The following is a 72089-nucleotide window of genomic DNA, read 5'->3' as shown; positions in this document are numbered from 1 at the left end:
TTTCTCTCTCTCTCTCCCTCCCATTCTATCTGAACAAAAACCTGGAAAAATGTCCTTGGGTGACAATAAAAAGAAAAGGAACAATGGCCTTTGCTAGCACTTCTGTCTGGCAGAAAGCTGCCCCAACCCCAGCTCTTGCCCTGATGCCAGACACTTTAATTCCTCCCCGTATGTCCCTGGTGCCTTTTGAGCTGCTGCTCCATTGCTGGAGCTCAGAGTGAGTAAGTACAAGTAAGTCTGTGCATAGGCCCTTTAAGAGGAACATCTGGGACTCCAGCACTCTGTCATTTGGCCTCAATTCCCACTGGTTTTTACAGCCAGAAGTTATGGAGACTTCTCTTTCTGGTACTGGAAACCTGGACTTGGGGGCCTGGTGTAGGGCCAGGATCCCCTTGCTCCTCAGGCAGGACTTCTGCAGCTGAAATACCCTTCCAATTTTTATCCTCACCTGAGAACATTCTTTTGTGTTTTTTTGTTCAGATAGAGTGGGAGGGAGAGAGAGGAAGAAAGAGAGAGAAACATCGACATGAAAGGGACACATCGAGCAGTCACCCCCAACCAGAGCAGGGACAAACTGCAACCGAGGTATGTGCCCTTAGCAGGAACCGAATCTGGGATTCTCTGGTCTGCAGGCCGATGCTCTAACCATGGAGTAAAACCGGCCAGGGCATACCCTCCCAATTTTTATCCACCACAGTGGGTGGTGGGACCAGACTGTTCCATGTCTCCACCCCTCCTACCAGTCTTGCGGCTTCTTCTTTAAATCCCTAGTGTGTAGGACTCCTGTTCAGCTAAATGTCAGGTGGTTCTGAATGATAGTTGTTCTGTAGTTTAGTTTTAATTTTGGTTTTGGAAGGATGTGAGTACCATGTTTACCTATGTTGCCATCTTGACCAGATGTCCCCCAACTTGTTAATAGTAGTTGCTGCCACAGTGATTTTTATTTTATCTTACATTTTATTATGCACTCTAACATTTCTTTTGTTTTGTTTTGTTTTGTTTTTGTTGTTGTTGTTGTTGTTGTTGTTGTTTTTTGTTTTTTTGGTACGTGCCCCTAGCGGAAACCGAACCCGGGACTCTCTGGTCTACAGGCCGACGCTCCAACTGCTGAGCCAAACCGGCCAGGGCCATTCTAACATTTCTTTAAAGATGTACATTGCTATTTTTATTTTTATTAATGGTTAAATTATTTTTTATCTGATATTAATATAGCTATGCCAGCTTTTTTTTTGGCCTGTACTTGCTTGCCACATATTTTTATATCCTTGTGTTTTTAACCCTTCTGTGAGTCTTTGTTTAGGTGTTCCCTATAGTATAATTTCAAGATCATATTGACTCTGACAATTAAAGTCTTTTTTTGTTGTTGTTAATCCTCATCCAAGAATATTTTTCCATTGATGTTTTAGATAGAGTGAAAGAGAGGAAGGGAGAAAGAGAGAAAGAAATATCGATGTGAAAAAGACACATCAATTGGTTGCCCCCCGTATGACCCCAACTGGGGCTGGGGATCAAACCTGTAACCCAGGTACATGCCCTTGACCTTCAGAATCATACCTGCAACACTTCAGTCCACAGGCTGATGCTCTAATCGCTGAGTCAAACCGACCAGGGCTAGGTCTTTTAATTGGTGAGTTTAGTTTGATGTGCACTGGGTGTGTCCTGATGTTTTGGAAATAAATTGCCGTCTTATTTTGCGTTTTCTATTTTTACCTCTGTTCTTCTTTCTTTTCTCTTTTCCTAGTCCCTATTAGATTAACAAAAAATTTCTCTCTCCAAACTTTTTTCTCCCTGGTGTGAAGGCTATATATGTCTCTCTGATTTTGGAGATTACCTTTAATTTTTTGAATAAAATGTTTAACATATATAACAATTTAACATATATATTTTTTCTAACAATGTCTGAAGTTATTCAGTAGTTTTATCATACTTCAGAACAGAATTTTAGCACAGGCTATTTCTTTTCATTAAAAAAATGTATTGATTTTTAGAGAGAGAGGAAGGGAGAGGGAGAGAAAGAGAGAAACCTTGATGTTAGAATGAAACATCAATCGGCTGCCTCCTGCATGCTCCCTACTGGGGATCCAGCCAGCAACCTGGACATGTGCCCTAATGGGGAATCCAACTGGCAGCCTTTTGGTGCACAGGACATCGCCCAACCAACTGAGCCACACCAGCCAGAGCAGCACAGGCTATTTCTATCTATTCTACCATCTTTATTATGCTGGCTTTGACAACACATTTATTGCCTCATGGTTGCATATGATTGCCATAAACTCTATCAGGTGTCACATTTATATTTAAGGCAGAAAAAAAAAAGAATGGGGTGGGGAGAAAGGTTATTATACCTCTTCTATTTCTTTTATTTTATTTTTTGATATTTTGTTCAGATAGAGTGGGAGAGAGAGAGAGAGAGAGAGAGTGAGAGAGAGAAACATCAACGCGAAAGGGACATACCGAGTGGCTGCCACCCTCACAACCCAACCAGGGCCGGGGACAAATTGCAACCAAGGTACGTGCCCTTAGCAGGAACTGAACCCGGGTCTCTCTGGACTGCAGGCCGACGCTTTAACCGCTCAGCCAAACCGGCCAGAGCGTACCTCTTCTATTTCTACTAGCAGAATTCCCACTAGGTTGCATTGACAAGAACCAAATCACAATGCTATCTTAGCTACAAAGGAAGCTAGGAAAACTAAGGCAACAAAGTGTTTACCAATAGATGAGGATTCCTTCCTTTAGGAAAAACTTGAAAATATCTCATAAAGAGGGAAGAAAATGCATCCCTTCTAACTGTGATCTGGAGCAGTCATTTCCCTCCATTCTAAAATGAGCATATTGGCCTTGGCCGGTTTGGCTCAGCAGTTAGTGTCGGCCTGCAGTCCAGAGAGACCCGGGTTCGGTTCTCGCTAAGGGCACGTACCTCGGTTGCAGTTTGTCCCCAGCCCTGGTTGGGTGGTGCAGGTGGCAGCCACTCGATGTGTCCCTTTCACATCGATGTTTCTCTCTCTCTCTCTTCCTCTCTCTCCCTCCCACTCTATCTGAATGAAAAAATGTCCTTGGGTGAGGATAAAAAAATAAAAATAATAAAATGAGCACATTGAATTAGATTATCTTTATTTTAAGATTTTTTATAAATTTTATTTTATTTTATTTTTGAGAGAGAGAGAGAGAAAAAGGGAGAGGGTGAGAGGAAGTGAGAAATATCAGTGTGAGAGAGAAACACTGATTGATTGCCCAGACCAACTCCCCAACTGGGGACTGAACCGGTAACCTCTTGGTGCCTGGGTCAACACTCAACCACTGAGCCACACCAGTCGGGTTTGAGAAATATTTAAAGGAAAAGTCACGAGGTTTGAGACTGAATGAGTCCAGACTTTTCAATAATTTGCTTTTTTTTGTTACGTGCCCCTAGCAGGAACTGAACACGGGACTCTCTGGTCCACTGGCCGATGCTCCAACCACTGAGCCAAACCCGCCAGGGCTCAATAATTTGCATTTTTTCCTTTGATTTTTTCCCCTTTATTGATTTTAGAGAGAGAGGAAGTGAGAGGGAGAGAGAGATAGTAACAGAAACATCGATGAGAGAGAACATCAATTGGCTGCCTCCTGCATGCTCCCCACTGGAGATCAGGCCCACAACCTGGGAATGTGTCCTGACCGGGAATAGAACTGGCAACCTCTTGGTGCATGGACTGATGCTCAATCACTGAGCCACACGAGCCGGACCTGTTTTCATTTTTTTCGACCCTTCCTAGTAAACATCTACATCTCAGTTCCAATTGCTTTTATTACAACCAGCAGTACTCTACCACCAGCCTGTTTAGTTTTTTGTGTGTGTAAAAAAAAGAGGGAGAGATTGGATTCATAGATCCTTTCAGCTCTGAAATGTATTGATATTTTTAACAATTCAATTCAGCCAACATTCATTAAATACTTTATACAACTAAGAAATCCACATAGATGCTATAAGAACATAAAGATGAGAAAACTTATTTACTTACTTCAAGGGATTCACAGTATAATAGTGTGGTGTAAGGGTTTATCATTGTCGTCATCGTCGTCGTCGTCATTGTCATCATCATCATCATCATCACCTATGTTCTTTTTTTCAGGCCTGCTTGCTTCCAAGGTCAATCTTAACATAGTTGGAGCCTAGTGCAGACAGTTTATATTTTCACCTTGGGTATTTCCATTCTTGGCTCCATGTATTTGGGGTTGTTTCTTAAAGAAGGGAGACAGCATATAGGAAAATGAATGAGTGGCAGCATTGGCTTCATTTTGAGAGAATTCATGAAAATGAGATGGAATTGGGGATACAATAGCTTGCTAGTTAGACCCCATGGTCCAGAATAGCTTACCTAGTTCTTGAGATGAAACATATCTTCTTCACTTTGAGTGATAAGACATTTTTTTTTTTTTTTTTTTATCCTCACCCGAGGACATTTTTCCATTTTTTGTTCAGGTAGAGTGGGGGGGGAGAGAGAGAGAGAGAGAGAGAAACATCGATGCAAAAGGGACACATCGAGTGGCTGCCACCCGCACAACCGACCAGGGCCGGGGACAAACCGCAACCGAGGCACATGCCCTTAGCGGGAACCGAACCCGGGTCTCTCAGGACCGCAGGCCGACGCTCTAACCGCTGAGCTAAACCGGCCAGGGCTGAGTGATAAGACATTTTTAAAAAATTTGTATGTGGCCCTGGCCAGGTAGCTCAGTTGGTTAGAGTGTCATCTCGACACAGCAAGGTTGTGGGTTTGATCTCCAGTTAGGGCACAAACAAGAATCAAACAATAAATGCATAAATAAGTGGAATAATAAATTGATGTTTCTCTCTCTCCCTCTCTCTCTCAAAAATAAATACATACATACATACATACATACATGCCTGGCCGATGTGGCTCAGTAGATTGAGCGTCATCCCATGGACTAAGAAGTCCCACTTCGATTCCTGGTCAGGGCACATGCCAGGGTTTCGGGCTTGATCCCTAGTGGTGGGGGGGGGGGGGCGGTGCAGGAGGCAGCCTATTGATGTTTCTCACATTGCTGTTTTTCTTTTTTTGAATCTTTATTGTTGAATTACAGATGTTCTCCTTTTATTCCCCATAGTCCCCCTCCTCCCCGCACCCACCCCCCTCCCACCTTCCCCTCATTATTGTCTGTGTCCATTGGTTATGCATATATGTACGTTCTATGGTTTACCTCTTCCCGCCCCACCCCTCATCCATCTTCCCTCTGAAGTTTGTCATTCTGTTCTCTACTTCCATGTCTCGGGAGCTATTTTGATCACCAGCTTATTTTTGTTCATTGTATTCCATAAATAAGTGAGATCATGTGGTACTTGCTTTCTTTCTCTCACTGATGTTTCTATCTTTCAAAAAAATCAATAAAAAGGTATTAAATAAATAAGTAGCCCTGGCCAGTTTGGCTCAGCAGTTAGAGCATCAGCCCACGGACCAATGAGTTGCGGGTTCGATTCCGGTCAAGGGCACATACCTCGGTTGTGGTTTGTACCCGGCCCTGGTCAGGTCATGTAGGAGGCAACCAGTAGAGGTGATGTGGCTCTATCACATGGATGTTTCTCTCTGTCTCTTTCCCTCCCACCCATTCTATCTGATAATAAGTAGAAAAATATCCTCAGGTGAGGAATAAAAAAAAAAAAAAGTAAATAAATAATAAACATATCCCCTGGTGAGGATTTAAAAAAAGAGGAATAATATCAGGTACAGAAGTCCCCCTTGTCGGCAGGGGATACATTCCAAGACCTCCAGTGGATACTCAAAACTGAGGTTAATACCAAGCCTTATATATATACTATATACCTTATATTAAGTACTAAGCCTTATACATACAATGTTTTTTCCTATACCTACATACCTATGATAAAGTTTAATTTATAAATTAGGCAAGTAAGAGATTAATAATAAAAAATTGAACAATTTAACAATATTCTGTAATAAAAGTTATGTGACTGTGGTCTCTCTCAAAATATCTTATTATACTGTATTCACATTTTCACTTAAAAGAAGCACTTTATGGCTTTTCTTTGGCATATCCAAATTGCCAGCATCAGTACTCTTGCACTTTGGGGTCATTATTAAGTAAAATCAGGGTTCCTTGAACACAAGCACTGTGATATCACTACAATCAGTATGCTGAGACAACTACTATGTTACTAAGGGGTGGGAAGTACGTACAGCATGGATACGCTGGGCAAAGGAATGATTCACGTCAAGGGCTAGATGGAGCAAGACAGCGCAAGATTTCATCACATTACTCAGAACGGTTGCAGGTTACTTATGAATTGTTTATTTCTGGAATTTTTTATGTACTATGTTCGGACTGTGGTTGACCACAGGTAACTGAAACCGTGGAAGGCAAAACAACAAGAAAAGGGGCTACTGTATTCATTTGCCAGGCTTTGTCCACTATCTGCCTGTCCTGAGGCTACAGCTGAGTCAGGTGGCCTTTTCTTAGAGTTACAGATTTTTCTCTGAGCTTTAATAACTGATCGCTCCCTTTGCCCTTCAGGCTTACCCTACAGTGCTTCATCATCTTTTCTTTATTAGCTTCTCTTAACCCTGCCCACACCCTCATAGTGGTCATTCCATTAAATTCTCCTTCCTTTTCCCTGTTGAGTGTGCCATCTCTTTCCTGCCAGATTCTGGCTGAGACACATCTTTCCAGAGAATTCCAAAGTAATATCTGTGCCTCTAAGACTATTAGCAACCCCATCTCTGACACTGTACGCATACTTTCCTAATTTGAGTCAATGCTCACAAAGCATTCTTGGGGCTGGCACATATTACTATATGCTCAATAATTGTGGGCTCCTTTTCATTTCTCTCACCCTCAACCTAACATTCCATTTGAGATAGATATTATTATCCCTATTTTTTTTATTATTGATTTTTATTGATTTCTAGGGAGAGAAAGAGGGGAAAAAAGAGAAAGTATTGATTTGTTGTTCCACTTGTTTATGCATTCATTGGTTGCTTCTTGTATGAGCACCGACTGGGGATCAAACCCACAATCTTGGCATATGGGGACGATGCTCCAACCAGCTGAGCTACCCAGCTAGGGCCTTATTACCCCCCTTTTTAAAAAAATCCTCACCGGAGGATATTTTTTCCTTTTAGAATTGAACTGCAACCGAGGTATGTGCCTTTGACCGGAATCAAAATCAAGACTCTTTGGCCCGTGTGCCAACTCTTTACTGCTGAGCCAAACTGGCCAGGGCAAGCCATGTTTTTTTTTACTCTGTGACTCTGTCCCCTTAGACAAACTTGATTGGACTAGGTGTGAACTTCTATAAAAATTGAGTTGCTGCTCTGGCTGGTGTGGTTCAGTTGGTTGGGTGTTGTCCCATGCACCGAAAGGTTGGCAGTTTGAATCCTGGTCAGGGCATATGCTGGGGTTGGAGACAGCTGGTTGATATTTCACTCTCACATTGATATTTCCCTTTCCTCCTCTCCCTTCCTCTCTCTCTAAAAATCAATGAAAGTCTTTAAAAATAAACAGAGTTGTTTTCTATTTAGATTTTGTAACAAATTAAGACAAATGGCCATTTTCTTGAATGGTGGAGATTTAAATTCTGGAGCATAGCCATGTTGCATAGCCATGTACATGGAAAGGATAGTTCTTCTTTACAGAGAAATATATGTTGAGAGAACTTCAGGGTATTATTTGTTTACCTCCTTCCCAACATCTTTACTACTTTTCTTAAATATTTTGATTTCATATTGTTTATATTGTTGGAGTGATGCAATTATGGAAAGAGGGCCACAGCCAAAGGATGTGGGCCACCTTTAGAAGCTGGAAAAGGCAAGAAAATGGATTCTCCTCTAGGGCCTTGAGAAGCAATGTAGTCCTGCTCACACCTTGATTTTAGCCCAGTGAGATCTATTTTGGACTTCTGATCTCTGGAACTATAATAAATTTTATGTTGTTTCAAGCCACTAAATTTGTGGTAATTGTTTACAGCAGCAATAGAAAACTAATGCAGGTGGGCTATAAGGAAGTTCCTCTGCAAGAGTTAACATACACAGTTGTTGAGAATTCCTCCCAAGGCACTTTGGACTTCCAATTCTATGTAGATTTGAATAATAGAATTTCAGAACTGAGAGGGACCTTCATGGAGAACTTGAGGTAAAGGACTTGTCTAAGGTTATGTGGCTAGTCAGTAGTAAAGCCAGGACAAGAGCTCAAGCCTCCAGTCTTTCATATATGTACATTAATGACTAGAAGATGTCTAACAAAAAGTCTGGTATGGTATTCAATAAGTGGTAGAGTTTTTGTTGTTATTGTCATTATGATTATACATTTTTTTGTAATTTATAATAATAGTTCATCTTTTAAACATTTCCAAATAAGGAGGTACCTTGTGTTAAAGAACCAAATATTCAACTGAGTAAATTTAAAGACCTAATTGACTTTATTGAACAATTAATTAATTTGGCAGCACCTCATCTAGTACATAAAAAGGTGTTCCAGCCCTGGCTAGTTTGGCTCAGTGGTGGAGCATCGGCCAGAGGACAAATGAGTGATGGGTTTGATTCTGGCCAAGGGCACATACCTTGGTTGTGATTTGTCCCGGCCCTGGTCTGGGTCTTGCAGGAGGCAACTGATCGATGTGTCCCTCTCACGTTGATGTTTTTCTCTCTCTCCCTTTCTCTCCCTCTCCCTCTGTCTGAAGATAAACAGAAAAATATTCTCAGGTGAGGATTTAAAAAAAAGGTGTTCCAATGAACTGTACAAAATGGATGAATTTTGCCTGGCTTGTGTGGCTCAGTGGTTGAGCGTTGACCCATGCACCAAGAGGTCGTCAGTTCAATTCTCGGTCAGGGTACATCCCCAGGTTTCTGGCCCGATCCCCAGTGGGGGGCATGCAGGAGGCAGCCAATCGATGTTGTCTCTCATCGATGTGTCTATCTCTCTCTACTCTCCCTTCCTCTCTCTCTCAAAGCAATAAAGAAAAAAAAATGGATAGCTTTTATAGGCAGAAATGGGGTAGAGCAAAAGTTAAAAGAGCAAATTATTTCAGGCAAGGTCACCTTTCCTTAGCAGAAGAAAGAGGATCTATCATGCCCTGGTCAGTTTGGCTCAGTGGTTGAGTGTCAGCCTGAAGACCAGAGAGTCCTAAATTCGGTTTCCCCTAGGGGCACATACTACACACACAAACACAAACAAAAAGAGGATCTATCAGGCAGATTACCTTGTTAGTGCTAACCAGGAAATTCCAGACTGGCTTAAAATTCCATTCCTGGAAGAGGCTGAAATTGCAATTAGGTTAGGTATTCAGTCTTGATAGGACTACAAGTGGCTCCATTTGGGGTCTCTTTTTTCTTTTTAACACCTGAAATAACATTCATAGTGCTTTTGCCCTTGAGGCACTTTCAGATTCAGACAATATGGCTGAGAGGCTGAGCTGCACTTTTGACATCTAGGGAAACAAAATATGGAGTCTAGGACCTGTCAAGAATGGTTATTCTGGTAAACCATGTTTTGGGCTGGTTTTCACAAGGACAGAACCCTAAGAGGTAAGTGTGAACCAAACTAAATCCATCACTCCCAAGGTTTCCAATCATCTACATTAGGATGATCCTGTTTGTTGGTACCCTAAGGTCCTGCCAGAAAAACTGAAAATCCTTTATTAAAACACACACACGCACACATAAATTTCACATTATTTCAAGTGCTTCAGTTATAATGTCGAACGTAAAGATAGTCAGGTAACAAGACAACACAAGTGAGAACACAAGCATAAACAACACAGAACAAATAACTAAAACAAAAACTAACAACAGACCCAATGGAATTTCAAATACTGAAATTATCAATGACCCAGATTATACTGTCACTAGAAAGGGCACAGACCTGGAGCAGGTCTGACTCAGGCTGACCAGTAGCGTGTGGGTTATTGACTTTGTGAAGGAAAGATTTCACATGAGTCCAGGTGATTTTGAGAGTATGTTCATTAAAGCTGGAAACAGCCCTGGCTGGTCTGGCTCAACGGTTAGAGCATCAGCCCGCAGACCAGAGAGTCCCAGGTTCGGTTCCCGCTAAGGGCCCGTACCTTGGTTGCAGTTTGTCCCTGGACCCAGTTGGGGTCGTGTAGGTGGCAATCACTTGATGTGTCTCTCTCACATTGATGTTTCTCTCTCTCTCTTCCACCCTCTCTCCCTTCCGCTCTATCTGAAGATAAATGCAAAAATGTCCTCCGGTGAGGATAAAAAAAAAAAAAAAAGCTGGAGACAATAAAACAAAGGAAGAGCTTAGGGTAGAAGAAACAACAGGAGGGAGTCTAGGCAGTGCTCTGCTTTGGCTCTCTAGAAACATTATAGGAAAGAAGTGGGCCATAATGGGCTTTGTCGACTCACTGAGAAGTAAAAGTCACAGTGAAAGAAGTGAGCTAAGGCAGGGCTGTTTTTAGCTCACTAAAAAGTCTAGGACAGAAGAAGCAACAGGAGAGAGCCTAGGTAGTGCCCTGCTTTGGCTCTCTAGAAATATTATAGGAAAGAAGTGAGCCACAGCAGGGCTGCTGTTAGCTCACTGAAAAGTCAGAGAAAAATGGGACCCTGGAGACAGGTTCAGGAGGTAAGCCTGGGATGAGCTGCCACTGCCTGAAGCTGCCCTGGTTGCAAGTCTCATGGGGATACTTAGAGCTTAGGAGAGAAACATTAAGATGCATACCTCAGAGGGAAGAAAGGCATGGGCATGCTCCAGAGAGAGGATTAAAAAAAAAAAAAAGAGCCCTGGCTGGTTTGGCTCGGACGGTTAGGGTCAGCCCGCAGACCAAGGAGTTCCAGGTTCAATTCTGGCCAAAGGCACGTGCCTCTGTTGCGGTGAGTCCCTGGCCACAGTTGGGGTCGTGTGGGTGGCAACCAGTCAATGTGTTTCTTTCACGTTGATGTCTCTCTCTCCCTCTTCCTCCCTTCCCTCACCCTCTCTCCCTCCCGCTTTATCTGAAGATAAATGGAAAAAAATATCCTCGAGCCCTAGCCAGTTTGGGTCAGCGGTTGAGCATCAGCCTGCGGACCAGAGAGTCCTGGGTTCGGTTCCTGCTAGGGGTACGTACCACAAAAAAATATATGTATCCTCAATTGAGGATTAAATAAAGAAATTAAAAAAAAAAAAAAGAAATACACCTCCAAACATATGTAGTAAGAGCCTTGGCCAGCATCACCCTGATACACCAAGGCTACAGGTTCAATCGCTCATCAAGGCATATACAAGAATCAACCAAAGACCCTGCCAGTTTGGCTCAGCAGTTAGAGCGTTGGCCTGTGGACTGGAGGGTGGTGGGTTTGATTCCCAGTCAAGGGCATGTACCTGGGTTGCAGGTTCGATCCCCAGCCCTGGTTGGGATCGTGCAGTAGACAATCAATGGATGTGTCTGTCTCACATTGATGTTTTTCTCTCTCCCTCCCTTCCTCCCTTCCACACCATCTGCAAGTTCATGGAAAAATATCCCCAGCTGAGGATTAACAAACAAAAGACTCAACCAATGAATGCAAAAATAAGTGGAATAAGTCAATGCTTCTCTCTCTCTCTCAATTAATAAAGCCCTGGCCAGTTCAGTTGGGTTGGGTGTCATTCCATACACCGAAACGCTGTTGGTTTGATTCCCATTTGGGGCACATATCCCAGTTGTGGGCTTGATCCTCCATGAGGGGTGTGCAGGAAGTGGCTGATCGATGATCTGCTCTCACATCAATGTTTCTCTCTCCCTTCCTCTTTCTCCAAAAATCAATTTTAAAAAATCTTTAAAATCAACTAAAAACAAACAAGCAAACAAAAAACATACATAGTGAAAGAGCAGAAAATCAAAGTCTAAGAGAGGAAAAAAATCTCAAACGCAGCCAGAGGGGGGAAAAAGCCTGATGACCTTCAAAGAAACAGCCACACTGACAGCTGATTTTTTCAAAGGCAACAACAGAAGTCAGGCTCTTGACATTAGTTTTAAGTGTACTGAAAGAAAGAACATAAACTGCTTCTGTTGTCAAATCCCCTTCTCTGATCATCCTGTCTTCTCTCACTTGTGACTACTCTGGGCCCACCAGGAAATCAATGATAATCTCCTTATCTCAAGATCCTTAACTGAATCATATCTGGAAAATCCCCCCACCCCTTTTTTTTGCCATTTTAAGTGATAATTTTTTTAATTAATTATTTTTGTTACAGATGTTTCTCCTCCCCCCCTCCACTGATTCCCTCCCTCCCCCCCTTGTCCCCAGCTTTGTTGTCTATGTCCATTGTTCATGCATACATGCATATAAGTTCTGTGGTTTATCTCTCCCCCCCCACCCCCTCTTCAGGGGATTGTCAGTCTGTACCCCACTTCCACGTCTTTGGGACTACCCCATTCCTCAGACTGTTATGTTCATTATATTCCACAAATAAGTGAGATCATGAGGTATTTGTCTTTTTCTGCTTGGCTTGTTTCACTTAGGATAATACTTTCCAGATCCCTCTATGTCGTCTCAAAGGATAAGAGATCTTTCTTTCTTACAGCTGCGTAGTACTCCATTGTGTACATGTACCACTGCTTTTTTATCCATTCGTCTACTGATGGACACTTGGGCTGTTTCCAGATCTTAGCTATTGTAAATAGTGCTGCTATGAACATGGGGGTACATATATTCTTTCTGATTGGTGTTTTAGGCTTCTTAGGGTATATTCCTAGAAGTGGGATCACTGGGTCAAATGGCAGTTCAATTTTTAATTTTTTGAGGTAACACCATATTGTTTTCCATAGTGGCTGCACCAGTTTGCATTCCCACCAGCAGTGTACTAGAGTCCCCTTTTCTCTACACCCTCGCCAACACTTGTTGTTTGATGATTTGTTGATGGCAGCCATTCTGACAGGTGTGAGGTGATACCTCAGAAAAATCCCTTTTGCAATGTAAGTAGCTATTCACAGGTTCTGAGGATTGGAATAAGGCCACCCATGATGGGCCATCATTGTCTCTACCACATTACCATCCTTTATCGTGGCAAAAAGAAATCAGTACAGTATTTCTGAGAATCAGAAAAGGATAGGGCATTTTGCATACTACCTCATTCAAAACTACCACCAACCTTCAACCTTGGTGAGGTAAATATTATTACCATGATTTTAAAGATTCTGAGATTGAATATGAAAGAAATTAGGTAACTTGACTGAGGTCATCTAGCTGGTAAACTGTCTGACTAGAAATTTGTGTCCAGATCACCAGATTGGTCTCTATGACTCCAACCAAACTTTTCCCACCATACCAGAACAGGTACTGCTTAGCTTATCACTCTATGAATGATTTCCAGTCAGTCAGGATCTTAAGAAACACACTTTAATTTGGTGGAAAATAAAGATGGGGTGGGGGTGGGGTGGAGCTGGCCAGTTTGGCTCAGCAGTTGGAGCATCGGCCTGTGGACCAGAGAGTCCTGGGTTCGGTTCTTGCTAAGAGCAGTACCTTGGTTGCAGTTTGACCCTGGCCCCACCTCGGTTGGGGTCGTGTAGGTGGTGACCACTCCATGTGTCTCACATTAATGTTTCTCTCTCTTCCTTTCTCTCTCCCTCCCACTTTGAAGATAAAAGCAAAAGTGTCCTTGGGTGAGGATAAAAACAAAACAACAAAATAAAAACAGAAAATGCCCTGGCCGGTTTGGCTCAGTGGTAGAGCGGCAGCCCTCGGACCAGAGTTCGGGGTTTGATTCCAGCCAAGGGCATGCACCTCGGTTGCGGTTTGTCCTGGCCCTGGCCGGGGTTGTGCGGGAAGCAATTAGTTGATGTGTCCCTCTCACACTGATGTTTCTCTCTCTCTCTTTCTCTACCTGAAACTAAATAGAAAAATATCCTCTAGTGAGGATTAAAAAAAAAAAATTAAAAAAAAAAAGAGACTGGGGAAAGGTTTCAAACTGTGGAGACATCTTTGGATAAAGTACTGGCTGTAACAGCTCTTCATTTATTTATTAAAAAAATTTTTTTTTCTTTATTGATTTTTAGAGAGCAGAAGGGAGAGGGAGAGCTAGAAACATGGATTGGCCGCCTCCTGCATGCCCCCCACTGGGGATCTGGCCCACAACCTGGGCATGTGCCCTGACTGGGCATCCAACGTGCCCACCATGCCCAACTGAGCCACACCTGTCAGGGCAACTGACCACTGGCACTGGTTAAATCCCTTAGATTCTATTAGGCCTGGGGTGTCATCTGTAAATTGGGAGGTTTGGACCAAATAACACCCTTCTCAACGTTTCTCCCCGCCCCACCCCCGCCCCCCCGCCGGGAAGGGGCGCTCTGCGATCCCCGGAGAGACGCCCCTGCCTCTGGATGCCTCAGCTTTGCTGGGTGCGCTGCAGGGTGGCCGCGCTCGCGGTGGAAGCCTCTGAACTATCCCAAAGAAAACCCACTGCAGAGCGGGGCGGCGGCGGGGAGTAAGGGCAACGAGCCGGAGGGGGAGGGGGAGGGAAGACAGCGCCGGGAGCTGGAGCCGGAGCTGGAGCCGTAAACACAATGTAAATAACCCGAAGCGGCGTGCAGACAACTCGAGCGTTCACCCGGCAAACGAAACGCTGCCGCCCGAGCGGCGCCGGGGTGAGGCACTGCTCGCTCTCACGGCGCTCTCGGGCGCGGGGCTCCGCTGCGCATCTGACCGTGGACCCTCATTCCCGCCTTTCTAGGAGCCGGGCTCTGAGAGAGGCACGAAAAACCGTGACACCAAACGAATACAAAACGCGTGAGGGTGCCAGGGGCAACCAGGACACAGTCTCTGGGCACAAGCGGGGCGCCGAGGGGCGCCCCCAGGCCTGACGCAGACACACAAAAGAAACCGCCTCGGCGCTCGGAGACGCAGCTTCCCTCCTCAGCCCGACCCGCGGCGCGGCAGCCGAAGCGATCGCCGCCCCCGCGGCCCCCCGCCGCCCCCGCCTCATCCCCGCCGTGCCTCGGAAGTGACGCAGCGCGCCCCGCCCCCGCCGCTAGATCGGCTGCTGCTGCCGCTGCGGGCGGACCTGCAGGAGGCGGCGGCGGCGGCCGAGGCCGAGGGAAGATGGCGGACGGTGTGGACCACATAGACATTTACGCCGATGTGGGCGAAGAGTTCAACCAGGTACGTGAGGGCCGGAGCCCACGCCGCCGAAGCGGGCGGCGCTGCGGCCCAGACGCCACCTGGGGCCCGCCGCGGGCTGCGAGCCGGCGCGGCTGCAGACCGTGCGCCTCTGCCGCCGTGGGCCGTGCCGCCCGACCCCGGCGCGGCGCCCCTGGCCCCCCGTTCTACCGCGTCGTTTCGCGGGCCGCGGGCGGTGCGGCCCGTCGCGGGGCCCAGAGCGCGGACGCGGGCCGCAGTGCTGCCGCCTCTGGCTCCTCCCTCGCCGCCGTCTCGCTCCCCATTGTTGGTGGCCGCCGAGGGGCGCTTCCCGCCGCGCTAGGCCCGGCCGGCGGCGCCGCGTGTGCGGCGGGGAGAACGGGCCGCCGCCGCGCCCCCTCCCCCGTCGCGGGTCGAGGAGGAAGCCCGGCGAGGCGCGCGCCGTCCGCCGCCTGTGACCCGGCCCCGCCGCTCGGGCTCCGATTTCTCTCTTCGCTCCATTTTGTCTCCCAGTCCGCGCACGGTCGCCTCATGGAAGGCCGCGTTCACCGCCCTTTGTATCCCGCGCGCCCGGTTTCCTGGGCTCTGCTCGCGTTTGCGACAGGTCTCGGCGTGGCGCTTTCTCTCCCCTCACGCTGGCGGCGGCTTGGGCGCGGGCTCGTTTGCAACAAGTCCTTTGACTTTTGGACCCGTAGATCGTGTTAAAAATCGGAGCACGGGCCGTGCCTCGGTGGTCGAGGGCTTGCGGTGCGTTCGAGGCCCGGCCGTTCTTGGCCTTTTTGGTGAAAACGCCTGAGAAGATAGGTGGTCTGGGCCGAAAGGAGGACTTGGAAGCAGGATGGTTGGATGGAACAAAAAAAGATGGTAGCTCGCCAACAGATCGGAGGAGTGATTAAAATAAAGAACGTTCCCCCGCGTTGTTGCCTGGCCGGTGTGGCTCAGTGGTGGAGCATCGACCCAGGCCCGAGAGGTCGCCGGTTCGACTCCCGGTCGGGCCTCATGCCCCGGCTGTGGGCCCGATCCCCAGGGGGGTCGTGCAGTCAGTGTTCTCTCACCGATGCTTCTCTTTCTTCCCCTCCCTCTCTCCAAAGTCAATAAAGAAAAATAAATAAAGGTTTGTAAATATGACCCGTTTTTTAAAAAACAAACAAACAAACAAAAAGCTAAATATTTTCCGAGGGGTCTGCTTTCTGTTTTGTAAGGTTGGAGCAAGTAAAAATGCAAGGGTTTCCCGGTATCCCCCAGGCCACCATTGGCCTAGGACTAGCAGCCTATTTATGATGCCTGATGTTGGGCATCCTTGCAAAAGGGCTCATTTGTTACTAGAGTAGTGCCCTTTAAGCGCTAAGCTTGCTGTTCCCTTCTTTACTGCCTTTTATGCAGTAACACATTTTGTTGTTTTTGTTGATTTTTGAGAGTAGGTGAAACAAGGAAAGGCTAAGGATAAAGCAACAGGAGAGCGCCTAGATGGGCTGCTTTACATCACTGAGAAGTCAGAGAAAAAGAGGCCTTGGAGACAGGGTCAGAGGGGTGGCCCTAGATGAGCTGCCGCTGCCCCTGGCAACCCTGGTTGCAAGTCTGGTGGGCTTCCTTAGAGTTTAGGAGGTGCACGCCTGAGAGGGAAGAGGGGGAAGGGAAAGGCCGGCGTGCGCCCTGGTGATGGGGAGCACGCTGTAGTAACACATTTTTAAAAGTCAAATTGTGCCTGACTGCAGTGCTTCTAAAAGCTTTATTTTTAAAATATTTTCCAGGTCTGTATGAGAAATTTAATAAAATTTTACTGGTTAATGTGTTTGTTTTTTTCCCCTCCCTCCGTTAGAGGTTTTGTGTTTGGTGTGAGTAGGGGATTAAAATTAGGAAATCTAGAAATCCTTACTGTTTTATTTCTCAGGAATGACTTTGTGCACCTGCTTTCAATATTAGAAAATTAAAAAAAATTTAGTTAGCTTTAAATGTTTCCTTTTCTGTTAAAGACTGAATGTGCTGAAGTGTATGTAACCCGTTGTAATCAAACGTTAAGTTTAAAAGTCTTTGTGCTTATTTTGAATATGTGATGCCTCAGTTGTATCAATGACAAATTAGAAAGTACAATCAGATCTAATGCTTTTAAGGTCATTAGATAAAAACCTCCAGGATTCTCCCCCCCCTTTTATCAACCTGGTATAACATTTCATCCAAACGCGGACCCAAACTACAAAGTAAAGGAACAATTAAGCGTTCAAGACTCTTCATTAGCTTTTCTACACACACTAAATGGAAAATTGGGGTGCAATTTTAGAAGTTGAACTTTCTTCAGGACCTCTTTGTAAAATATATTTTAGGCTTTTACAGACTTAATTTGGCATTTTTCTAATTCATATAGCTGGATGGAGTGATACTTGCTTATCTCTGCAATGACTAGTGCTGACTAAGCAGGAGGTGAGAAGAGATTAAAATTTTGTGGCCCTGATGGAGAACTACTTTATAGGGTTCTTTTCTGTCTGTACTGCAGGCCGACGCTCCAACCGCTGAGCCAAACCGGCCAGGGCTATAGGGTTCTTTTTAAAATGTAACTTTTTGTTGACTTGTGCCTACAGCATTTTATCTCACACAGTAAAATTTTATATTCTTGAATCAATTAATGGGATTAAATAGAGAAGCCACAAAAGGATAGTTGGTTTTCAAGGTTCATTGTTTTTTGAACTGCTAATATTATTGATATTTTTTTCTGAAATTTTATTAGAATTAGAGACAACTACACAATTATTACTGGTTTATTTACTTTGCACTATATTATTAGCTGGTGTCATTATTTGTATTCATTGCTGTAATTTAAACTGGTTTATTTTGTTGTAGTTGAGTAAGATGTTTTACTAAGTATAACCAGTCTTGACTATTTTAGCTTCTAAACTGCTGTAAACATTTAAAAATTTTTTTGTCCTTTAATGTGAGCTGCAGTTTTCATTGAATTTCTATGCTTTGAAATTCTCCATAGTCTGTAATTTCCATTCTTTTATTTTAAACAGTCATACTTTTATGAAGCTTTTTTTCATGTGTATATTTTGGGGAAGCACCATAAAACCTATTTGAAAAAGTGTGAAACCTTCACCTGTCTTAGAAGAAACCTTCATTTGGAGATGGTGTAAGAATAAGTTAATCAAATTATAGTAGACTTCCTTTCTTCACCAGAAGAATTTTAAAATGGAGAATAAAGCTGAATGAAGGGGAGAAGGCACAAGGAACTGGGCTATTCGTTATGCGTGCTCTTTAGTTTTTAAATTGAATGTAATGAAATCGAGAACAGTTGCTCTAGTGGAAGGAGAATTTGAACTACTTCCAGACCTCTACATTACTTGAATTTGGAGTTGAGAAGAAAGGGGTTTTGTTTTAGCCTTTAGTGTGTATCAGTTCAATTTGATCTGGGATTTGTACTCAAATACAGTGTTAGTAGTCTAATATTTAATAATTATAGACTTGTATTTTTACTAAACTCAATAAAAAACTTAAAACTCAACTGTTCAAAATACATTTCTTGAGTTTTCTGTTATATGTCAGCAAGGAAGTATACAAAATTTAGATATAGTGCACTATAGTGTTGGTGAGAGCACCTACCTAATTATAACACTGACAGGTTGTGTATTGTAGAATCCACTCCTTTATGTGTATCTATATCTAGAATTTTTGTTGGCAGTTAAGAGGAAAGTCAACAATACTGTGAACTTCATGGAAGCTGACACTGTATGCATTGAAAGTAGTGCCTATTTTGCTTGTTTGGGGATCAGAAATTCTTAATGTAGAATTTAGTTATTAATCTGTTTGAAAGTAGGTCACTGATAACAGTGTTGCTGTAGTAATCTGACCATCCAACTTTAAAATGAAAATGTATGTAGGTAGTAGCTAGGAAAACAATTCATTTAGATGTTACCCTGCCCAGCCAGTGTGGCTCAGTGGCTTGAGCGTTGTCCTATGGACTGAGAGGTTCTGGTTTGATTCCCAGTTAGGGGCACATGCGGGAGTTGCTGGCTTCGTCCCTAGTCCGGGGCGTGCAGGAGGCAGCTGATTGATGTTTCTCTTTCACGTTGATGTTTCTCTCTCTAAAAAAAATCAATAAAAACATATTTTTAAAAAAGTTATTCTCGTAAGTCAGCTTGCCTTTACTTCATGAATCATTATACCTTATATTTAATTGTAATGTATATACTCTAGCCAGTTTTGAAAAATGAGTTTGTTAGACAACTATCAGTAAAACCTTATTTCTGATAAATTTATATTTAATAGAAAACTCTCTAAGATAAGACTGTAAGGTCGAGAATGAGGTAGGTAGAGATTGATTCAGAAACCTGGGTAGAAATGTTTAGGGGAGCTAGAACTCTTCTCACTCAGTTTTTATTTTTTATTTTTTATCCTCACCCGAGGATATTTTTCCATTTTTTGTACAGATAGAGTAGGAGGGAGAGAGATGAAGGGAGAGAAAGAGAGAAACATTGACGCGAAGGGACACATCGAGTGGCTGCCACCCGCACGACCAACCAGGGCCGGGGACAAACTGCAACCGAAGTACGTGCCCTTAGCGGGAACTGAACCTGGGTCAGTCCGGACCGCAGGCCGACGCTCTAACCACTGAGCCAAACCGGCTAGGGCTCACTAAGTTTTATTCTTTATTTTTATCCTCACCCGAGGACATTTTTCCTTTTTTTTTTTCTCTCAGATAGAGGGGAAGGGAGAGAGAGGAAAAGAGAGAAGGAGAGAGAGAAACATCGATGTGAAAGGAACACATTGAGTGGTTGCCACCTGCACGACCCAACCAGGGCCAGGGACAAACTGCAACGGAGGTACATGCCCTTAGAGGGAACCAAACCCGGGCCTCTGGACTGCAGGCTGACGCTCTAACCACTGAGAAAACCAGCCAGGGCCTCAGTTTTGTTCTTTATGAGTATGGTCCACTCTGCTGCCTATAGTCTACTTTGTGGTTTATGTGGCATGTTTTTAGTAACAAGCTGGCTTGCTTACTATTGAGCTTTTTATAGGGATTACAAACTAATTTTATTTTATTTTACTTTTTAATTATATATTTTTTTATCCTCAGCCGAGGACATTTTTTTTTGCATTTATCTTCAGATAGAGTGGGAGGGAGAGAGGAAAGAAGAGAGAGAGAAATATCGATGTGAGAGAGACACATCAAGTGGTTGCCACCCACAAGGCCCCAGTTGGGGGCAGACTGGAACTGAGGTACGTGCCCTTAGCCCTTAGCGGGAACCAAACCTGAGACTCTCTAGTCCCCAGGCCGACACTCTAACCGCTGAGCCAAACCAGCCAGGGCAAGGGATTACAAACTAATTTTAATACCTACTTAGAATAAAATTAGACAAAAGTCAGAAAATGATGTGTTTTCTTTTTTTTTTTATCCTCACCTGAGGACATTTTTTCCAATTTTTGTTCAGATAGAGTGGGAGGGGGAGAGAGAGAGAGAGAGAAACATCGAGGTGAAATGGACACGGCGAGTGATTGCCACCCACATGACCCAACCAGGGCTGGGGACAAACTGCAAGTGAGGTACATGCTACTAGCGGGAACCGAACCCCGGTCTCTCAGGACCGCAGGCCAACGCTCTAACCACTGAGTCAAACCGGCCAGGGCGAAAATGATGTGTTTTCTAAAAAGATAAATACATATTAGATTTGATTATCTGATAGTGGATTTTGTGTGCTAGTATTTTTTTTAATAGAATACATTTTGCATGTAATTTTCCCTTGCTTATATTTCTCTAAATGGAAATGACTATTGAATTTTATTTATTTATGTATGTATTTATTTATAGAGGGGCTTTGAAACAAGTGGCCTTTGCTGTGCTGTTACTGGTAGTATCATATAATGCAGGAAAGATATTACTACAATTTTAGGACCAAAAGCAGTGTTGGGCCTATTGGAAAGAATGTGAAGAGAATGGTACAATACCATGATCATCCCAATAATGATATTCAGTATATAGAGTATATCAGTGATATTAAAATTTTATGGGAGGTAATTAGGGAAAATATGTCTAATATAACTCTTTTGGGTTATCCCATGAACCCAAAGGTCACCAGTTCAGTTCCTGGTCAGGGCACATGCTAAGTTGCGTGTTTCAGGCTCAGTCCTCAGCAGGGTATGTGTGGCAACTGATTGATGTTTCTCTTTTCCTCTCTTCCTCTCTAAAATCAATAAAAACATATTTTAAAAATAACTCTTTGGAAGGAGGGGGATGGTGATAATGAAAAAATGGTTGAGAAACATTGCTTTTTTTTTTTTCCTCATCCGAGGACATTTTTCCATTTTTTGTACAGACAGAGTGGGAGGGAGAGAGAGGAAGAGAGAGAGAGGGAAACATCGATGTGAAAGGGGCACATTGAGTGGCTGCCACCCGCACGACCAACCAGGGCCGGGGACAAACTGCAACCGAGGTACATGCCCTTAGCGGGAACCAAACCCGGGTTTCTCCGGACCGCAGGTGGACGCTCTAACCGCTGAGCCAAACCGGCCAGGGCGAGAAACATTGCTTTAAAAAGAAACTAATAAAATTTTTGGTACCTTTGCTATGTTATTTTTAAGTGTTTTCTTTGACTTGGCAACAGCTACTTTTATATCATGTAGAACATAATCTTGAAGTGTAAAATCTTGAGAGGATACCTAGCCTTTAGAATGATTGTTGTGATTTAGAATATAAGAAATAAAAAAAATTACTTAGTGGATTTTATAAAACAAACCCTGAGAGCAGTTAATTATTGGAAGTTATATGTGATGCTCGGCTCTGCTGATGATTAATTTCTGTGAATAGTTGATAGTGAAGATTGGGCAGCATTTGGTATCTAAATTAATTAGAGGAGTAATGTTGTTTTTTTTTGTTTTTGAATATCATTAAAATTTCCTAAAGATAATAATTGAAAAGACTTTGCATTGTAGAACCTGACATTGTTGACCATTTCCCTTTGACAAAGTAGAAGGCATTTTTTGTTTGTTCAGTAGACTTTCAGAATTCTCTTTGTATGTGACCTATGATACACATTTTGCATAATTTCAGAATATGCTTATTTCCCCTCTTTAAAGTGGGAACAAAAAGTAGGATATGTTCTGTATTTTTTTTAATGTGGAGGATAGGTGTGACACGCTGAAGCTGAAAAAGATTACTGATACTACAGAATACTACAATAGAGTATGTGCTCTGAGTTGAATTTTCGTAGTAGCTGCAAATGTATTTAGATCTATTAATATTTTTTCACCACATCCAAGTGCATCCCTTAGGGGCTAGAAATATAGGCTGTGGCTTTGGAACAGAGCAAAGCTAACTAGTCCACATGGAGATCAAACCCTAGGACCATGGTCTCAATTAGCATCATACTTCAACCAGCTGGAAGCAGTCCAAGTAGACAAAGTGGCTGATCTTAAATATTGGTAGTCATATCAATATAAAAAGTTGGTTGGTGTCAACATAGGAATTCATGGATGGACAAAAATAGTAGTAAGTGATTGTGGTTCACCAGGTTAGTGTAGCTGCAATTATGCTCGTAAGGTATTGTCTACTTATGTTAAGATTTTCCTGGATTTACAACCAATGAAAAATCAAATAATGTGTTAACATGTTTGGCGAAAGTATAAATTTAAATACTTTTATTTTAGTCTTTCAATTAATAACCCTTGCATTCTTTTTTATTTTCCCTTAGACCATATATTGTGATTATAGTCTCTGCTGAGGAAACACAACTCCCTTGTATAATAATAGTAATAATAATAAATTATTCTATTTGAGGTACAGAACCGGATTGCAAGAGTTTATAAAGTGCCCACTACCTCTTGTGGGAAGCTTTTTAGTATCTCAGGTGTATGGGAGCACTGCTGCAACCATGTCACCTGAAGTTTCAGTGAAGCTGAAACTTCGTAACAAAACTCAACCTTCCCTTTTTCTAATTTTTGCTATTACTGCAATTTGAGCAAGTTACTTTGTTTAAGAAAAACTCAGTTCTGAAAGATTATTTTAATGTTACTGTACAAACAAAATTATAGCGTTATTCATTGATTTGTGGTCTTAATTTCTGCCCATTGCCAGAGATGTCTTTGTTCTCTGACCTACCTTGAGGGTCCCTTATTAAATGTCTTACATTCTACCTCATAACAAAATTGTTGTGTAAAGATTGTGTTTACATAATTAAGAAATTGGTTAACTCTATTAATGCAGATTACCTGAAGATGACCTTACAAATTTCAGGTCCCTTTGGTTATGTATATAAATGGTATTTCCCTGTCTAAAAAAAAAGTTTCACTCTGGCTTTTCTTCTGAATCATAAAGCAATAGCTATGTTTCTCTGGGACCTATAACAACATTTTGTTAATCTGCTTACAGTCATCACAAATGCTATCCTTAGGTCATTTTCTATCCATGTAATTAATAGTCCCTAAAACTATTTGCTCCTCTTAATGTGCCATTTATATGTACAACATTTTATCCTTAATAAATTATATTAATGGGAGAGGATATAAGTTATGTCTGAACTCTTAAGTTTGTTTTGTAACTGTGATTGCCTCTGTTATCACAAATACAGGGTGGGGCAAAAGTAGGTTGAAAGTTGTGAGTACTTAAAGTTTATTCTTCTATTATATATTAATTGTATTATTTTCCATATGAACAAATATAAACCTACTTTTGCCCCACCTAGTATTCTACATCATAAGAATAAAATAGTTCACATCGATTTTAAGTACTTAGTGGTGGAAAGAGAGAAAGATAAAAATAAGTTTTCCTCTGATACAGGCTAGTTAAGCCTGTGGCCCAGTAATGGTTACCAAAGGCAATTTTATTTTATTATTTTTTTAAATAATAAATTATTTAAATATAGAGTGGGAGGGAGGGAGAGAGAGAGAAACACATCAATTGATGCCTCCCACATGACCCTAACCAGGGCTAGTGTTGAACTGAAACTTAGGTACATTCCCTTGACAGGAATCAAACCCTCTACTCCTTGGTCCTCGGAGCAACGTTCTCACCACTGAGCCACCAGCAAAGGCACCAAAGGCAATTTTAAATGGTGTTTAGTGTTCTGGCAGTACTTACATTTCATTTTTGGGGTGCTTATTTACAAATTGAACCCTCCTTTTTCATTTTTCCTTTCTGTACATATCTGTTTCTTTTTTGTGTTCCTCTTCCTTGCTTATTTAGGCATTTAAGTGGCATACACTAACATTGCTTTAATTCTACTGGTGACAGTGGCAAAGCTTTCCCAGATCCTTGTTGGTGTCTTTTTTCTCTTGCTAATTGACTAGATAATCTAAGAAGTTAGGTAAGCATTAACTCTTTGTTAACTGAGAATAATAAAACTATTGCTAGACACTAATTTATATAGTTTCACTTGTATTTTATTTACTGTTTATCTTTTCCTTATTCATTTGTTAAAATGTTTGGAATTATTTCCATACCCGCATTTCACCATTTCTTCCCTATGGCTTAGCTTACTATGCTTTTTCCCAAAACTAATTTTACAGGGCTGGGAAACAAGATTCTGAATACCAAAGAAAATAATAGTTGTGTTTTCCTTCAGTTAAATATTAAAGCTTTGTAATGGCTCTGGTTTTTGTTTGTGACATATATATATATATATATATATATATATATATATATATTTTTTTTTTTTAATCCTCACCCGAGGACATTTTTTTATTTTTTTGTTCAGATAGAGTGGGAGGGGAGAGAGAGAGAGAAACATCCACATGAAAGGGACACATCGAGTGGTTGCCACCCACACAACCCAATCAGGACTGGGGACAAACTGCAACCGAGGTATGTGCCCTTGGTGGGAACCAAACCCAGGTCTCTCTGGACCACAAGCTGACGCTCTAACCGCTGAGCCAAACCGGCCAGGGCTGTTTGTGATATTTTTGTGTCCGTTTTTAAAAAACGCATCTGTTTGTATTAATTCATATATTTTTTCACTTTAGGAATATTTTACTTCCAAGGAACGTTTTATTTTATTTTGTTTCTATGTCATTCTTTTCCCAGAGGAACGTTATTTTCTATGCTATAATAAATAGTAGGAAAATAGCATTCACTATAGACATTTACTGTTTAAGAATACATTTATGGCCCTGGCCAAGTAGCTTAGTTGGTTAGAGTGTTGTCCAAGGTTGTAGGTTTGATCCCCGTTTGGCACAGAAGAATCAACCAGTGAATGCATAAATAAGTGGAACAACAAATCAGTGTTTCTCTCTCTCTCTCTCTCTCTCTCTCTCTCTCTCTCTCTCTCTCTCACACACACACATTATCAGTAAATAAAAATTAAAATACATGTGTGACATAAAGTGAGAGAAGATTGTTACTGATATCTTTGGGCCTTTTTTGATCTTCTGTGAGACTTTAGAAACAAATAGTTGAATGAATTAGGTTTTTACTTTTTAATTAATAATGAATAGTTGAATGAATTTGTATTCAAATCTCATTAGTGTAGTAGTCTGACTACTGTATAATTTAGAGCATTATTTCTGTATCTCAGGAAGCTGAATATGGTGGGCATGATCAAATAGATTTGTATGATGATGTCATCTCTCCATCCGCAAATAATGGAGATGCCCCAGAAGACCGGGATTACATGGATACTCTCCCACCAACTGTTGGCGATGATGTGGGTAAAGGAGCAGCACCAAATGTTGTCTATACATATACTGGAAAGAGAATTGCGTTATACATTGGAAATCTAACATGGGTAAGTAAACTTACTATATGAATTGGTTATTGATATTGAACTATTCCAGAAGTTAACTTTGAAGTAACTAGATTGGTTGTTCTAAGTGCTTGCTTATGCACTGAGGAGGGCAATAAAAATACCTGTAAAACATCATACATTCCAGATCTTCTACTTTTGAATTTTGTAGTCATTCAACTTATTTTGATAGAGATGCCAATTAAATACAGTTCACTTATTTTGTCCTCAAGTCAGTTTATTTTTACCTACTCCTAGGCTTCAACTATCTCAATTTTACAAATTAAAAACATTCATATAAGGTCTCAAACCAGGATTCTAAACTGTAAGAAAGAGACACAGTATAGCTCCTGGTTTTAAAGTTTTCATTATCTAATTCATGTTACAGTCTTGTTGAGTTTAATTTCTTTCTTAAATTTTTACTTTGAGTGCATTTATTAAAGCTGGGGACAGTGAAACAAGAAAGGGCTTAGGATAGAAGAAGCAACAGGAGAGCCTAACTGGGCTGCTTTGGCTCGCTGAGAAGTCAGAGAAAAGTGGCTACGGGGACAGGTTCAGGGGGTTGGCCCTGGAAGATCTGCCACTGCTGCTACCCATTGCCCCAATGGACGCAAGTCTCTGAGTCCCTTAGAGTTTAGGCGATGCAGCCTTTGGGGGGAAAAGAGAGGGAAGGAAAAGGTGCTGATTTGCTCCTGGGAGGGAGAACTCTTAAATTTTTGATCTGATTTATGGAAATACTGCTATGTACATTGTGTCTTAATTTGAGTTTATGGTATTTTAAGATTAGTGGTTAGGAGTTTCATTAACTGGATGTTTAATGTAGCTATTTATAATTTTTTTTATCATTAAAATTTAAATAGTCACTAAAGCAGTCCTATAGAACTTTTATGTCTCTACTTAGAAACATGTATTATATATACTGAAAGTTAAAAAATTGCCTAGAAATCAAAACTTGTCACTCCTCGGAAGGAAACTTGACTTTGGGTGGTGAACACCCAATACAATAAACCAGTGATTTTCAACCAGTGTGCCACAGAATTTTAAAACATGCAATACCTATTTATTTTGTCAGGTACACTGGCCTCTCTTCCCTTAGATTACTCTTCCTCTCCCTTCCTGTCTCTCTAAAATCAGTAATAAAAAAGAAAAAATATATTTAGAATGTCAAATTTTAAAAAAACGACAATAGACAACACAAGAATAGCCGTCTGGTGTGAATGAATCAAAATTATACCTATTTTTTTTGTCAGATCAGCAAGAACTACATTTTTTTGGTGTGCCACAGAATTTTAGTAGTTTATGTGTGCCATGAGATGAACAAGGTTGAAAATCACTGTAATATACAGATGTTGTATTACAGAATTGTACACTTAAAATCTATATAATTTTATTAATCTATGTCATCCAATAAATTCAATAAAAATTAAAAACAACTTGTCACTCTTCCGCTTTTTAAATAGTATTTTATTTTTAAATATTTACATTAAAAAAACAACAACCAATTGACTGATCCTCCCCCACCCAGTCAATTATAGTATTGGAAAGTTTTATAGTATTTAAAACTGAGAAGTTTTATAGTATTGGAAACAGTAGCAGTATAGTTATGGAGAGTGGTTGCTAAGTACAGCTTTGAATCTTAGCTCCTCCATTTATTAGTTTGTGATGTTGGACAAGCTCTTTAACCTCTCTGTTGCATTGTATGTGAAATGGGAATAATGATAGGACTTGTAAGATTGTTTAAAGAGTTTTTTTCTTTTCCTCTTATGTTTTTTTAAAACATGGAATTCATTTTCCCAAATAATTGCCTTAAGGAAAAGAAGTGACAAGTGATTTTATTGAAAATTTTAAATCTTTGCAGTTTAAAGTTGGAAGAGACCAGAAACTTTTTAAGAGTAAAAAAAGATCCTGTCTCTAAAGGTTTGTATCTTCTAATTTCTGAAAATTATCAAGGAATGAAATTTTGTCTTCAGGTACTTGTGTGCTATTTAAAAATTGGGAGACTGGCTTGCAGTAAATGCATTTAGATTTGCACTGAGCATTAATTTTCTCTTGTTTATTCTGAGTTTACCCTTAAAAGCTAAATTAAACAATTAAAATCTTGGATATGTTTTGATGGTTAATGAAGGGGAAATGTCTTGCAGTGGACAACAGATGAAGACTTAACAGAAGCAGTTCATTCTTTGGGAGTAAATGATATTTTGGAGATAAAATTTTTTGAAAATCGGGCAAATGGCCAATCAAAGGGGTAAGATTTTTTTTTTCCCTAATTTAAGTTAGTAGCTAGTGATTACAATTTTTGGGGTAAGTTTCCTTCAAGTTAATGCTTACTATGCACGTTGTAGGATGCTGTATTATCCACATTGGCAGGAGGTTTTTGGGCAAAGATTTGTACTCCATTTGCCCTGTGATCTATGTCACTAAAACTAGTGGAACTGGAATTGTGGACAGAAATGTCTCTCTAATTTTCCTGAGTTTTCTCCATTTATGGTTGAAATGATTATTGAGATGACAGTTTGAAGAAGCGTTACTTTCCCTGTGATAAAAGGGTGGGGGAAGATGGGCAACTGGAGAATAATGTAACATGGATATTTTGCTATATATTTTTTTAACTGTTAAACTATACAAATGAGGAAGGTCGTTATAGGAACATTATAAAACACAGATATTGAAAAGTGAGAAATAAAAAGCTTCAACCATCCATAGGTGATCACTCTTAACATTTTAATGGATATATTTTTAGGTTTCTTCAGAGTGTTTCTTCATATTTTTATTGCAAAAAATCCCATGATTACAATTCACATGTTTTATAATGTGTTTGAGTAAAACAAGTGTTTATCAATAAATACACATTCTCTCTAATGTCTGATTTTTTCCATTATACCTTGTACTGTATGCTACTGTAATTTATTTTACTATTCTTATTTTTGGTTATTTGGATTGTTTCCAGTTTTTGCCTATTATAACTATGTTACAGCAGGAATCATTTTATATAAAACTGTCTTCTGAACTGCCTCCTACTTGGTGTTTCTGCTTTCGTCCTAATCTACAGTCTAGACATAGTAGAAGTTGGGGAAAAAATGACATCAATATTCATCTGCTCAGAGTCTTCTAATTTGTTCAGAATAAAAACCAGAATCTTGATTATGGTCTACAGACACTATATGATCTGTTTTCCCCCACCTCTTGGATATTACCTCCTACCACTCTTTGCTTCCTTATGCTGTTTCAGCCACGTTAGTTTCTTTGTTGTTCCTCAAACACATTCCTGCTTAGGACCTTTATACTAGATATTTCCTCTTCTGGTATACTTTTCCCTCAAATATTCACATGGATTTCACTTCATTCAGGACTCTTTGAATAAGAGTTTCATCCCTGACTATCTTGTGCAAAATAGCACCTTCTGTTTTCATTACTGTTTCCTGTCTTTATTTTTTTTTCTGTTACTAATGTATTTTTACTTGTTTATTGCCCTGTCTCCCACTACATTATAAGCTCCATGAAAGCAGGGATTTTGTTTTGTTCACTATTGTTTACCTAGCCTTAGGATGTTGCCTGGCATGTAGGAGGTAGTATATTGCTCAATAAATCTTTATAAAATTGTTTCCAAAATTTAATCTAGACTCAAAACAGCAGACTTTTTTTGTTGACCAGAATAAGGGATTTAGTTAAAGACCATTTTGAACATCAGGGAGAAAAGAGTTCTAAGCTCCTAAGAGTTCTTCTGATAATCTAGAATATCCTGTAGCTGTGCAAAATTGGCAATCATTTTTTGTTTTAAATGTATTTTTCTTATTGCGATATAATTCACATACCATAAAATTCACTCTTTTAAAGTGTTCGGTGATTAAAAATAAATAAATAAATGTCCTGGCTGGTTTCGCAGTGGTTAGAGCATCGGCCTGCAGTCCAAAGAGACCTGGGTTCCGTTCCTGTTAAGGGCACGTACCTCGGTTGCAGTTTGTCCCAGACACTGGTTGGGTTGTGTGGGTGGCAGCCACTCGATGAGTCCCTGTCACGTCAATGTTTCTCTCTCCCTCCTCCATCTGAACAAAAAATGGAAAAATGTCCTTCGGTGAGGATACAAAAAAAAAAAAATAAAGTGTTCAGTGGGTTTTTACTATATTTACTAAGTTGTTCAACCATTACCACTGTCTCATTCCAGAACATTTCATCACCCCAAAAAGAAATCTTGTACCATTGGCAATCTGGATTGGCTTATTCTGAACATTCCATATAAATGAATTATAGAATAAGTGGTTTCATGTGACTGACTTTTTTCACTTAGCATGTTTTTAAGGTTTATCCATGTAGCATGTATCAGTACTTATTTTTTTAATTTATTTTTAATCCTCACCTGAGGACATTTTTGCATTTGTCTTTGGATAGAGCGGGAGGAAGAGAGGGACAAAAAGAGAGAGAGAGAACCATCAATGTGAGAGAGACACATCGAGTGGCCGCTACCCACACAACCCCAGCTGAGGCCGGGGACAGACCGCAACCGAGGCCCAAGCCCCTAGCGGGAACCGGGACTCTGGTCCGCAGGCCGACGCTCTAACCACTGAGCCAAACCGGCCAGGGCAGTACTTAATTATTTTTATGGCTACATATTCCATTATATGGCTGTACCCCCTTTTTTTTAAATTTCATCCATTATTTTATGGACATTGGGGTTGTTTTCTAATTTTGCTAATTATGAATAATGCTCCTATGAATATTCATGTACCAGTTTTGTATGAACACATTTTTCGATTCTTTTGGGTGTATATATATACCCAGGGGTGGTGGATTATGTGTTAACTTTATATTTAACTTTTTGAGGAACTGCCCAATTTTCAAAGTGACTGCCATATTACATTCTCATCAGCAGTGTATGAGGGTTTCAGTTTCTTCTCATCCTTACCAACATTTATTAATTGTCATTTTTATTAAAGCTACCCTAGTTGGTATGAAATGGGATCTCATTGTGGGTTTTGATTTACATTTCCCTGATGGTTAATGATGTTCAGTATCCTTTCATAGTGGCATTATTCATAATAACCAAAAAGTGGAAACAACTCAAATGTTCATCAATGATGGATTTTTAAAATGTGTTACTGCCCTGGCCAGTTTGACTCAGCGGTTAGAGCATCAGCCTGCGGTCCAGAGAGACCCGGGTTGGGTTCCTGCTAAGGGCACGTACCTCGATTGCATTTGTCCCCGGCCCTGGTTGGGTTGTGTGGGTGGCAACCACTTGATGTGTCCCTTTCACATTGATGTTTCTCTCTCTCTCTCCCTCCCACTCTATCTGAACAAAAAATGGTGTGTCTCTCACATCTATGTCTCCCCCCTTCCTCTCTCCTTCTCCCTCCCTCTCTGAAGATAAGTGGAAGAATGTCCTCAGGTGAGGATTAAAAAATAAAAAAGTTGAATATGAAAGTGTGAACTTGTATAGTTTTTTTTTTTATTTATCCTCACCCGAGGACATTTTTCCATTTTTTGTTCAGATAGAGTGGGAGGGAGGGAGAGAGAGAGAGAAACATTGATGTGAAAGGGACACATCAAGTGGCCGCCACCCGCACGATCAACGAGGGCAGCGGACAAACTGCAACCGAAGTACATGCCCTTAGTGAGAACCCAACCCGGGTCTCTCTGGACCGCAGGCCAACACTTTAACTGCTGAGCCAAACTGGCCAGGGCATTTTTTTATTTTAATATGTTTGTATTGATTTTTTTTTTAGAGAGAGAGAGAAACATTGATGTATTGATCGGCTGCCTCCTACACGCCCCCCACTGGGGACTGAGCCCACAACCCTGGCATGTATCCTGACCGGGAATCGAACCGGGACCTCTCAGTCCATGGGATGATGCTGAATCCACCGAGCCACACTGGCCGAGCAGAACTTTTATAGTTTTAATTTAGATATTTTGTTTTCTTAGATAAAATTGAATTCAGGCTACTTTTTTTTTTTTTTTTTTTTTAAATAATAGTAACATTATTATTCTCTCCTCACTTTCTACCCCCACCCCTTTAAACATCTTTTAGGTTTGCCCTTGTTGGTGTTGGATCTGAAGCATCCTCAAAAAAGTTAATGGATCTGTTACCTAAAAGAGAACTTCATGGTCAGAATCCTGTTGTAACTCCATGCAATAAACAGTTCCTGAGTCAGTTTGAAATGCAGTCCAGGAAAAGTAAGCAATTCCTCTGAGGCTTTTATTAAAAGATGTGTATTTTAATCAGTGTTGCTACAATTTATTAGATATTATACTAGAAAAGTCATCTTAATATTTAGTTTGTTGGAAAATCCATGCTTTGAATATGATTTAATTACTGGTTATGACTGTGGTCCTGTGTGCTGGAAACCTACTCCCATTTTTCTCTAGGTGTCACAAACCCAATACTATTCAACAGTGTGCAAGTTCTGTAGCCCTGCCATTCTTGTCCTGTCATTCCCATCCTAGAGAAAGGAAGAAACTACATTCTAATCCTTAGATTGAAGGAAACTTATGTGGATGTATGTTATGGTGGTGGAGAAACCACTGATAAACAGAAAATATTCGTTGATTTCTGCTTGGCACCAAGACCTTTCACCACTTGGTAAAGTGACTATAGAAAAGATTTGCCATTACCCACTTATGAATGCTATCACTTAAAGAGATAAGATGGATGATCATGTAATTAACAGAAATTCAAGTGGTTGGTTTTTTTTTTTTTTTAATGTTTTTTTTTTATCACTTAAGGCTTAACTGAAGAATATCTTTAAAAATTTAAATGATTTATGCTTAATGAAATTCAGAGTTCTGTTGAAGAATTTTGGTCTTGGCTGCTGCAGAGTACTGTATTTTGAAAGTAACTCATTTATTCATTGGAAATACATTTATGCCTGGATATTTTGAGACTTCAAAAAAACTTAATGTGAATGTTTTCCTAATCAGTACTTCTCAAGTAGTTTGGACAGGCCCAAGGCATCTGCAAGTTAGTGTATAGTATAAATGAACTTTGAAATATGGTTTTCTAATAACAATGGTTACATTTCAGAGAACTATTTTAATAAATGCTATTTATGAGTATTTGGATATTTGCAGCTACACAATCAGGACAAATGTCTGGGGAAGGTAAAGCTGGTCCTCCAGGAGGCAGTTCACGTGCAGCATTTCCACAAGGTGGTAGAGGACGGGGCCGTTTTCCAGGGGCTGTTCCCGGTGGGGACAGATTTCCTGGGCCAGCAGGACCAGGAGGGCCACCCCCACCTTTTCCAGGTAAAATATTTCTTAAATTACCATGGATAAAATGTGTCTATCTAATACCTCTTTTCCTTTTCTCTCTTTTCAAGTAATGCATTATTGATGTGACTTACTCTCCTTGTTATGCTATTTTTGGAATCCAGGAAATTTGATCAAGCATCTTGTTAAAGGAACTCGGCCTTTGTTCCTGGAAACTAGGATTCCATGGCATATGGGGCACAGCATAGAGGAAATACCCATTTTTGGCCTAAAAGGTCTTTATTTTTCTCCAAACTTGCTTGACTTATATATAGAATATTTACATCCGTCTTTATTTTCTTACCTCTTAAAAAATTCTTTCAAGACAATTTTTCCTTGTTTCACTTTCTAGCTTGGCATCAGAGTAGAATATAAGGTGGGTGATTTCACTGTAAGAAATGTGTGTATGCTGAAAGATGGAAACTACCTCTAGGCATTATTCTCTTTAGTAATAATTTTGTTTCAATAATTTTTCTTAAGTATAAATTGAGGAAGTTAAATTTGTAAGGATATATTTCATCTTTGTAGTTGTTAGTGTAGCATTTACCATATGGGTTTTATTTAAAGAAAAAGAATCTTGGTCTATGAGTTATGCTTTAAAAGTATAATCTGGGAATAAAGGTTAAAATACCTTATTGAAGTGTTGTTTTTTTCTCTCTCTCCCCTTTATTCTGTAGCTGGACAGACTCCACCACGTCCACCCTTAGGCCCTCCAGGCCCACCTGGTCCACCAGGTCCTCCACCTCCTGGTCAGGTTCTGCCTCCTCCTTTAGCTGGGCCTCCTAATCGAGGAGATCGCCCTCCACCACCAGTTCTTTTTCCTGGACAACCTTTTGGGCAGCCTCCTTTGGGTCCGCTTCCTCCTGGTCCTCCACCTCCAGTTCCGGGCTACGGCCCTCCTCCTGGTCCACCACCTCCACAACAGGGACCACCTCCACCTCCAGGCCCTTTTCCACCTCGCCCACCTGGTCCTCTTGGGCCACCCCTTACACTTGCTCCTCCTCCGCATCTTCCTGGACCACCTCCAGGTGCCCCACCGCCAGCTCCACATGTGAACCCGGCTTTCTTTCCTCCACCAACTAACAGCGGCATGCCTACATCAGATAGCCGGGGTCCACCACCAACAGATCCATATGGCCGACCTCCGCCATATGATAGGGGTGACTATGGGCCTCCTGGAAGGTAAGTTAGTATGTATCTTTAAATGCAGACTTGGTATATTTGGTAAAAGATATTCTACTCTCCATTACTGAGGTTTTTACAAAATTATGGCCTTTTCCCCAGATATTTAATTTTCTGTGTTATTTCCTCTTATTAGAAGAGGCAGTATGATATGGTAAAAAACATACAGAACAGGGTTGGGAAGAACCCAGCTCTGCCACTTACATAGCCATGTGATTTAGGGCAAGTCACTAAATCCCTGGGGATTCATTTCCTTAATTTTTTATTTTTTAAATCCTCACCTGATAATATGGTTAGAGAGAAGGAAAGAAAGAAAGAACAACGTGAAAGAGAAGCATCGATTGGTTGCCTCCTGTATGTGCCCTGACTGGGGATTGGACCCACATCTTTTGGTATACTGGACAATGCTCCAACCAACTGAGCCACCCCACCCAACTAGCGCTCCTTCAGTTTTTAGTTAAAAGAGGTTAATAAAGATAACTTATTATTTTTAAAATTATTATCTAAAAAATAAAAATAAAGTTTAGGGGATAAAAGGTCATTATGTCTGCAAAATAATAATAATTTAAGCAAGCAAATGGAATCCTTAGTCTATTTTTAAGATTTTTAAATTTCCCTGGCCAGGTAGCTCAGTTGGTTCCCAATATAGCAAGGTTGCAGGTTCGATCCCTAGTCAGGCACATATAAGAAATAACCAATGGCCCTGGCCGGTTTGGCTCAATGGTAGAGCGTCGGCCCTCGGACCAATGAATCTTGGGTTTGATTCCGGCCAAGAGCACATACCTTAGTTGCAGTTTGTCCCCGGCCCTGGTTGGGGTTGTGCAGGAGGCAAGAAGCCGATGTGTCCCTTTCACGTTGATGTTTCTTTCTTTCTCTCTCTCTCTCTCTCTCTCTCTCTCTCTCTCTCTCGCTCTCCCTCCCTCCCTCCCTTGCTCTCCCTCCCTCCCTCCCTCCCTTGCTCTCCCTCCCTCCCTCCCTCTCTCTCTAACTCTATCTGAAGATAAATAGAAAAATATCCTTGGGTGAGAATTAAAAAAAAAAAAAAAAGAATCAACCAATGAATGCATAAATAAGTGGAAAAACAAATTGATGTTTTTCTCTCCCTAAAATTAAAAAAAAATTTTTTTAATTGGAATCTCATTTACTAATTGGCATTACACAGAACACTAAAGTTTCTTAATTGTTTTAGGAATTATATCTGTTAGTTAAATGCTATAGATTATCTCATGCTGATTAGGAGTCCTGAGTTGTAGATTACTAACTTTTGATTAAAATGTGAACATTAAGTAATTTATAAGGATATTTGGATAGACAGAGGCTTGTAAAACAGGCTTTATGGAAATTAAAATAATGGGGATCCTGTTCTGGTCACTTTGGCTTAGCAGTTAGAATGTTGGCCTGAGGACTGAAGGGTTGCTGGTTCACTTCCTGGCTCCAGTTGAGGTTGTGCAGGAGGCAGCCAATCAATGTGTTTCTCTCACATTGATGTTTCTTTCCCTCCTTTCCACTCTATCTAAAAATAAATAATAAAATAAATCTTTGGGTGAGGATTAACCTGTTAACCCGGGAATTCCCTTTTTAATTACGCAGCATATAACGGGCACGAACTCTTTCACTAGGACGTGTAAATACGTCCCGCTCGGTTAACAGGTTAACAAAAAAAATAAAAATAATGGAGAACCTTAGAGAAAAGCTGGCTGAGAATCCCTGTTGAACTAAGTAATTCAAAAATTATGTATACTATCATAACTTGGAAAGCTGTGTTTATAATTTCCAAGAAATGTTGCCCCTTCACTTTCTTTTATCATTTGACTTTGTATTCTTTAACTATCACTGTTAAACTACTTTGTGTTTCAGTTTGTCTGATAATCCTCCAGAATGGATTTGAGTGTATGCTTAATTCCACATAACTGTATAGCTCCTCCCAACCCTAGTAAATTTGATGTTGTAAACAAAATCAATTAACAGTTATCTATTCATAGACTGCCAAAAACTTTGTTTTCTTTAGAAAAAATTGTTACAACTTTTAAGCTAGTATAATTTTTCTTTTGTTCACTTCAGTTCCGTGAGCGACTGACTCTATATCCCGTGTATATCTTTAGTGTGTAGGATTGGGTTGGATGACTGGTTCAGCAGCTTAAAATTTGAATTTCATATTCAGTATCAAGTTTTTAAGAATTAGAGAGGGGGCCCAGCTGGTGTGCTTGGTGGTTGAGCATCCACCCGTGCACCAAGAGGTCGCCAGTTTGATTCCTGGTCAGGCCACATGCCTAGGCTGTAAGCCAAATCCCCGGGGGTGGGGTGGGAAGGACATGGACATGCAGGAGGTGGCTAATCGGTGTTCTCTCTCAATGATGTTTCTGTCTCTCCCTCTCCCTCGTCTCTAAAAATCAATAAAGAAAATAAAAAGAAAATCATTGGAGAGGGGAAGATTATTGATTAGTTGCTTATTTGGGGGGGGACACCTGATTATTGATGGGCAAAAGTCACAGCATTCAGTTGAAATCATACATAAAATTTGAACAACTTATAATTTTGTCAGGATGTTTAGAAAGTTTTGGGAATAAAATTAATACCTTATAAGCATGCAGAAGATTACATTAATTATTTCCTCATTTCATTGGAATAGCGACTGCTTGACTGAACTCAGTGTCCTACCTAGGAACTAGTAACTAAGATGGCAAAAGTTTGCCTTTCCTGTACTGCACATGTACAATGAAAAAAAAATGTTTTTATTGATTTTTTTTGGAGGGAGTGGAAAAGAGAAGAAACATCGATTGGCTGCCATTTGACTGCCTCCTAATGGGGATCAAGCTCCCAACCAGGGCATGTGCCCTGATTGGGGAATTGAACCTGTGACCTCTGGGTTCATGGGGCTACAAGTACAATTTTTGAAGTTGTCAAGCACCTTTAGAAAATCTTGGCAATTTACTCATTTTTTTTCCCCCAACAAATATTTACACTTATTGAGTACCTTTTATTTTTCCAGATACTTTTCTAGGTATTTAGTGGCAAACAGGATAGTTAGTCTAAGATCTTGTCTGTCCTCAAATTTTGTTAATCATACATTTATTATCCTCAATTGTCAGTTGGGCCCTCTGCCTAGACTCAGAATATCCAAATATAATGAAACCAAATTCCTCTTTGATTGTTTAGGCTATATTTTTTGAAGTCAACATTGTGTGTGCATCAAAAAATTTTTTATCTGTTTTGTTGGGCTGAAAAATAATATATTGTAGATATGTAAATATATTATTTCTGGACTCCAAAAAGACAAGCTTTCTAAGCTTTTACTTCATTTCAGCTATGAGATAGTGGTATAAGAGGATTTTTCTTAGATTTGCTTTCTTTGTAGGAGAAAAATAGCATGCTGGAAAAGTAAATACTGCTCCAAGGCACTTGTCAAAAGCAACCAGTATGAATTGCTTTATACTGTTAAGACTAACTTAGAAGACCTGTTGAGTATGATTTAAGGTTTATTCTGATTTTACAGGGAAATGGATACAGCAAGAACGCCATTGAGTGAAGCTGAGTTTGAAGAAATCATGAATAGGAATAGGGCAATCTCAAGCAGTGCTATTTCAAGAGCTGTATCTGATGCCAGTGCTGGTTTGTATATTTCTTTCTGTATTAATACTTCTTATTTATGTTATTAGGAATTATCATTTACATGTAGTAATTTTTATATTCCCAAATCATTACCTGTACTTTATTTAAAAGGTATTGAAGAAAGCTGTGTCACAGTGTAATGGGAAAACCTCTAATTTAAAATATTTAGGTATAGGTTTAAATCATAGCCATGACATTTAATGACTCAGGAGCCTTAAGGCTGCTCATTTATTGTCATATTTGTGAAATGGTAACTTGCTTCACAAAACTATAATATTGACAAATTGTGCTAGCTTTATGCACATAAAAGCCTTTCCAAATGGTGAAACACTACAAAAAAAATGAAGACATCTGTGGTCATTTTAAAGTTCACTCCTTTTGTAAAATGCTTTATCACTCTTACGGCAGGTGGTTTGGTGGTATTTTGGAAATAAAATTTAACTTCAATCCCTCTTCTTTCCCTCACAGGTGATTATGGGAGTGCTATTGAGACATTGGTAACTGCAATTTCTTTAATTAAACAATCCAAAGTATCTGCTGATGATCGTTGCAAAGTTCTTATTAGCTCTTTGCAAGATTGCCTTCATGGAATCGAATCCAAGTCTTATGGTTCTGGATCAAGGTAAAACTTTCCTGTCTCATTTCTATATAAAACTACTACTTTTACAAATAGAAAAAAGAATATATTTGGGACTTTGATTATACTTATTACTGTTTACTCAGCAGTTAAAGTTTTTTCTTTTAACTCTAAATCAAATGTCAGGTGTTTGTTTACTTAAACACCCTTCAAAGGCTTCCAGTTACTCTTAACATTGAGGTACTGTGTGATATAGTCCCTGAGTGTCTATCTTTTCAGCCTCATCTTGCATCTCTCCCCTTACTATTCTCAAACCATACTGACCTCCCTTTTCTTTCTCTTGACACCTCAAGCATCTGGTCATCTCACTGTTTTATACTTGATATTCTATCTGTTAGAAGCCCTTTTCCACAGCTTGTCACATGGCTGCTTCTTCTTTTTTTTATTGATAGAGAGGAAGGGAGAGAAAGAGAAAAGGGAAATATCCATGAGAGAGAAACATCTATCAGTGGATTCCTGCACGCCCCCTACTGGGGATCGAAACTGCAACCCAGCATGTGCCCTGACCAGGAATTGAACCATTGACCTCTTGGTGCATGACATGATGCTTAACCAACTGAGGGCATGGCTTCTTATTTTTCGTTCCTCATACTCAATCTAACTTCTAGCAGGGGTCTTTTCCCAGGATATTTTGTCATGTTTTGTTAACTTTTTTCATAGTACTTACCATAGTCTATTTCTATTTGTTATTAACTCACATTTCTTTTTTATCCTCACCCAAGGACACTTTTTGGTATTTTGTTCAGATAGTGAGGGAGGGGGAGAGAGAGAGAGAGAGAAACATTGATGTGAAAGGGACACATCTAATGGTTGCCACCCACACGATCCAACCAGGGCCTGGGACAAACTGCAACTGAGGTACGTGCCCTTAGCAGGAACTGAACCTGGGTCTCACCGGACCACAGGCCGATGCTCTAACCGCTGAGCCAAACCAGTCAGGGTCATAATTCTTTTCACTATATATGTTGAAAGATGGAGGGGGCCTTATTCGTCTTGTTCACTAATACATACATATATACATGCACATGTACAAAGATATATGTGTTTTTATTTATTTTAGAGAGAGAGGAAGGGAGAGGGAGAGAGAGAGAAACAATGAATAACTGACTCCTGCACACTCCCTACTGGGGATTGAGAGTCTGCAACCAAGGCATGTGGCCTGGCCCAGAATCAAACTGGCATGGGATGACACTGAACCAACTAAGCCACACCGACCAGGGGATAATATTTCTTCTTCTTCTTCTTTTTTTTTTTTTCCAATTGATTTTAGAGAGAGAGAAAGGGAGAGGGAAAGGGAGATAGAAACATCGATGAGCGAGAACATCGATTGACCGCCTCCTGCATGCCCCCCACTGGGGATTGGGCCCACAACTTGGGCATGTGTCCTTACCGGGAATTGAACCGGCAGCCTCTTGATGCATAGGTCTATGCTCAACCACTGAGCCACACTGGCTGGACATAATATTTCTTTTTTAAAAATAAATGTATTGGGGTGATGTAGATTCAATTGTACAATTCTATAAAACAGCATCTGCATATTGCATTATGTGTTTACCACCTTGAAAGTCTAGTCTTCTTTCATCACAATATATTTGACCTCCTTTACCTTCTTCAAAATTTCTTCATACCCCTTACCCTCTGGTAACCACTATACTGTTGTCTGTCTCTGAGTTTTTGTTTATTTGTTGCTTTTTCACATGTAAGTGAAATCATGGTTCTTGTCCTTTTCTGTCTTTTTTGCTTAGCATGATACTCTCAAGATCTGTTGATTTTGTTGCGATTGGCAGTATTTCATTCTTTCTTATGGCTGAGAGTATTCCATTGTATATATGAACCACTTCTTCTTTATCCAATCTCCAATCATCTATTGAAGGACACTTTAGTTGTTTCCATGTCTTAGCTACCATGTATGATGCTGCAATGAACATAGGGTACATATACCCTTATGAATAAAGGTTTTTTTTTTGATAGATACCCAGAAGAGGGATTCCTGGGTTATATGGCAGCTCTATTCTTAGTTTTTTTGAGGAACCTTTATACCTGTCCATAGTGGCTGTCACTATAATATTTATAATGATTGTACAGCTTGGGGACTAAATAAACATTTCTTGAACGAGGGAGTTAATGAATGAATTATCTATTCTTATTTTTTTAATTAGGTAAATTTCATTTTTTAGCATCACTGCTAACCTTGACATTTTACATATATTTGAAAGGTAAATCTTTAATTTCCACATGATATTCTTAGATCTGTCTTTTGTGTACTTTATCTGGTGGTAGAATTTTCTTAAAGTGAAGGAAAAGGAGCTTGTCATTGTCATAGTCCCCAATTTTATAATAAATGTATTTTGACCCAGTGTAAGGACTTTTGTATGAACAAATTAGTCATAGCTAAAAACCATATCTCATACAGTCTTCTTTTAAACTTTTAAGTCCAAAGTAAGCACCTAATAATGAATTTTAAATTTAGAATAGAATTTCTAGAAGTATTTTAGGCAACATACTTTTAAAAATTACCTGTGGGTTTTTGTTGTTTTTTTTAAAGCAGTTTATGGAATGTTTCTTTTTATTAAGTAATGATGTGTGAATAGTATCCCAATCTTTACTAGTGGTTGTAATTACTAAGTTTTCTTCTTTGCTTCCCACCATGTTTCCCATCCCTCTCAGCAAACATGTATATATTATTAGAAAGTTTCTTAGAGGAATAACATACTTTGGTTAGTTATAAATGTAAAACTGATCTCTATATATAGGTTTAGGTAACTTGTGTTAATAGGTGGTAATTTTTTATATTTAAGGTCTATTGTATATTGAGTGATTTCATATCTACAAAACTCTCTCCTTTCTGTATGTTCTTTAGCTTGAAACAGAGTCCTTTGAAATTTTCTCCTTTACCTTTCTGTTTTTTTATTCAGTGAACACATGTCTGTTTCAGACTACCAGTTATAAAAGACAAAACAGATGATATGTATTGCCCTGATGTGACAGGTTCCCAATATTTGGGTGAATATTTTTTAAAATGGAATTATTAGTTCATGTTTGTATTTGAGTTGGTAAGTTCATTGATAGTTCAGGATATCATAAGTCTGAACTAGGCATATAAAAAATTTTTTTGCATTAGATATTTTAAAACAGAGATACTGAAAATCTTTTTAACCAATCCAGTTATGGAAAATATTAATCCAGTAATTTCTTTTAGAAGACGTGAACGATCAAGAGAGAGGGACCACAGTAGATCACGAGAAAAGAGTCGGCGCCATAAATCCCGCAGTAGAGACCGTCATGATGATTATTATAGAGAGAGAAGCAGAGAACGAGAGAGACACCGGGATCGGGACCGAGACCGAGACCGAGAGCGTGACAGAGAGCGCGAGTATCGTCATCGTTAGAAGGTGGGTATTGTTCCTGTTATATTTAGTACATGCATTATTAACAGTAATTATAACTCCAAGGCTGTTGTTTATACAGTATATACCTACGTTTTAAATGGTCCAACTACTTGTTCTGAATTTAATCTTCTGGAAGCATCTGAGACAAATGACAGGTAAGCAGTGACAGGTAAAAAAAAAATTTGAGTGTTATCTTTGAATATTGTATTGCTGAATTATAACTTTTAGCTTTCAGATTATTAAGGGTCTTAAAAAAGCAAGAAAATAATCAAGAGGACTCATTGTCTACTTCTAAAATCTAAAAATTGGAATTCTTTTAATCATAATTTGCATGTGATTTAAAATGTAAAGTATGAGGAGTTCATATATATATATAATGTGCTTGGTCTTTAAAAAAATTTTTTTAAGTTTCTTTTCTGGAACTAACTTAATTCATCCCTAAAACTTTAAAAAATACGAGGTGGTTTCTCAACATTGAAAGAGTTTTTCTACTTTAAAAAAAATTTTTTTTTAGTAAGGACGCTTTTCCTAGCATCTGGTTTTTGTTTTTAAAAGAAAAATAAAACAGTATTCTCTAATTTGCAAAGAAGATATGAAACATATTCAATTAAAATAGGTTTAGGCTACTCCATATCAAAGGATTATTAATTGTATCAAATTATACATCCTAGGTTAGAATAACCTTGGAATAATTTTCTTTGATGTTTCATTCATAACCATAATCATTGTCTTTTTTTCTGTATTTTAAAACTTTCTTGTGTACATTTTTCATAAAGCGGGAAGAGTTGTCTGTTTCTACTTCATTTTCACGTGTAATTTTATTTTTATATTTGTGAACAGCATTTATTCATGTGAAGAGTGGGAGGAGGGCACTATGATTAAAGGCGTGTGCATGTGACACAAAGGTTATTCTGTAAACAAATATTTTTCTTTATATGTTGGTGGCATATTCAGATTAGGCTAAAACAAACCCCTTTTAGGTAACCACTGTTTACACAATTATTTCCCATAATCATGGGAAACATTGAAAATTAAGTGATGGTAATTGTTAGTACTTAAATTGTTCTTGACAAAATCAAAGACTTTATCAAGTGTATAATTTTGTGATAGAATAGCAGTTTCTTTAACTATAATAGATATATTTTAGCACTTGATATATTTTTTTGAATAATACAATTTAGGAAATAAGCATGTAAGTCATTTTTATGGTACACAATAAGCTATTATATTATTTGCAGTTTAAGGATTGAATAAAAAGGCCAGTTTTAATAGCTTTCCTTGCATTTCAAATATGCATTTTGAATATTTATCAAACATTTAATTTTATAACATTCCTCCATGTATTGTATTATATAGAACTTAGTATAAATACTTCTCAAATCATTTCTTTAATATGATGTAAAATATCTTTCACTTTTAAAATTAAGCTTTGAAATTGATAATGTTTTTTTGGATATGAGTAAAAATTGAATGTTGTATCATGTAAATTTAAACATTAAATTTAAAGATACAGGTTTTTGTCCCCTTGGGTTGAGGAGATCTGATTTCATCTTATGAAAAAATTCTCAGTGTCCATCAGTTACTTAAGGCGAATTGTGGCCAGCTTATTACTTGAATGATTATCAGCGATTTCCTTTATATAGTAAGGTACAGGTCCTACAAGTTATATTTTTATTTAGATTTTGTCAATTATCAACAAGATTCTGTTTACTGAAGGCATGGTAATAAAACTTGCATACATTTCCAGTCATCTCTTAAGATTGGATGTCTTTATTAGGGGCTTCTGAACCAGTTTGTACCCAAAGTTAATGAGTTTTCTTACTGGTTCTATTTAAACTAACACAGCCAAATAAACTCCTTGGAAAGTTCATTGTTGGTTTTAAATAATTTGCGTTAACTGACATTACATTCTAGTAATGGATACACTTAACTATATCATGGCTTGAGTTTTGTTAGATTCAGACATTAACTATGAATTTCTAACTTGCAAACTATTGTTGACATTTTTTCTTAATCACTGATGTGTACCACACCAAAATTTTCATGTTTTGTTTGTACATTAATCAGAATTGAGTTGTAATATTGTTATGTGCCTTCATCCGATCAAAAATTTTACATAAGCATTTCCAGTGCAAAAAATTCTGTTATTCTGGAATATTATATCTTTACTATTCCAAATTTCTTTATTGCGGATGTAGACATGAATAAAGGGATGGGAAATGGGGTTAAATATAATCAAGTGAAAAACTTTTTAAACTAAACAACTATCTACACATTTAATCACCTTAATAATAAGGTTTGTTGACCTTTTTAGAAGTTTTTGAGTATGAGTCCTTTTGAGCTTTCAGGTAAATCTTAAATTGACTAAATGGAATAAGAGTAACTTGGAAGCTGAAATGAATGTCAGTAAATCTGTATACAAATAAAACAATAATGTAATATATTATTAAAGTGGTGATGATGAATGGGAAAAGGGCAAGTTCTTAATTTAACTGGAAACAATGTTGGCAAGCTGTTAATGTCTGTCCCATCTTAATTTTTTTTGTGTTTGAACTGTTGGTAATGTTAATTGCATTCTCTCATTTTAAAAATGTATTAGTTTTTCTAAAAAGCTTACAATATCTAGGTTCAAATAGATATTTCAATGGGAATATCAGTATTGTACATTTTTGGTATGTAAATACATTGTGCTTCATATTCTGTAATTTCTGCCTCTATTCTCAGACCACTCTGAGCAAAACAAAAGTATTTCAGTGTTTTAAGATTGTACACTTCTTACAGAAGTAATTTTACTTTCTTTGTTGAGTTATTTTCTTTTAGGTTGCATTCCACTTGCTACTAGTATGGAACAGCCCTGCTTAGTAGATTTCTGTTAAAAATTCAGTTTCTCTTTGTGTACTGACGAGTTGAAACCAAATTATTTTAAAAAATACTCTTATTCATCTATCCCTCTTCCTGATAAATGAGGTTTTACATAATGTCAAATCATTAACCATTTTGTTGATAAAAAATTTAAGCATCATGTATGGAATATGGAATAAATAACTACACTTAACTTTTTGTTGAATGATTGCTTCTACCATAAATATGATCTTAGATGGTATTGCACAAGATTTAGGGCACTGTGTATTTCTTATTCAGTTTATAGCTTTTCATTAATTTTGGGAAAACAACCAGAAAAAACTAAAGTTTCTTCTTATGTTAAGATCTTTCATCTTAAGAGTTAGTCTTACTATGAAAATTAAATTCTCTTAATTATCTTATGAATGATACTGGTGGTAATGAGATTTAAAAATTATTTCTGCACCTCTTGGGCCATCTGAGATCTGCCTTGTAATGTCCAGCCCTGTGTTTCCTTTTGTGTTTTCCCATATATCCTAACTGCTGCTTTTAGATATGCTAGCTCTCACTTCTTTCACTCTAATTTTTCTTGTTTTTAGTGTTATTTGCAAAACCTGACTACATAGCTATCTTAATCGAAATGTAGGAGGGTAGGAAGTGATCCCTTGAATGGTTGTATAGTGTGTTTTTGCTCACTGTGGTTTAAGAATATGGTTGTTTACAAACAATTAATGTTCCTTCTTTAAAAAGAAAATTAATGCCAATGTGAGTCACTTTGCTCTCTCACCATCATCTTAGTGTGAAATTTATTATCATTGTTTTAGTTTGTAATAAATTAGATTGTTTTGAATGAATAATGTTTTGAATGAATATTTAGTTAGCATTATTCAACAAAAACCTGATAACCAATAAGGGCTAAGTTTGCCATATGTGCTATCCAGATTTACTAATTTGCTTTCTGTGGTAGCATGTTTTAACTCTCAGTGAATTCTGAATCACATAAACAGCTTATTTTGAAATGTCCATTTTGTGAAATTTTGAGGACAAATGAGTTTTGTTTGACTTCTACTATTTCTACTATTCAGTGAACTGCCTAGAGCAACAATATGTAAGGGTTTCATAGTGTAATGAAAGGCTTTAGTTTAAATGAGGTAAGTATTAATTCTAAAGGTAGAAAGAAAAAAATACGAAATGTTTCTATAGTAAACAGAATTTTGTGTAATATGTCCTAGTCAAGACAGGAAGGAATTTTGATTTTTAAAAAGATTTAGTTTATATTTAGATGCTTCTGTTTTGTTTGCTCATTCTCTCCATTTCTCTCATTAAAGAGAAAGTTTGAGGTAAAAGTGAATTTAATCTCACGAGTTAATAAAAGTACATCTCTAAAATTATACTAGAATTGTTTAAATTCAATATATTAATGTGAAAAACTATAAAAGAACCATATCAAATATACATTTAAGTCTTTTACTTAAAGGATGAATTTGCCATGAGTTTAAGATACCGACAATAACAAATTTGCTTAGTTTCCAACAAACACTCATAATTTGAGTTGTTAGTAATGACAGTTGCTTCTCTGTATTGAAATTTTATTTAGTGTTCAATTTACAGATTTTATTAAGGAGCTGCAGGTTCCATTTGTCATCTTAGTTGTTTAACAACTGTAACATAGGTCTTTTATAACTAATAGCTAAAGCAAGTAATTGTGTGGCTTTGACATGAAAAGATTTGACCAAATGGTATTCTGAAAACAAGAGCATTGAATGTATGTGTCACTTTTAAGCTTCTTTTTGATATCTTTGTTTATGTTGAAGTCTACTTAGAAATTTGAGACTATAATATGGAATTGGATTATTGGAAATGGGTTGTATTGCCTTCAAATTTGCTTTCATATTGTAAATTTTGTATTTCCAAATGGATAACTGTAAAGTGTTTAGAAATAGAAATAAAAATTGTCAGAGTATCCCTCAGATTTTATGTCTGTATGGTGAAAATGAGAGACTTATTAAAGTAAAGATCTAACTATAACGTATAATCATGCAAAAGATGATTTCCTTCATTCTGGGTAAAGGTGTGTGTTGTAATTTCATGAACAGGATTTTCTATATTGAAAGTAATAAAATTATCCAGTGGAGTGATGAATGATATTAAGTTGCAGTGTATGTCACATGATTTTTGGAAGGATTGTTGGGTATTTTTGTTTTGCTCACTGTGACTTTAAATAATTTTTCCGTCTTAATGACTCATCCCTCCCAGCATAACACAAAATATAGGATGATAGCATTCTTTGCAGTAAGATTTATTACTTTTTCAGTAATCCATTTTTTCATATTCCTTGTCTCTTTAATACTAGTTTTTTCTTTGATACGTTTAGTTTTTAAAAGTGCATTGCAAGTAATAAAAGTAAAACATTAAAACTGCCTTTCTAGATTTTTTTTTCATGAAATAACTCCACCAAAAGGTTCATCAACTATAAGATAAGGGTACAATAACAGGTAACATTACAAATGGCTTGAGTATCTTTGAAAAACATGGGCAAATAGAAACTATTTAAAAGACAAAGTCCAGGATTATAACATTGTTTTTCCTTTTGCAGTTATACAATTTAGGTTTTTACTGTTAGGCAATGTGAATGTATATGTGTCCTCATGCTCTTAAGATTCTTACAACCTAGTGGAGAGGATAGGACATAAAAGATAATATCTGTAGTTTGGCAGAATATTAATTACTCTTAATTGTAGAGCAAAAATATTTCTTGATTTTGTGGCAAAATGTCATTAAATATTGTGTTCTTTTTGCCTCTTACTACATCATCATATTGAAATACTCTCATGGGTATTTTAAATACTCAATATTTCAGTGATCACTTATCCAAGTTAATTGAAGGTCTCTTTTGTGAATCTCTACTTAGTAAAGTTTTCACATTTATGTATTCTTAAAATTTTAGTGTATCAAATTTATTGGGGATTTTTTCTTTATGTGAGTTTTCAATGAAATTAATCATTGTAGATTCCTATTTAGCTTGTTTTTGGTTAGTTTATATATTACATTAGATATTTAAACAGGAGAATTAGAGTGAAAGTAAATGTTTTAAATTTGTATTACGTCTGAAGATTTGTACATGGATGTTATGTTTATTTAAATGTGCATACCGAGCTATATATAAATTTTATTTATAAATTTTGTAACATGGAGGACCTTTTGATTGATAACATTTGCAGAAGTTACTGTACGCTGTCAAATAAATACAACTAATTTGTAAAATAATTTATTGCATTTTATATTCAGTTCGCATTTAATTGTTAATGCGTTCTATAGAGTTGATATGTGGTTGAATTAATATTTACATTAAAATAATTCAGGCATTTTTAAAATTTATTTTTGTAGTATGCATACTTTAGAAATGACTTATGTTTCCATCATCACAGAAACAGTAGCTGCTATATTTTCACTTCTGTTTCAGTCATTAAATTTATAAGGCAGTAAGGTCCAAGAAGAATGAAATCAGAATGTCTCAAGTTTTAATCATCACATAAATTAGGAGCATTTCTCCACAACAAAGGCAGCTACTGTTTCGGTTAATTCTTACTTTGTGTTAGAATACATAACAGTGAAGTAGATGCACGACTTGTGTATGTATAGTTAAGCCAGCGTTTTTCTGTGTATTATGGGGAATAGCAAAATCTACATCACAAATTTTGACACATTACAGCTGAAGGAAGAGGAACACCTTCCAAGACAAAACAGTCTTCATGAGGGAAACATGACGCTTGTCCAGCAGTTTGCTTCTTGTGATTGAACTGAACCTGTAAGGATTCATGGATAAAATGAACAGGAATAGATCTGAATAAAGCAAATCTGCATAAATGGTAACCAGTAGCTCTCCTTTTATTTTTTATGTTGCTTAACTGTTTTTATTTGAGGAAAACCTGTGTGATTTAAAAAGTTATAGCTTTTGCAACTTTATTACTGGTTATATACTTTTTGGCCATTATAATGTGCAAGCAATTGGAAAAAATGTCAAGTAAATGCTTGTTTTTATAGTAGTTTGTTCTTGTTAAAAATGTTCATATGATAATGTCTGTAAACAGCACCACTTTGATTACAATAGATGTAGTGTTGTAATAAACTGTTTAATGGGGCTGATGTGTAAAGCTGTTCAAGTTATTTGATGTTTACACCTCAGGGAAAGTCTTGTGTTTAGCAATATCTAAAGATAATGTTACTATGACATTTATACTGTCCTTTAAAAAAGCGTTGCAATAGCATTTTTGGATATGCATCAATCTAATCTTGCGTTCAGTGAATTAAACATACTAATTAAGTGTCTGTTGCCCTTGGTTTTGATATTAGGATAGGTGATTACATGGATATTTAATATTTCTATATTCTGCTTTTCTAGCTGTTTTTATCTAGTTAGCTTGTGATTTTGCTGAATGGTATGTAAACCTGTAAAAATCTGAGATTTCACAGACATAGCAATTCAGGCAGTGTGTTAGGGGTCAAAACAATTTTGTGGTTTTAACATTTTAGTAAAAACCCGTACATATTTGCTACAGTAATGCAGCTTAATTACAACACAGATGTACTGAAATGCTTAATTGTAAACTGATAGCATTAAGGAACTATTTTGATGATTCCAATTTGATGGGGCAGTTATTTGTGGTTTTATATTGATAGTGCTTATGGTTAATTTTTTAAGCCATGGGCAGTGTAAATACAGTCATGCAGCAGACAGATTTGAGTAAAGAGAGCCTTAGTTTTATTTTCTGGTTACTGTATAGATTTCTGAAGGGTGTGATGTTTATTAACATCAGATTGTATTCTCCCATGTGTGTAATGGGATATTATAGGTCCCTATCTCCATAGTTTAAGGAATTCTGTGTATTTTTATGCAACCTTATTGGTTCATGCTAGAGTTACTTAGTTAATCAAAGATTTTTTTTTCCAAACCTGCCTTGCATATAGGCCCACAGTATAAGCACTTACCTAGCCTAAGTTTTTAATTGCAAAATTAACATAGGCAGTGTCACCTTGATTAGACATTTTATAGGAAGGTTATTCTGAATCACTACCAAAATTTAAGTTAAAATCCTTAAGCAGGTTATAATTTGCTTTTAATGTTTTTAAGATCTGATTGTCTTTGACAGATCTTCTGATAATACACATTGGTTTGTAAAAAGTATCACCAAATTTTAGAACAATGCTTAAAGTATTTTTAGGTACCCTAGATATTATGTCATGTGCAACTGTAGAAGCCCTCTAGAGATTTGCACTACAGTTCTTCACTTTCATCTTGTGCGCTGTCACACTAGCTCTTACAAAATTAGCTGTTTCAAATTATTCATATTATTACCAGTTTTATTTTCAAACATTTTGTGAGAGTATTTATGCATGGCATCATTGGTGTTTTTCAGAACTGTTTGCTCTCAAATTTAAAGTGTTTTATCTTGTTGAAAATGCACTTGTCTTTTTAACATTATTTGAGAGTTGTATCAAAACCAATTTTGTGTACGTATAGGTGTTTTTTTAGTTTTTGTCATTTCCTAGTTTTTTATATTTTAATTATAATGCCCTAATGCAAAATATGGAATAAATATATATTACAAGGGAAATTAGTTAATAGTAAGCTTTAAAGGTAAGTAAATATCCATGAGAATTAAAATTTCTCTGAACAATGTTGAAATGACATAAAAATCTGTTTGAACTTGAAATGGAACTGGAAATTTTATGCTAATTAAATCCTTCATTTATTTTCTTGATTTTTATCAGTGGAACCTTTTAATTGCTCATTCTATGTCTGTTCTCCCTACATGGCTGATCTCATTACGTGACTTGTTGCAGACAGTGTGAGTGTACTAGAATTGCTTGCTGCTAGTCCATTCTTTAAGTGTTGTCAGAAGGAAATAACTTTTTGGTTTGACCAATTAAATTTTACAATCTTACTCTACCTGATAACACATGAATGTATAGCTGTAAAGGTGAACATTGCAATTCTTGTTTTATTTATATTCCTTCTGTTGTCTATGGGCTGGTGTGATTTGAAAAATATTTCTTTTTTTAATGTGTAAACCAATCCAAAGAGATAAATCTTTATTTACATAGACACCAAAAAAGAGAGAGAGAGAAAGAGAGAGTCCCAGAGATCTTTCAGTTTTTTCTTTGTAGTAATTATAGTGGAAATGAAAACAAAGTTGAATTTAATTTTAAACCATAGCATTTATTAGTGCTATGCAGTCACATTCTTTTCAGCCAGTAAAGTTATATGTGAGTGATACAGCACCTGAATGGTATTGCTTCTTGAAGCAGCACTGAATTGAAATGTGCTACTTTTAGTTAAAGGACATATGTTGTGGAAAGGATATTCCAGTGTAAATTTGGGAGTGTTTATTTTGTCAGTTTTCATAAGCAAGATTTAGACTAAGTTGTAGTGGCTGGTTGGTGATCATAGTTTAGTCCATTTAATGTCCCCTTTACCTAGCTTATTTTTAAGCAGTTAACTACAATTTGGAGTTCACAAGTAACTTATGGATTGTAGCTTAAGGTATTATTTTCATTTAATTCTCCTGTGGAGAACATTGTTTTTTGTTTTTTTACTAGTTTTTTAAAGTCAGTTCTTAAACACGGAGGTTTTAATGAATGTTGTATAACATTTTATAGTGAAAGGGGAAATTTGTTGGAAGGGTAAAGACTTTCCCTTACATATTTTAAATGTGCCAATAACTAAACACATACTGTTTTTATACAATGAGATGCTACAAGACTTTCTGTTTGAGTGCTCTTAATATTTTGGTTTTTATTACCTGAATGATCATTGCATTTTCTGTATTTTATAAGATGGCTCCAATTTTGTGTTTTAAGGTTCAGTTGTTATTTTAAGAGAAAGTTTATGTTATGATTCTTTACTGAGAATACAGTATTGAAATTCTTGGCGTTTTACAGATACCTGCCTTTAAAATTTTAATCCATTAATTTCATTTGCATCCCATAGCCGTCTGTAAATGTTTCCCACAGTTGTATGTACTTGAATGCACGCTTATCCCATTGTACATATCCGACATTTTTGTGCTAAAATATATTAAGTGGGATTTTTGTAGAAAAGCATTCTATTTTTCTGTTCTTAAAGTGTGTGTGTGTGTGTGTTGTTTTTTGTTTTTGTTTTTGTTTTTTTACATTAATCTTCAGTTTAAACACTGGTGTTTTTTTTAGCAACTTGACTCTTAGAAGCCTTAGACTAATTTTTTAATAAATATTCAACCAAAAATTATAAATTTATTAAGATGTGGCCTTACATATAGCATTCCTTGTGTTAGTAATGTGAGATCTTTTATTTAAAGAAATCAGATGATTCAGGATTAAAGTTTCATTGTAAGTTGAAATAGAAAATGTGCTAAAATGTCTAGGCTTCTCAGAGGAAGTTCTTATACTCTTCTTTCTTGGCATTAGAAAGAAGTTATATAAATTTTTATGAATATTCAAAATATTCAGGCAATTGTATCCTGTTCAGATTGATTTAGGTTTGTCTTAACCAATGTTTCTTTAAAATTTCAGGTTGTTGGCATTCGTTCTGAGTATGCAGCTACTATGGTTTTTGTATGGAACGTATATACATTTGGTTAGTACAGACATATTTTAATGGTTTAAAGACTTCCTGCTATATTAACATTGCAATGGGAGTCTTAAAATATTAGGTAGAAATTAATTGAAGTCACACAAATCTTAAAATGGTATCTGTCAATAATAAATACTACAGAGAGTTCTCCATTCCATATGAGAGTATCCTAAAACTCCGCCATGGGTGTAAATGTTTTACATTAATTTCATAATTAGACCCTGCATTCAGAAAAAAACATTTTGTTTTGAAGGTGTTTTTTTTTCTTCTTGTTGCATTGTTACTACGTAACACTTTTCAGCATTTTGTAAGTAATTTTAAAATACAATGGTGAATTCATGTTTATTTTTTTACGTTGGAAAATTGAAGTACTCAGGTGGTATTTAATAGGAAAGGATCCTTTGGGGTAAATCATAGTGTATTCTAAGGAATGCATCTATAACATTGATGACTTTAGCCTTAAAAAGGTCTATTATTCCTTCTTCATCTTCATCCCATGGTATATTAGCAAAGTAGTTTACAGCCTTGTACAGCCTTACAAAGTTGTTTTATAATTTTTGATGGGAAGCCCTTAACAACAACAAAAAAATTGTATTATATTCCAGTATCCATGAATTAGTGAATCACGGTTTGTAAATAATTTGTCTAATACCAGAAGGCCAAAGAAAGTCTTGAAATTTTAGCTATTGACTCTATGGTGACTTCACGCAATAAGATTTCTGTGCAAAAGGTAAGATGATCAAATGACATTTTTTTTGGTGTCCATGATAACTAGACTTTTCATATTTGCTTTTATTAGAAAGCTCATTCCATTTTATTAAAATGTTTGTAATTGCAATTTTGTGTTTAATGTTTACTTTCTGTCTTTTCTTTCTTTAGCATTTAGGTGATTGTTCAGCAGTTTGCTATATGGCCATTGTTGGCCTTAAACTGCACTAGTAACAAGCATGGTATTTATCTTGTATTGAAAATAAAACCAGTTTTGATAATACTTTGCAGTTTGTCCTTTTTGTTTGATTCATAATTTGTTAACCATTATATATGGTTTGAATAATTTATATCTATTGGCCATATGCAGTATAACAAAAATTGGACTGTCTGTATTTTATCTTTAAGCTAGTCTCATATAGTGGTTATTTTCTTCTGTATTGGCATTTGGTGGTCCTTAAAGCAGATTTTATCTGGCTGAAATTAAGATTTAGAAACCTAAAAGATTTCTAGGCTCTCTTCTCTCCCCTCCCCTCCCTCTTTTTAATCATCACCTGATGATACTTTTCCAGTTATTTTCAGATACAGTGGGAGGGTGTTGGGGGAGGGGAGGAGTGGAGTGAAACACCAATGCAAAAGAGACACATTGATTGGTTGCCTCTTGCATGACCTGGACCAAGGCCCAGGACTGAACCACAACCAAGGTATGTGCCCTTGACCAGAATCAAACCCATGACTCTTTGGTCCTTGGGCTGCTGTTCTAACCACTGAGCTAAACTGGCCAGGACAGCCTTTTTATTCTTAAATTTAAGATTCAGAAAACATTTGTCTAGTTTTAAAGGATAATTCACCTTACTAGACGAATCAAATAACAATGTCTGTAGAGCGCAGCAAAAACGTTTCACCAGATACCTTGAAAACAATATAGATTACTTTTAAAATAGTAACATTGTGATTTCAATGAGGTTTTTTTGTGCCAAATATATCAGGCTCCAGAATTCTCACTTGTATGCTTCAGAGCATATTGAAGGTAACAATGCTAAACTGCTGAAATGACCATATGAGAAATAAGAAGTTAGCATTATAGGGATCCCTTTCCATATCCCTATTAAAATTATGGTTCAGGTTTGGTTAATTTCCCTAATAGTCTTTGTTATATGTTTACATTTTAAAGAAGATTCCATTCATTGATCCTTACATTTGAATTGAGGTTCTTGCAAAGATTTTTTAACTGAAAGAAAATATAGGAACGTCTTCTAAACCAGATGCCACAAAACTTCATAAGAGTTCGTAAAGTCCTGTTTTAGTGAAAGGGGCTTTTAAAATAAAGAATTTACAGGCAGAATTTTTTTCGTCTCCTACTTTTATTTTCAAACTATTAGTTACCATGAAACAAATAGTATTAAAAATGGTTTCCTAAATGTAGGAGACAAACACACTTCTGTGTCTTTGTCTCCTTTTTATATTTTACTAACAGAGTTTTTGGATTTCCATATTACATTATTTCCAGTCAGCTGTCATTGTCAGTCAGTGTCAGGTAAAGGATATATTCTTTAGCTTTCAAAAAGCTATATTCAGAAAATAGAGTTTATTTCTTTAATGTAGTTTATTTCCTTAATGTTATACAGAGACCTAAAGAAGAAATAAGACAACTTGGAGAATAGGGAAGGGAAATACCTTCTAGACAAAGAGGTTTGAACGGAAGGACTTTTGGCAGGAGGGAGCATATTAGTAGGAATTAGAAGAATGCCAGTTTGGCTGACGTAGGGAGTGAAAGTCTTAGCTTATGTATGGGGCTCAAGGAAAGGCAAGGGTCAGGACTTTTCAGGGCTTGTAAATCACATTAAAGATGGTCCCAAGTATGGGTGTGGAATCATTTTATAGTTTTTATTGATTTTAGAACGGAGAAGGGAGAGAGAGAAACATCCATGAGAGAGAACAACGATTGGCCGCCCTCTGCTTGTCCCCCACTGGGGATTTGGCCCACAACCTGGGCATGTGCCCTGACTGGGAATTAAACCAGCAACCTCTTGGTGCATGGGTCGACACTCAACCACTGAACCACACCGGCCGGGCAGTGTGAAGTCATTTTAAATGTCACAATTAGAATAGGATTTCAGAAGTCTTGGCTGCTGATTAAAATGGTAAAAGAATAAATGAGGTAAACCTGTGAAACTATTGAAAGTCTTCAGTTACAAGGTGATAGGGGAATAATAAGGGTAGAGAAAAATGAACTGAGTAAAAGACTTAGGCACAGTTGATAATACTTAGTGAAAGTATTATGACAAGGTAAGAAGGATGACTTTTAAAGCTTGTATAATATTCTATCCACTAAAATGGGAAATGGAAAGAAGATGTAGGGGCAGTATTAATTTAGTGCTTTCGAAATCCAAGAAATAAGTAGTGTAGCCCCACGGTTTTGGAGTTTAGATTACATGGGTTAAAGCCATAACTTTTTAATAACAGTTACAATAGAGAAAAAACATCTAAATATGGGGCAAATGCCTGGTCAGTGTGGCTTAGTGAATTGGGCGTCCTCCCATGGACTGAGGTCCCAGCTCGATGCCTGGTCAGGGCACATTCCTGGGTTTCAGGCTTGATCCCCAGTAGGGGGCGTGCAGGAGGCAGCCAATCTGCTTCTCTCACATCGATGTTTCTATTTCTCTTTTTAAAAAATCAATAAAAACATTAATAAATATGGGAGAATGAGGAAAAGGGAAATTGAGGAGTCTGGTACAACTTTCAGGCTCTTGGTTTGTGAAACAAACTGATAGATCAGTAGTATGAAACAAGTAGCTTTGGATTGAAAGAAACACCTTTCTCAGGAAAGAAAATATGGATAGATAAATGGAAGTTAGTGGACTGTAGGTAGGTGGTAGAAGTTTTAAGACATCTAGTGACTAAAAAGATTGAGGGCAGTGTACAATGGGTTATGGCTTAAGTGAGGGAGAACGAACTGATGTTGATCAGTAGAAGCGTTGTCAGGACTTAGCCTAGCCGAAAGTGGGCTCCATTTTTGTGGTGGCAGTCCAGTAATACCTTCGGTCACAGAGCAGGTTAGTAGTTGGATCAAGCTATGGGAAGGGGGAGACAATTGTCCCCATTACTTTTCAATTCAGTGGTTGTCAATTCAGCTGCAGAATAGAACCACCCATGCTCTCATTTCTTTTTGTATGTGGGGTGGTGATATGCCATCAGCATTTAAAAAAATTGCTCTTGTACTTAGTAGAGCCTTTTTTTTCTTTTAATTTTATTTTTGTTACAGATGTTTCTCCTCCCCCCACCCCCCCATTTACATCCTCCTCCCCATCACCCCCACCCCGTCCCCGGCTTTGTTGTTTCTGTCCATTGGTTATGCTTACAAGTTCTGTGGTGTATCTCCCCCTCCCCCTTCTGAGTGTTGTCAGTCTGCAACCTACTTCCACGTCTCTGGGTCTACCCTATCCTCAGACTGTTAACATTCATTATATTCCACAAATAAGTGATATCATGTGGTATTTGTCTTTTTCTGCTTGGCTTGTTTCGCTTAGGATGATACTTTCCAGGTCCCTCCATGTCATCTCAAAGGATAAGAGATCTTTCTTTCTTACAGCTGCATAGTACTCCATTGTGTATATGTACCACAGCTTTTTTTCTATTCGTCTACTGATGGACACTCGGGCTGTTTCCAGATCTTAGCTATTGTAAACAGTGCTGCTATGAACATGGGGGTACATATATTCTTTCTGATTGGTGTTTCAGGCTTCATAGGGTATATCCTAGAAGTGGGATCACTGGGTCAAATGGAAGTTCAGTTTTTAATTTTTCGAGGTAACAAACACCATATTGTTTCCCATAGTGGCTGCACCAGTGTGCATTACCACCAGCAGTGTACTAGAGCCCTTTTCTCCACACTCTTGCCAACACTTGTTGTTTGATGATTTGTTGATGGCAGCTATTCTGACAGGTGTGAGGTGATACCTCATTGTTTTAATTTACATCTCTTAGTAGAGCTTCTTAAATCACCATATTGGGGTAATATTCTCCTTTTATAAGTGAGCCAGTGTTGTCTGAGGGGTTCTGATTAGCAGAATAGTGAGTTGAAGTTAGAATGGGTTTGATTCCATATCAGCATTTTTCAGTTACTTGCTGTATTTTACCAGCTAAACCCCCACTGCCATAGCGCTAACTTTAAAGGCTTTATTGATACCTGAACTGTGAGCATTTCAGAACATGTTACTTTAAAATGTTTAGTTCCACAAATTGCCTATTTGCCCTGTACAGGATCCTATGCCAGGTAAAGACAGGCCATAGCAACTTATTGGTATCTTGTTAATTTAATTTAAAAAATTTTATTTTTGTTGATCCTCATCAGAGGATATTTTTTCCATTGATTTTTTAGAAAGAGTGGAAAGAAGGGAGGGAGGGGGACAGAGAGAGAAACATCTGTGTGAAAGAGACACATCGATTGATCGCCTTCCTCTCGAGCCCGACTGGGCATGGGGATGGGGAGAGGGGTTGAACCTGCAACTCAGGTTCGTGTACTTGACCGGGAATCAAACCCAAGAAGACACTTCACAAGGGCCAACGCTCTTAACCACTGAGCCACATAGGCCAGAGTGTTAATTTTATTTATTATTATTATTATTGTTTTAGAGAGAGAGAGAAACAGATTGGTTGCTCCCTGCATGTCCCCTGCCAGGAATCAAACCCGAAACCTGTGCATGTGCCCTGTCCGGAAATCTAACCAGGACCTCTCAATCCATGGGACTGTGTCACACTGGCTGGGCTAATTTTGTTTTTGTTTTTTTAATGTCTCATAGATACATATACAGGTTCTAACCTACATAATACAGTAGCTATCCTATGACATACAAGATGGATATAACGTTTGTGGAAATGTTAACGTGGGGAAAAATTTGTCATTGACTCAGGAATTGGGCCCCACCCTAGTATGGTTTAGAAACTTCAGTACCATTGTGTACCACTTTTGTTCTCAGACCTCCCTCTCCCCCACCCCCCCAAAAACACTGGGTAAGTCATTGTACATTATTACCTATATCTTCAGCTTTCCCCAAGTAGGGGGAGAAATCACCTTAAGTGAAAACCGTAAAACATAAATTTTTAAGCATCTAATTTATCCTAAGAACGTGCTCAATTTATTAGAAAATGATTTGTAGAATGTGAAGACTGGAGCCAATAGTTATTCAATGATGGCTGGATTTTCACAGTTAATAGTGTGTCTATTATAAACACTTGTCTGTCAAAGTAATTTTTATACAACTCAAGTTATTTCAGGATTGCTGGCAACCATTCTACCTCAAATGTGTATGTTTAAGTTTTTTTTATATTTCACATTAGTTGTAAACGTGCTATTAACAGATCTGCACACCGGGAGACTACCTGTCATAAATTTATGTAGCAATTCATTGACGTTGTCCTTGGCTTTCTAAATGAACTGAGTATATGAATGGACACTAATGGGAAGATGGAGATGAAGGGCACAGGTCCATCCATCCCTATTGAGAGTACCTGGAAGTAACCTATCTAAAGTTATATGTTACCAATTGTTACCCCAACCCCTGCTTACATGAATATTGAGGACATAACATGTTCTCTACCAGAAATTAATCAATTGGTCAGTTAGCATAAGTAGGCAGATAAAGGTGAGTCATAGTGAAGATTTTAGTTTACATTTTTATTATTTCATGCATCCTTAGTCTACTGCATTTCTTGGCACTCTTCCTGCCCATGGCTGTATTAATATTCTGTCAGTTTCTAAGTTGATAGTATTTTCAGTTCAGACCTTTTCCCCAAACTAGAGACTTAACTACCTACTGGACACCTCTACTTGGATATCTAATAAGCACCTCAACTATTCTCCACCACCTACTCAGCCCACAGTCTTTCCTAGCAGCTAACATCAACACCATTACTTAGTTGCTTAAGGTCAAAGCGTTGAAATCATTCTTGACTCTCTTACACTCCATATTCAGTGTATCAGGAAATCTTTTTGTGTACCATCAATACCTAGAATCTGACCAATTACTGCATTACCACTGCTTTCATCCGTTGCCTGTGTTGCTGCAGTAATTCCTGATAGGTTCTGCTTTTATATTTCTACAGTTGTCAGCACATCTTCCAGGAGTTTTATTGTCTCTGTTCAAAAATCTGCAGTAGCTTCCCATTTCTGTCAGAGCAAAGCTCCAGTCCTTAAAAGATTCTTCCTGATTTGGCCCCAGTTCTCTGACAGGATCTCCCATGCTCACTGCATTCCAGCCACTCCAACCACCTTGTTTTTCAAACAGGCCAGGCATGCTCCTGTCTCAGCCTCCGCATAGGTCATTCCCCTGCCTGGAATGCTTTGGGTGTCTGTACAACTGCTGCTGATGTTTATTTCCACCTTAAAATTTTTTTTCTTTAAAAATTTTTTTTAATCCTCACATAACCTAAGGATATGCTCTGATTTTAGAGAGGAAGTGAGAAAAACATCTGTGAGAGAGAAACATTGATCAGTTGGTTGCCTTCCGCACGCACCCCTGACTGGGTATCAAACCCACAACTTTTTGATGTGTGCAACAATGTTCCAACAACTGGGCTCCCCAGCCAGGGCTTTTTTCACTTTTCTTTTGAAGAATGGGGCTCACTGTCTCCCTTAACTCTTCTTTATTATTTTTCTAAGCATTTGTTACCTAATACAAATATGTTATTGCCACGCACACTATGTTGTCAATTAGAATATAAAGTCCTGTTTTCTGTTAAGCCCCAAATACCCACATCATGTAGATGGGCAGGCCGACGCTCTAACTGCTGAGCCAAACTGGTCAGGGCCATTTCTGGAATTTTGAAAAATTTGCTAAACAGTAATTCCCTGTTCTGCCTCTCCTCCCACTCCTGGCAACCTCTTCTGAACTTCATGACTGAATTTGCCTATTCTAGGTACCTCATAAGTAGAACCATGCAATATGTGGTCCTATATGACGAGCTTATTTAACTTAGCATAATGTTTTCAAGGGTCACCTATGTAGCATGTATCAATTTCATTTTTATGGCTGAATAATATTCCATTGTATGTGTATTACCAGGTTTTGTTTATCCATCTACCAATGGGCATTTGAGTTTCCTCCTTTTGGCTGTGGTGAATAAGTGCTGCTATGAACATTGATATACAAGCATCTGAGTCCCTGCTTATGAATCTTTGGGTATATATCTAGGAGTGGAATTGCTGGGTCATATGATAATTCTGTTTATAGACTTTGAGGAACCTTGATACTTTTCCACAGCAGTTGGACCAGTTTGCATTCCAATGAGCAATGCATGAGATTTTCAGTTTCTCCACATCCTGACCAACACTTAATTTCCTAAGGGGTGTGAAGTGATATGTCAAAATATTAATTTAGTTTTTATTGAACCAATTTTGTTTACACATATTTCATTGGCTTATGTAATTCTAAATTATGAAATCACAGAAAAAAGTGCTATTGACATAAGTTTAAGAACAAATAACTGGCTGATTAAACAATGTAATTAAGGCAGGAGTTCTTAAACATGTATGTTGTGTGATTAAGTCAGTTGTATTGAAAGCATGTGTAATATAAGTTGGTTATGTGAGGAGCACTTGAGTGCTTTTACAGTATTGACATTTTGTGTGTCGTTAAATGTTCCAAAAGCTTGCTACCGGAAGTGTGGTCTACAGACTTTCAGTGTCAGTGCCATCTGGGCTGGGAACTTGTTACAAATACCCAATCGGGCCCCATCCCAGACCTCAGGAATCAGAAGCTGCAGTTGAACAAGATCCCCAAGTGATTTATATGAACATTAAAAATTGACAAATTGAATTTTAAACTACTTTTAATGGCTACCTGGTATTTCAACTTATATCATGATTTCAGTCAGTTCTTGTCATTGAGTATTCAGATTATTTCACTAGATTTTTTGACTAGTGTAAAGGATACTGCAGTGAAAATTCTTACAAGTTAATCTAAATGTACCTCTCTATATTTCAAGAAGTAGTTTGTTTGAGTGCTTGATTCAATGAGTATGAACATTTGAGCTTTTTGACACAGGAAGTTGCCCCTTAATTTACCTTTATTCAGCTGTATGTGAAAATGCATATTTCACTTTTTCAGTGATGGGTGCTTTTTAAAAATGTAAATTTAAGAGGTAAAAAAGGGTATGTTTAAATATTTTGTGATATGTACAGTGGCTTAAATATTTTAAATGTTTAACAATATTTTAAAATGTTAGTGTGCTGCCATCTAGTGGTAGCTTTGTGTAAGAAAGGGGTAGGTAATGATTTATTAATTCCATTTTATAATTGAGGAAACAAACAGTTCAGTGTATTCATTCAGGCCCAAAGTAGTATAACCAGTAAAGGACAAACAAACGAATTATTTTAAATCCTCACCAGGATATTTTCCATTTATCATATAGAGTGGAAGGGAAGGAGGAAGAGAAACAGACGTGAGAGAGACACATTCACTGGTTGCCTCCTGCACGACCCGACCAGGGCCGGAGACAAACGCAACTGAGGCACGTGCCCTTGACCAGAATCAAACCTGCGACTCATTGGTCTGCGGGCTGACACTCTAACCACTGAGCAAAACCGGCCAGGGTGACAAACAAGAATTAAAAGATTCAAACCAACCTCCAGTTACCAAGAAGAATCTAGGAGATTCTTTTCTAAATCAATGACCCTGTTAAGTCACAACAGTTCAGTCAAATGGAGTGATTGAAGTAATACTTTGGTTATTCTGGTAAAATCAGTAAAACTTTTTAAAAAAAATAATCACTCCACATTTTATTTTATCCTCACCTGAGGATATTTTTCCATTTTTTGTTCAGATAGAGTGGGAGGGAGGGAGAGGAAGAGAGAGAGAGAGAAACATTGATGTGAAAGGGACACATCAAGTGGCTGCCACCTGCAAAACCAACCAGGGCCAGGGACAAACTGCAACCGAGGTACGTGCCCTTAGCGGGAACCGAACCCGGGTCTCTCTGGACCTAGGCCGACGCTCTAACTACTGAGCCAAACTGCCAGGGCATGTAAAACCTTTATTTCCATTCTTACACTGAAAATATTTCTAAATTTGCTCAGTGCACACAAGTCATTTGAAGGGAAGGCATTTTCTACCTACATATTTTGTGCTCATAAATGTAAACCAATACTTTAATAGAGGATATATCTAGTATTTCTTCGAAACAGGAAGTATATATTATTTTGATGTCATTCTGCATAGAATTCTCATGGCAGGTGTAAAATTGGTTTTCATATTACTTAACTATACTAAATACTGTTTTTGTTTTTAACCCTAGGTGAACATATCTTTTTAAGCATTTGAGCACCTGCTCTGTACTAAGTGTGGGGTTCAGGAAGGATATATCAGCCAAAGAATATGTTTTCTGCTCTTGGGGGGTCCGGAAATTAATTTCTATTCAATGAAAACTCAAAATGACTGCAATGTGCAAAATTTCTTGAGCACACAAATAAATAAAACAATGTGCTGTCTGGAAGAAGGGAATTGAAGAGACTGTGCTGGCCATTTTCCCACATGTTATTTCATATATAAGTGGCAAAACAGTCCTACTGGGGTTCCTTATTTTATAGGTGAGGAAACATGTATATTCAGTAGCAAGATGGTAGTCTACCTTGGAGTCAGAGGAGCCAACCTAGAGAAGGTGGCAGTGGGACTTCTCAGTGGTCTGGTCATTATTTACAGATGATATGAAAGACTGCAAATAAATTAATTGAATTACAGGCAAGCTCTAAATACGAAATCAATATAGAAACCAGATATAATGTAGCTAGTATTAAATAAAAAGACATGCAAGCCCTTCTTGGAGAAAGTTTTAAACCTTTATTCTGTTGGAAGACATTCACATAAGACCCTAATCAATGGACCTAACATATTCATGAAAATAAGGAAGAGTCAGTATTGTAAATGACAGTTCCTCACAATTTGACTCTTTGTTAATGCAAATCCAATTCAAATTCCAAGATACTTGTTTCTTTTTTGTTATTGAACTTGACAATCTGGTTAAAAACTTTATGTGGAAGTTAAAGGCAAATGACAGCCAAGAAGGAAATGGGGAAGACTCTCTCTCTCTCTCTCTCTCTCTCTCTCTCTCTCTCTCTCTCTCACACACACACACACACACACACACACACACACACACGAAACTCTTATCTCTGTACCAGGAAGCATAAGAATAAAGCAACATTTTTAATAGCAGAACATGGAAATAGCCCCGATGTCCACCAACCTTATTGTAGACGAGTGGAACATTTTGTACAACAAAATATTATATATAATATTTTATATATTATATATATTATATTATTTTGTATATTTTATATTATTATATATAATATAACATTTTGTACAACGAAATATTATATATAATATTCTGAAAATACAAGAATTCTAGGTGTCTACAGCAAAAATAAATTTTAAACTGTTGGCTGGAAAAAAGTCAGAAAAATTTATACAGTTTTATTTCATTTTTACAAAATTCTGAAACAGGCAAAATTGTGAATGTGTGTGTTAGAGATACCTAAACTGGGGGAACAAATACAAAGAAAAGAAACAGAAGGAAATCATTAACAACATCCTGCATAGTAGTTCTGGAGGCAGGAGGGCGAGCAATACAGTTAATGCTGTGTTCCACATGGGGCTCCTAACGTGTCAGTGTATTTGTTCATCAGAATGGTTGGTACCCATGTGTTTTTACTCTTAAACTTTAAATGTACATTTTAATAATGCTTATTTAAAAATAAAATTAGGCTAGAAATGGGCTTTCAAGTATTTAAAATAATACTTAAGGTATTTCTTCCAAAACATTATAAATGCTACTTGAAGACAGTCAGTTTCCTATTTGTATTTTATTTTATTTTATTTTTTTGTTTTGTTTTTTTCTATTTTTTGTTCAGGTAGAGTGGGAGGGAGAGAGAGGAACAGAGAGAGAGAGAAACATCGATGTGAAAGGAACACATCGAGTGGCTGCCACCCACACAACCGACCAGGGCCGGGGACAAACTGCAACCGAGGTATGCGCCCTTAGTGGGAACCGAACCCGGGTCTCTCAGGACCGCAGGCCGACGCTCTAACTGCTGAGCCAAACCGGCCAGGGCTCCTATTTGTATTTTAATTTGTGTGTGTGTGAGTACAGTTGACTTGAAGTGGGAGGTAACAGTTGGGGAGGGTATGGAAATAGCAGAAAGGTAATGTTATAAACAGTCTCCTGCTTCAGCAGATTCTCAACATGGAAGAAAGGCGTGTGTAGTTTGAAAAAGCACACTTTAAAACTACCAATGTTACATTTTATTTCAAAATTGTGGAATGATTACCTCCATTGGAGTCTGCTTCCTAAAGAAATTGCTAAGATGGAGGTTACCAGAACCAGAGTCTTGTTGGAACAGAATGGGCCCTCACAGTGCCAGAAGCAACTTCCATTGGATGGCAGGCCAAGATGGTCAGGGAAGTTAGTATTGGGGTGGCAGTGAATGGTGTCTTCTGATACTTGAAAGGCCCTATTATCAATGGGTTCTGTGTATTCAGGAATTGCTCAGTTACCCACTAAATGCCAGGCGCTGTTCTAGGATTAAACAACAACAAAAATGCATCTTGTGATTAGTGAAGAAGTTAATTTTTTCATGAAGCAGTGGATATATTTTCATCAATTTGGAAGGTTAATCTATAAGTTCTTGTTGGATATTATGAAGATAATTTCATTGAAGATGTAGTTCAGAAATTTCACTATTTGATTGATTTTACATGTGTACATTCCAGGATTAGCCCCAAGAAAGGTGGTGCTGCAGTATTCAGGAAGTCTTGGAGCAGGTTGAGCTTTTCAGTAAGATAACTGAGTGGACCATTTGATTTGACAATCTGGAATTCATTTGGTGTCTGAGTAGTATGATTATAATGGAATGATGAGGATAAAGAGTGATTGGAATGAATTCAGGATGGAATGGAAAGAAAGGAGATAGTCAAATATTTTATTTTTTGTTTTATTTTTTAATCCTCATCCGAGGACATTTTTCCATTTTTTGTACAGACAGAGTGGGAGGGAGAGAGAGGAAGAGAGAGAGAGGGAAACATCGATGTGAAAGGGACACATCGAGTGGCTGCCACCCACACGACCAACCAGGGCCGGGGACAAACTGCAACCGAGGTACATGCCCTTAGCGGGAACCGAACCCAGGTCTCTCCGGACCGCAGGCGGACGCTCTAACCGCTGAGCCAAACCGGCCAGGGTGAGATAGTCAAATATTTTAATTTGTATTGATTTTAGAGAGAGAGAGAAACATTGATCAGTTGCCTTCTGCATGCACCTGGACCAGGGGTCAGGCCTACAACCCAGGTGTATGTCCCTTGACGGGGAATCAAACCCACCACCCCTTGGTGTACAGGGTAACACTCCAACCAACTGGGCCACACTGGCCAGGGCAGGGAGATAGTCTTAAAAGAGTATCATAAAGAGCAAAGAAATGGGAAAGTAGCTTGCAGGGATGCTATCGTTAATCATTAGAAGCCTGAGTGAGGTGTTGCACAAACCAAGTGTCATGATGATTTATTCAGAATGGCCAAGCCACATGTCAAAGACCATCTTCCCTTTGTTACCTTATATAAAGCCCCCGAGAAGTACCTATTTTTACAAAATATCCACCCTCCAATGAGCTACTACTGACCAGTGAGTAGCAGGAGTACATAAAGGTCTGGAATAGTGACTGCATTGAGGCTTCCTCAGCCCTAACAATGGAGCTCCCCACTTTTCTCACGGAGTAAGCCTGTGTTCTCATATGGGACTTGAAGGGCATAATGGACTTTTACCAGTACTTGGTGTGTGAGTACTTATGCAGAGCCTCTGTTTATGACTGCAAGCACTCAGCAAGGACACAAACAATAACTCAGAGAAGCCTTACATAGTGCAGTCACACACTATGGGGAACTTATTTGCCTCCATGTATGATAATACATTTATTCAGGATCATTTGTGGTTAGCATATGGAATAGAAACCCATTTTTTTGGGGGGGGGTGGATCGTGTAGACAATACTAGTGATTAAATTCTTCTGTACAAGTGGAGAATAGTGACCAGTGAACTTGGTAATAGCTTAGATGCAATGTTCCTTCCACCTTTTCTTAGAAACCAACCAGAGCGATGGGGGTGGGGGGAGGGGGCGCCCTGCATATGTTTCCTAGTGCTGCTGTAACGAAGGACCACAAAAACAAATCTATTGACTCACAGTTCTGGGACCTAGAAGTTTGAAGTCTAGGTATCTAGGTGCAGGTAGGGCCCTGCATATGTAAGTAGGCAGCCTGCCAAACATTTGATGTGAATTAAACAGACAAGAAGCAATTCTAGTTGTCCCTCCTTAAGCATGGGGAATACATTCCAAGACTCCCGGTGGATACTTGGATAGTACCGAACTCTATATACAATGTTTTCTCCTATACACACACATCTATGGTAAAGTTCGATTTATAAATTAGACACAGTAAGATTAACAACAATAATAAAAGAACAATTATAACCATATCCTGTAATAGAAGTAAAGTGAATGCAGCCTCAAAATCTTAACACTGTACTCACCCTCTTCTGATAATGTGAGATGATAAAATGGCTGCATGATAAGAGAGGAAATGAGGTGAATGACAAACACCATGGCATGGTGTTAGGCTACTATTGACTGACTGGCAATACATCAGGAGGAGAATCATCTACTTCCAATTATCCTGGGTCATTGAACCATGATGATGGCAATGGTTGGGGAAATTTAATATGTTTAGTTTAGTTTTAGTTTTCTCTCATTGAAAGCAACCAAAACTGGAGAAATTAATTATACAGGGTGTGGCAAAAGCAGGTTTATAGTTGTGAATATGCAAAATAAAGTTGATTTTTGTATTATTTATTAATTATTGTATTATTTATTGTTATTAATCTACTTTTGCTCATCCCTGTATATCTGTTTGAAAGTATCAGAAAGCAAGCAATGCATGAGGATTTATAGCATTAAAATTTAGGAAAGGAGATATGAATTTAGCATATGAGACCACCTATCGGCCAATTCCGAAGGTAGAGGCCAAGAGGTCTAGAAGCTAAACACAGTTTTTAACAGATGTATGGGGCTGAAATTAGAGTTGAAAAAAATATATACCTCAAGTTTTTTTTTGTGTGTGTGTGTGGGGGGGGGGGGTATGTGCCCCTCACGGGATCTGAACCTGGGACTCTCTGGTCCACAGGCCGATGTTCCAACCTCTAAGCCAAACCAGCCAGAGCTATACCTGAAGTTTTAATTTGGAATGCAAAAGGGTTCAATCCAGGTTCAAATGATCTTAATCCCTGTTTGTATTAAAGGGACTACAAGTGACATTAGTCTACCTGCCTGGCAGAAGCAAAAGTAAGTTATCTAGAAGAATAACATCATCCAGAGCTTTAAACTGTTTATAGTTCATCAAGTGTGATTCTGACACTCAGTCCAAAATAACCTGACTTACCAGGAGACAAGACACGGATGAAAACCAAGAGAAGTAACAGACAATGGAAGCAAGTCTGTAAAGATCTAATGATTTAAGCCAGGGGTCAGCAACATACGGCCCATAGGCCAAATCCAGCCCTCTGCCTGTTTTTGTAAATAAAGGTTTATTGGGGCTTGTATACTGTTAACAGTTTGGCAACAATGTAGGCTATTATAATCATATGAAGTCCTTTCTATCCAAAGTACTTAAAGTTAATACCTGATTAAAAAAATAAAATGTTAAAAATTGCTAGGAAAGTGATCATATACACAGATTCATGGGAGATGAAAGAGAACCTTGAGCTCCAAAGTCTAAAATATTTATTTACTATTTGGCCCTTTACAGGAAAAGTTTACTGTCCCCCAATCTATACAGCTGTTTCAATAAGATACCAAAACAATAGCAAATATAAAAAATAAAGACAATTATCGAGATAAATGCAGAAATTAGTGAAAATAGTAAACAACATATCCAACAATTGGTACTTGGGAAATAAAATAGAGTAAACCCTAATGAGACTGATAAAAAGTAGTCCCTTTAATAGCTCAGCGGTTAGAGCGTCGGCCTGCGGTCCCGAGAAACCCGGGTTCGTTTCCGTAAGGGCATGTACCTCGGTTGCAGTTTGTCCCCAGCCCTGGTTGGGTCGTGCGGGTGGCAGCCACTCGATGTGTCCCTTTCATGTTGATGTTTCTCTCTCTCTCTCTCCCTTCCACTCTATCTGAACAAAAAATGGGAAAATGTCCTCGGCTGAGGATAAAAAAAGAGAGACAGAGACTGAGGAGAAGGTACAACCAGTATGAGGAATTGAAGGGGGAAATTAATAAAGGTTCTGCATAATTTTAAAGATAAGAGCATTTAACAAACAAATAATACTAATAAACTTGAAAATTTATATTCAGTGGGAAAATTCCTAGGGCAAAAACCAACTTACCAAAACGGACAGAAGAAAAGTGAATATTAAAGAAATTGAATTTCATACTTCCCACAAAGAGAACAACAGGTGTATTCTTTCAAACATCCAAAGAGGAAGTAACACCAGTTACACAAAACTTTTCAGAGTTTATAAAAGAGTAATCTGGCTTCACCTGAGCAGGGTGAAGAGGAAATCCATGCAGGTTGCTGACCCCGTGTGTGGTGTCAAAGGCCAAGTGAGGTGATGATGCTGCCCACATGGGGGCAGTCTTACACAAGTGGCCGGAGCCCATACTACTTGAGCAAGGTGTCTGTGGAAGGGGTAGCCTGTGTGTGTGTGTCCTTGGGAGGGAGGGTGTGAGAATCCCAGGAGTCCATGTGGAGGAACAACTTTGTAGAGTGTTACAATCCAAGGTGAATGAGGAAGGGTTCCATAATGGCTGCATCTTGGCATGGGCGTCAGAGCCTGACAGGTGAAGAAAGTCAGTTGTAGATTGTCACAGCCTGTAGGATGGGGAGGGCATTCATGTAGGGGGAGGCCTGGTGTGAGGTGGCAGAGCCCAAGCAGGGAGAGGAGATATCTTTGTGGTAAGAGGGGAACAATGGAGATGAGAGATGAGTTAGATATGGGGGAATTGATTAAACGGGGAAAAGGAAAATAGAGGATAAGTTTCTCATTTTCTGCGTAGGGAGTTAAAAATACAGAAAGGGTGAAAATGGATGAGCCTGTGGTTTTGGATTGAAGTTTTATATACATAAATATATTTCCTGTCTATGTCCACTGAGAGGGCCTGGGAATAGTGACACTTTAATAACAGGGACCCCTAAAAAACAAAAATAAAGATAATAAGAAAGAAAAAATAATAGGACGCCTCGCATCTAGATCTTGGCTTTGAAATGTTGTTCACTAAAAGAAATCAGGGCTTGGTTTGGCTCAGCGGTTGGAGCATCAGCCCGTGGACTGAAGGGTCTTGGGTTTGATTCCCGGTCAAGGGCATGTAGTTTGGTTTCGGTTCGATGCCTGACCCCTGGTCAGGGTCATGTGGGAGGCAACCAACCAGTATGTCTCTCACATCAATGTTTCTCTCTCCCTCTTCTCCTCCCTCCCTTCCACTCTTATCTAACAATCAATGAAACGCCTGCCAGTGTGGCTCAGTAGACTGAGTGTGGCCCCATGGACTGAGAGGTCCCGGTTCAATTCCGGGTCAGGACACATGCCTGGGTTGCAGGCTCAATCCCCAGTCCGGGGGCGTGCAGGAGGCAGACGATCTATGTTTCCCTCTCACACCGATGTTTATATCTCTCTCACCCTTCCTCTCTCTAAAACCAGTGAAGAAAAAAAATCAATAAAACATTTTTTAAAATAATAAGAGGCTTTTAGCTAAGAAAGAGATGTTGGCTAATCATTGTTTTTAAGGGAAAAAGTAAAAATCAATGGAAGACTATCCTCGGGGAAAGAGTAATAATAAATAAATAAATAAATAAATAAATAAATAAAATCAGTGCTACTTAGAGAAATGGCTGATTTTGAGACTGTTGCAGGAAAATGAAAGAATAGAACATCTTGTGCCAGGGAAGCAAGGAAGTTGTCCAAGAATGGTGGAAACCTATCAAAATGACCCAGAGGCCAGCTGGAATGAGTGCTGCTCCCCTGGCCAAATTGGGGACAATTTGGGCAACAAAGAAAGTGATAGTACAGACACAGACTATTGGAACAGAATAGAAAGTGCAGAAATAAGCCCATCACAGAGGGACAAGTATTGTATGACTCCATGTATATGAGGTATCTAGAGTAGTCCCCAGTCAAAATCATGATTCTAAATTTCCAGTCAAAATCATGGAAACAAAGTTGAATGGTGATTGTCAGGACCTTGGGGGCGAGAGCTCGTTTTTGATGAGTATAGAGTTTCAGTTTTTCAGTTTTACAAGATGAAAAATTCTAGAGATTTGTTACAGAACAATGTGAATGTAGTTAACTCTACTGAACCATACACTTAAAATGGTTAAGAGGTCACCCTGGTCGGTTTGGCTCAGCAGTTGGAGCATCGGCCTGCGGACCAGAGAATCCTGGGTTCGGTTCATGCTAGGGGCACATAACAAACAAACAAACAAAAAGATTTTAGCACATTATAAAAGTACAAAGCAGAAATCTATATAGATAAAAACAAATCAAAGGTAAGGGTAAATTGATAAGGAATGGGATATTTGCATAGTTTTCCCACCAAGTACTTACTAATTATAAAGGGGAAAACATTAATTTTCCAGTGGAGATGGCTTGTAGACAACACCTTAATCAAATAATCAAAGATTAATATCATCAGAAATAGGGCAAATGGAAACCATGGTGGGATGCATTGAGAACACGCCTATTTGCAGTATGCCTTCCAAAGATAACATAAACTGAATCTAGTCATGAGGAAAAATCAGACAAATCAAAATTAAGGGTCATTTCAACAAAGTAAATTAACATAATTTCAAAATTGTCAAGGTCATAAAAGTCAATTAAAAGACTATTTCAGGCCCTGGCTGGGTAGCTCAGTTGGTTAGAGCATCATCCTGATCTACCAAGGTTGCAGGTTCGATCCCTGGTCAGGGCTCATACAAGAACCAACCAATGAATGTATAAATAAGTGTAACAGCAAACTCACTCTCGCTCTCTCTAGAATCAATAAATAAAAATTTTTTAAAAATTAAAAAAAAAAAAAAGACTTTTCTAGCCTAGAAGGACCGAAGAGACACAACAAAATCAATATGTAATCAGAAACTGGATCCTTTTGCTCTAAACTACATTATTGGGATAATTAGTGAAACTCTAATGTCTTCTGAGGATCAGATGGTAGTAAAGTATCAGTGTTAATTTTCTGATTTGATTATGATTATGTAGGAGAATATCCTTGTTTGTAAGAATACACCTAATGTGCCTAGGCTAGGTGGCTCAGTTGGTTGGAGCATCATCCTATACACCAAAAAGTGGCAGGTTCAATTCCCAGTCAGGGCACATACCCAATTTGTGGGTTTAATCCCTGGTTGGGGTGAGTGCAGAAGGCAATTGACCGATGTTTCTCTCTCTCTTTTTCTATTTCTCTCTCTAAAAAATCAATTTAAAAAACCTTAAAAACTAGCTTTAATAAACAGAATACATCTAATGTGATAGGCATCACTTTAGCAATTTATTCTTAAATGATTCAGGGAAAACAGTTTTTTGTAATAGTCTTTCAACTTTCCTATAAGCTTATACTTGATTAAGAAATTTAGTGGTGGTCTTGGCCAGTGTACCTCAGTTGTTTGGGCATTGTCTGGTGCACCAAAAAATTGTGGGTTTGATTCCCAGTCAGGGCACATGCCCAGGTTGTGGGCTTGATCCCCAGTAGGGGGTGTGCAGGAGGTAGTAGACTGATGTTTCTCTCTCCCTCTCTATTCCTCTCCTTCTATGCTAATGCAGCATAGATTTCTTAAATAGGACACAAAACAAATCACAAAAGAAAATATTAATTAATTGGACTTACTAAACATTTTAAAAGTCTGCTATTTGGAAGTTACTGTTCAAAAAAACAAAAAGGCAAACCACAGACTGGGTGAAGGATCCCAATACGTATATCTGGCAGTTATTATCCAGAATATTTTTTTATAAAACATTATTTAATAACAACTTTCCCAATTTTACAGTGGGCAAAAGATTTAAACTTGTACTTCCCCAAAAGGAT

General features: G+C 38.3%; 1 protein-coding gene across 9 annotated transcripts; it reads left to right on the top strand.

Moving 5' to 3' along the window:
• The first annotated feature begins 14954 nt into the window (after nt 1-14954).
• Nucleotides 14955-53254, top strand: CPSF6 (cleavage and polyadenylation specific factor 6). Of its 9 annotated transcripts, none has more exons than XM_036250917.1 (11): nt 14955-15080; nt 25550-25759; nt 27898-28001; nt 31779-31924; nt 32819-32992; nt 33121-33231; nt 33673-34177; nt 37671-37786; nt 38255-38408; nt 41626-41815; nt 48366-48795. In XM_036250917.1, the coding sequence occupies exons 1-10, from the start codon at nt 15021-15023 to the stop codon at nt 41810-41812; spliced, it is 1767 nt and encodes a 588-aa protein (XP_036106810.1). In that variant the 5' UTR covers nt 14955-15020; the 3' UTR covers nt 41813-41815; nt 48366-48795. The 9 variants fall into 9 exon arrangements, with proteins under 9 accessions (XP_036106810.1, XP_036106814.1, XP_036106809.1 ...); XM_036250916.1 differs by lacking the exon at nt 48366-48795 and adding an exon at nt 52205-53248 and having other exon boundaries at nt 14966-15080; nt 41623-41815; XM_036250915.1 differs by having other exon boundaries at nt 14966-15080; nt 41623-41815; nt 48366-48791.
• Nucleotides 53255-72089: the final 18835 nt, after the last annotated feature.

This window comes from Molossus molossus, unplaced genomic scaffold, assembly GCF_014108415.1.
Source record: "Molossus molossus isolate mMolMol1 unplaced genomic scaffold, mMolMol1.p scaffold_m16_p_10, whole genome shotgun sequence".
Lineage (NCBI taxonomy): Eukaryota > Metazoa > Chordata > Mammalia > Chiroptera > Molossidae > Molossus > Molossus molossus.
Note: the sequence above shows the minus strand (reverse complement) of the source record. Positions and strands in the feature narration are given on the sequence as shown.

Excerpts from the sequence above, each read along its gene's own strand:
- CPSF6 (XM_036250916.1), top strand. The coding sequence starts at position 15,021 with ATGGCGGACGGTGTGGACCACATAGACATTTACGCCGATGTGGGCGAA. Across the intron at positions 32,993-33,120 it reads GCCACCCCCACCTTTTCCAG|GAAATTTGATCAAGCATCTT; the intron begins GTAAAATATTTC and ends TTTGGAATCCAG. Across the intron at positions 34,178-37,670 it reads GACTATGGGCCTCCTGGAAG|GGAAATGGATACAGCAAGAA; the intron begins GTAAGTTAGTAT and ends CTGATTTTACAG.